The sequence below is a fragment of the Tasmannia lanceolata genome, unplaced genomic scaffold (assembly GCF_043159265.1).
Source record: "Tasmannia lanceolata isolate RefF3 unplaced genomic scaffold, GAP_Taslan_0.1 ptg000002l, whole genome shotgun sequence".
Classification (NCBI taxonomy): Eukaryota; Viridiplantae; Streptophyta; class Magnoliopsida; order Canellales; family Winteraceae; genus Tasmannia; species Tasmannia lanceolata.
The window spans coordinates 15,903,928-15,976,016 of NW_027518679.1; the positions used below are offsets into that span (position 1 = coordinate 15,903,928).

Consider the following 72,089-nt stretch of genomic DNA (forward strand, 5'->3'; position numbering starts at 1 on the left):
TAATTTTTAGAAACAGTTTGCCCATGGCGGGCGACCGCGAGGGTCCGGTCGACCGCATAAGCCTTTTTCAAGCCAAAATATTTTTCAAACAGTTAGCCCTCTGCGGGCGACCGCGTTGACCTCGGTCGACCGCGGCGATAAAGATTTTGAAAATCAAAAAGGCGCCCGATAAGGGCGGGCGACTGCCGTGGCTCGGTCGACCGCGACGGTATCGCGAATTAGCCGTTGGGGTCTGCAGTGGGTAGGTGCAACCACCCAGTTTTATTACAGCTTTGCCGTTGGTTCTTACCAAATGAACTAGGGCTATTTAAACCCCAACAAAGACCCTCATTTCTACCTTTTGAATATTTGAAAATCAAACTTAGAGCTTTCTCTTGAAAATCAAAAGGATCCTTCTTCAAATCCCTTAAGCATTTAAACTTGCATTCACTTCTTGCCAAGAGAATCTCTCCAACAATTTAGTTTCAATTATTGGGAGAATATTGTGAGCTTGAGAGTTGTATATGCCTTAAAGAGGCTTGAGAGCATTTCATTCCCTATTTTCTTTTCTTTATTGTATTTGGAGTTGCAAAGAGGAGTTTCTTTCTTCAAGGCGGTGGTGCAACGAAGAAGAACGTCCTCGGAGGCTGATTGTAAACAAGGGTGTGTCCCCTTGTGGAGGAGGTGATCATTTGTAAATGCTTTGTGAGGCGGCGTTGAGGAGTCTCACTATAGTGGAGAAAATTCCAAGGAAAGGAGAAGTACTTGGGTAGTGGAGTAGGTCAAGATGTGACCGAACCACTATAAATCATCGTGTGGTCTCCTTACTCTTCCTCCTCTCTCTTGTGGTGTTGGTAATCTCTTTCCCTTTTATTTTTAATATAACTTGAACAAGGGTTAGAACTAATTAGGCCAAACTCACTTGCCGTAGCTTTTCAAATAGAAAAAATTAAAAACACCAATTCACCCCCCTCTTGGTTGTTGCCCTTTGGGATTTCACTCTTACAATGTCTTCTTTCTTAACGGGGCGAAGAGTAGACCCTCACAACGTCTTCACCTTTGATACCGGGCCGAAGAGAAGACCCTCAAACACAAATGAAGAAAATAAAAGAAAAACTCTCTCAATGCCTCCTGAATGGCGGATTACAAAGATTAACGCTCACAAATTCTCAAAAGATAGAAAATGTAAGAAGCCTAGTGGAGTTCCTCTTGATAGAATGTAAAAATCAAGTTCAAAGAGGTTTTGCTTTTGATAGAAGGTTTTAGCTCAAAGAAAATGGGTTTTGGTCTTTCTCAAAATGTTCAAAAGCTTGTAGAGATAGGTTTTAATGATGTATATATAGTGTATTTGAAAATATGACCGTTTGGGGTTAAAACTGTAAATAACTGGGTTGAAAAAGTCAACTTGCGAAAACCCCAACGGCTAGTTTGCCCGACCGTCGTGGTTGACCAAGCCACCGCGGTCGCCCGCTCCTATCGGGGGCCCTTTTTTATTTTCAAATTCCTTACCGTCGCGGTCGACCGGCCCCATGGCAATCGCCCGGCGAGGGCTACATGTTCGCTCCAATTTTAAGCTCAAAAACCTATCCCGGTCGACCGACCCAAACCATGACGGATTGTTCTATCTCAAACAGAACAAATTCCGTGGTCGCCCGGCTCATCCTGGTCGACCGGCCCGATAAAATTTCGGATGCCGTGAATTTTCAGGTGCCATTGCGGGGTCGCCCGGCATAGCCCGGTCGACCGGTCCTGTGTAAAATTTCATTTTTAACTTTAAAGTTCAGGGGCTTTTGGCCATGGGCTTTGGGCTTAAGTCCTAAGTTTTCAAACACATTTTGGGGTGTGTGTATGGTTTTCAAAGATGTAAAAAGTTGAGTATGAAAACCATTTGAAAACCTTTTGAAAATGCATTTAAACATAAAATCAAGAGGACTATAGATACATTCTAAAAATGAATACCATGAATCTTCTTGGAATGTATCAGCTCCTTTGCACTTCCATGGACTTCTTCAGCTTGAGTGAACATCTTGAACTTGATTCGGCTCTTGTGACTTCTCCTCCAATCTTCAATGCATGTTGCATGGTACATAAGGTGTCACCAATGGCATATTCAACTCCAAGCTCCTTCTTGACACTTGTTAGGAACTTGTGGAATCTTCATGATGAGCTTCTTTACTTGAACATCTTCAAATGATGATGTCTTCACTGTAGGTGCAAGCTCTTGGTTCCTTTGCTCCTTGATCCACAAGCCATGTGTTGTGAAGAGTTGTGTAATGGCGATTATGATATGAAATTCCTGTATACAACACAACATCTCAAAGCAACACATTAGTCCATAAATGCTAATCAATTTGGTTTGCTAGCATCAAAACAAAAAGGTAAGGTGAATGATTAACCCATGGAAACCCTTGGGCTTACAAAAGTTGAACCATGCAATAAACAGAGCTACTAAAATAATAACCAATTAATTAACTATCAGAGTAATCAATGCGGAAACTAAAATCTCTTGTCCAATAGACTACATCAATTTAAACCAAAAAAAAAACTATATGTTCATTCCTACTAAAGCTACTGTCTCAATTAAACTGAATAACAGGAATTAATAAACTCTTAGACTGTCGCCCTTGCTCACTCTCAAGCCCGCGAAATCAAGCATTCTTCTATTCATCACCTGTAACATAGAATGCATGGAATGAGCCAGTGAAATAGACATGACTACACTAATAATATTATATCAATAAATAGAAACAACACAACTAGCAATCTATGCAATAATTGTAACTTTCATAGCAATCTGGCTAGCAAAACTATATAACTGGCATAAACATGCGTTTACTATAACTGTAACTTGTAACTGCGCTTGATGCCTAGTGTAATGAGACTAGTACTGCTAGTCTACGTAGCCAACGGAATCTTCCTACTAACTCGTAGGAAGCCAAATCCCAACGATCTGGTAAGGGATTACACCCTCGAAAATACTGCGTAGGGTAGAGCTCTCGAAAATACTGCGATGAGCCACAACTACGGCTTGATCCGTGACCTTCCTTCGACGGCCTAGAAAAAGTCACACACACTAGTAATCATGCAAAACACTTCGTCTCAAAGGACATTAACTGTTGCATCCTTACTCAGACAACACCATATCTTGATGCAAAACTGTGACTATAAAGTCTAACTGACACATACGTGCGTGTGGTAGATCCGAACTAGGAATCATACCATATTGTGAATATTGACCCTTGTGTACACTAACACAGTCAATATCAATCAAGAACATGCATAACTTTGCATAATAAATCATATTCAATATGTTGAATAACTATGGTAGAACAAGTCTACTCACCTGTGGTACTTGTCTGTGTTTGTTTCCCACGAACAAGATCCTCAAATCACTGTGTAGTATCACCTACAGTCCCTATTAACCCTTAATTAACACTTTGGATTAATATCTAGGTCTTACGGAACAAATCTGTGTCCTCAAAACTGCCCGGAAAAATATTCCAAAGATTCGGCATTAATAGTGTGTTCGGGCGTCCGAAACTCACGATTTGGATTTTCCCAATTCGCTCAAGAACACTAGTTTTCTTTGAATTTCTACCCGAAAACCCCATTTCCTCCTTTCTTTAAGTATATTAAAATATCTTAATAAATTCCCTCTTGATTTTGTCAATCGATTAGGGCATCAAACGCGGAAAGTCGCGAAGATATTCAGGAAATCAATTCCCACAACCCTAATCTATGATTCTTTATTCGAGAAATACAAGATTTCCACCTCGAATCTATAGTTGTTGTTTTTAATCCAACAAACCCTAGATTAAACTTTTAATCTTCTCCTCAAGAGATCTTGGATCTCGGTGGAGATTATAAAATTAAATTCTACATACCTTTTGTTGGTGACTCCTCAAGAATTCCTTATGCTTTTCTTCCTCCAAGACACCAATCTCTCTCTCTCTCTACGTTTCCTCTCTTCTTAGGGTTAGATTTTTGCAACTTTGTGGGTTAAAAGAGTGTATATATAGTTTCCCCTCTAAGAGTCCCTTATTTAGTAGTCTTTAGAAGCCCTAATTGACTCAAACTAGGTCATCCTATTTTTCCTCTAATTTTTGAATGAAAATTAGCATTTAATTTAATTAATTTCATTAATAAAAATGCCTAAAATACCCCTCCAAAAACGTTGAATCGTTTTGGGGTATTTCAAGAACCAGATTTTTTTTCTTTGCATTTGATTTTTTGTTGTGAAAACCAGATTATTAGGCTTCGAACCATCTTCTTCCTCTTTTCAGGTAAAATAATTGAACCAGTAGAATAGAACCTTAATTAACTGGACGAAAACCAGTTCATTAGGGTTCGATTCTACTTGTTTATTAGAATCGAACTAGTATAATCAATTTTTTAGGGTTATTTTTACTCTGAATTCTATGAAAAATAACCATTTTCCAACTGCTTTATTAGTGTTTGATTCAAGTGGTTTATTAGGGTTCGATTATTTTACCTTGTTTCAATTGTTGTTGCTGTTGATTTCACTTTTATTTCACTTCGGTTGTTGTTGATTTATTGCCATTTGTATTTATTTTTCTACGCATTTGAGTTCTTAATTTATGATAGTGGTCCTGTATTTTGCCACTTGTGAGTTGGATATGATTACCTAACATCTCAATGGCCAATGTCCTTCTCGGGTAATGGATGATACTATGTCAATTGTTTGGGGGTTATCCATTGATGATGTTGATGCTAATAGGTTAATTATCGTTGATGATACGTTATCACAACTTGATGGTGGTTTAGTAAACGATGAAGTTGAGGGGAATGTATTTCTTTTGGTTGGTAAGGAGGAAAATCCTAATGAGGGTGCGTTGGTTTGTGTTGATAATGAAGAGGGTTGCAGTGGTATTTTGCAGACTCCTACTAAGGATAATGGTATGAGCAATGTAGCTCATAAACTAATGGAAAAGCAGCAGGTTGATAGTGAGGTAGCTGCCTACGACTTTTACAATGTATATGGTTTGTCTACAGGGTTTGGAATAAGGAAATGCAGGACCAGTAAGTCGAGGAAAACAGGGAAAGTGATATTTAGGAGATTTGTTTGTGATAAATAAGGAGAGAGATATCCTAAAGATAAGAGACTGGAGAGTAGGGAAGGGGACGTGAAAAGGCGTCACACTGTAAGAAAATGGTGTAAAGCGTAGATGGATATTAAATTTAGAAATGGAAAGTGGGAAGTGAGAGCTTTTATGGAGGATCATTGTCACGATCTCACCTCTCCACCTAAAAGACGCTTGCATCACTCGCATAATAATTTCCATAAGAATGTCGCATGTAAGAATTTGATAGGCATCCTCTGTAAAAGTGGATTGGGTCCTAGGGATTGCAAGTACAATTAATAGATCATCTGATGGATCAGGTAGTGTTGTCACAACTAATCAGATAGTGACCTATTTGAGATCACAGAGGGCTAACAATATGGGGCGAGACGTTGTCTAAGTAGCCCTAAAGTTCCAACAGAAATGATCAGAAGATCCAAACTTCCATTTTTCCATGGAATTGGACATTGAGGGAAACTTGAGATCCATGTTTTGGGCAGACTCAAGGGCAAGAAATGTGTACCTCAGATTCAGTGATGTGATAGTATTTGATGCAACGTACAAGACCAATCGGTATAGGATGCCATTTGCACCATATACCGGTGTCAACTACCACAGGCAATCTACTCTTTTTGGTTGTGCCCTCCTAGCAGACCAGACGGAGAAGATATTTACTTGGTTGTTTAAGGAGTGGCCAAAATGCATGTGAGGGAAAGATCCTAGTTGTATAATAACAGACATTGACGGGGCTATGTAAAATGCAATCAAAATAGTTTTCCCCAACACCCGTCATCGTTTTTGCTTTTGGCATATAAATAAGCACCTAGCCGAGCATATTCCAGCCATGCGAGATTCCACTAGCAATTTCGCTAAGGATTACACTCATTGGTATTACAAGAAAAACATAGCCGACAGTGAGGCATAATAGAAGAAGTTGGTGGAGAAATACTCATTTGCTGAAAACAATTGGCTAGCAAAAATGTGTAAGCTACGGAGTCATTGGCTGCCTGCTTATTTTACAGACACGTTCACGACAAGCATTACATCAAGTTCACGTAGTGAAAGCATGAGGGCTTTCTTTGATGGTTTGGTAAACCAAGGCACTACTTTACAGGAATTCTTTGAACAATATGATATCGCATTTCATGATCGACGTGATAAACAATCTCAAGTAGATTTCAAGTCTAAAAGTGCAAGTGCTTTATTGATTTCTAGGAGCACTTTGGAATCACAAGCTACAAAAAGTTATACGAGTATTATGTTTTAATTATTCAAAGCAGAGTTTGGGGATAGTAACGACTGTTGGGATGAGTTGTTGGATAAGAATGGTAACATGTCTGAATACCTTGTGGGATTGAACAATGAAGAGAAGTGGAAATGAAGCAAGATTGCATATGAAGAATCTAATGCTGAAGGTGTAAAGGCTACTTATCAGTGTGTCATGTTTGAGACCGAAAGCTACTTATGCAAACACATCCTGCGCATTATGAGGGAGAAATGTTTACTTAGCATTCTAGAGTGATATCTTAAATAGGTGGACAATTATGGCAAGATATCAAATGGGTGGTGGGGTGGCTGCAGGCGAAGGAAATAATAAAGGCGTAACTCCTCTTAAGAGATGGCTCCTACTTGTTAATAGCAAATGTGCCGTTGCCTCCGACTTTTGTAATCCCTTCCTCTCAAAAGTCCCTCCAATTAGAGAGAAAGAGATAACCTTTTTTATTTTTTCCCCTTTCCTTTAATTCCATATGACAAATTTGCACATATAGCCATTAGTCAATGGAAGTTTCCACATTTAGTCAGACTCTTGGATTTCCATATAATATTGAATCTGGCATAAAAATCCACAGCAACTTTACATCTTCTAAATTAGGTCTTCCTTTGAGAAACAATAAGGAACTTACTTTATAAATAAAAACAATACTTCTATCACTATTGGAAACCCTGGTAGTCCGTTACTCTTGCTATTGGATTGATAAATGAGAACTTATCTACCATCTGAAAAAAGATTGGTAACCCCATTTAGAGGGTTGATAACCCCCTTTTAGAGACTTGGTAACAATTTTTCAAAAGTGTCCCCCATTGGCAATTCTCGTATTTTGATGTCCCCCATTGGCAATTTTTCTAAACTCTAATTTAGCACATTAAAATCCTAAGATCTCTCTCTTAATCACCTAAAACTTGAAGTCCATCGTCTTTAATAGTGGGCCCAATCTAATAGACCTGTACTAGATCCCAACTACTAATACAGCATATAAGAAGACTTCTAACGTGAGAGGATTCTTTAGGATTCTTACATGCCTTGGACAATAACAATGTTTGGTATGTGACCATATCTACCTTGCATCATCAGCTATGATTTCAACATAATACAAAAATCGAAATGGGAGAATTATATGGACTGATGCTATTAGCTTCGATTTCCCAATTTGAATCATCAAAGTACTTTAAATAACGTTTTCCTTGCTCCAATTGAACAGTATCCTTTATTTTTACAATGATTAAGGCTATGTTTCAATTGAAAGAAAAACATTTTCAAGTAAAAACTTTTCTTGGGAATTTTTTTCCTTCCACATTTTAGAGGGAAATGATAAGATTTGGTGAGGTTTTATATGCTGAGTCGACAGACACGCTCGTGTGTGAAGGGACTGCCTTGATATTTGTCCAACAACAGCTCAGTTTTTAAGAAGCTGCTGTTTGATCAAATATCAAGGGTGGTACTTCCATCATACCACCAATATGCGCATGTCAGCCCACTCATCATACAATTCTCTAATTTTTGTTAATTTAGCAGGATATCATCGTAAATTGAAGGTCTACTAAATAAATAAAAAGAATTGAATATGGTTGATTCACTTAAATCTTTTCTCGTGTGAAAAAAAAATTTCCCAAAAAAATCCTGCAATCCAAAAAGAGAAGATTATTCTTCTGATCAAAATATGAGGATTCATCAAATCAAGATCTTATAATAAGAATATGAGATCTTTCTCCATCAATCCCTTTGGTTCTCTTGTCCTCGTACTTTAAGAATCAGAAAAATCCCCCATCAGATGGAGTCATATAGCAGGTTCACGATTTCTTGTGGCCTGAGAGCAGAACTCCAACTTACTCTGCTCAATTATGAAACTGGGTAAGAGAGCAATATGAAGACATGTTTATTTTGGGGCCGTCCCACAACAAAACCAAGTTATATTTGTCATTTTATTAAAAAGATAAGGTGATAATAAATACATACTCTTTTTAACCATGCACACTCTCTTTGTGGGGCTGTCAATAGACCCAATTTTGGATTTAATCCATCTATCTCTGTGACTCTATGTCACTTTGAATCCTTCTCAGTTAGATCCTACTGTTTATAACAAGAATTTTGAATTTTGGAAGAAAAATATTAAATGGCACAATTACGAAGCAACAAATGACCTTGAAACGTGCTATTATTAGTCGCCTAAAGTCACGAAGCAATATTCCAAAAACATGGCACCTCACACATGGTATTTCAAAATAGAAATTTTTTTTTTTTGTTGTTGAATGGCAGTTCGAAATAGAAATTGAGGCACAATTAGCGGTCAAATGCCATAATCATCAGCGGTTCGAATTCGAATCATTACAAAGGCACATGTGACATTTAGATTTTCAGCATGTGAGCTATTCAAATGTTTGAACAATGGTTAGAAAACAGTTAAGCTCATTAACCCACATGTTAAAGCAAGAGGCGGTTAACCTACAACCGTCCATAGAGCCTATAAATGCAGAAAGAAAGGTATTTCAAAAGGGAGTACTTTGTAATTTAGATCTCTTCTCACCTTTACTTTTTCCTTCTATAATTAAATTGTTTACATTGAAGACATCAATGGACATTTCGAAGGTATTCTCTAATCCTGTTCTTTGGTGAATTTCCTTTATCTTTCTACTAAATGAATTGTCAAGTCCTTGTTCACACGGCAATCAAACCAACAATCGTTTTATTGTAGTTCGCACAATACTCAAAACCGAGTTACATCTTTGTTAATTGGAAAGACATTCCAGGAAATCGAGGCCTCAAAAGGAGGTTTCGACTTCATCGCCTTCTAGACACCCAGAAAATGCCTCGGTACGCATTACAAAGCGCTTTGCCGAGCAATTAAAGATTGACTGACATGGTTGATAGGATGTGACAGAAAAGTATCAAGATGCCAAATGACAACTCTAAACAAATGCATAATGATTTAAAATCATTGATTGAGCAAAATCAAGCAGCTTTTGGCTTCAATGTTAACACAAAACAATGAGACCAGTCTTTGAATTTTGTTGATGAACCACGAGGCAACCAAGAAACTCATAAATATAAGCCAAGAGGATAACTCTATGACGCATCTAAGGTTAGAGAGATTTATGGTTGTATCTAATTGATCGATGAACATAAGAAAACAACTACCCCCGCCAGTAAACCCATCTACATCATTTAGTGCATCGATGAAGGCCAGTCAAGCGGCCAGTGCAACGGTCGCACAATCGGAACCCAAATCCCAATGGCGTTTCAGTCCAAGGAAGAAATTCATCTGCGAATAAAAATTTGTGCAGTCAGAATCCTTGGCAAGCGCAATATGCCAACCCTGTATTCGAAAGAACACTCGGGGGCAGGACGGACCAACACTACATACCAACCCTGTCTTTGAAAAAGGACATGGGGGCAGGATAGGCCAGTAGTGCAGCCTGGCCTATTCGATTTTCGACGACAGTCACAGCCCTAAATATCTGCCGGACGAGACCAAATTTTAAAAATTAGGATAGATCTTCTGACATACACAAAACCATATCTTGATTATATTAAAAAATATAAGCGAATTCCATATAGGATTCAAGCCTCTGAATTTCACGTTGTTTTTTGGCGAATCAAATCAGTCAACTCACGAGCATATTGGTAGATTCACCTGTCAATGTGGAGAAGTAGGGAATAACTGCATGTTAAAATTGAGTTAATTCCCTAATTCTTTAACAGGAGTGGCATTTGCCTGGTATACCAAATTGCCACCGAATTTGATTCAGTCATAGGAAGACATGGAGAGGGCATCCATAGCCAATTCTCTAGGTTCGAACCCAAGATTTCGATGACAAACTTGTACAGGCTAAGACAACAACCGGAGGAGAATGCAGAAGCCTTTATTACTCGATTCAAATGGGCTAGAAACCGTTGTCGTGCAGTTGCCTGAAACTGAATTTGTAAAACTAACTCAAAATGGGCTCGATTTCAAACTTCGAAAGAAGTTCAATGGAATCGAGTTTGTCGATTTATTCAAACTCTCTGCCGGAGTGACTCGATACAAGTTATTTTTAAAAGAGGCTCAATGGAAGAATACATCAATGGGGACTTGTTATCAAGAACCTAATATAGAAATATGTGGCTGAAATAATTGGGAAAAAGCCATTTCTTTGTGACAGACTATGTAGGTCTTAGAACACGGCTAGCAAGCAAGGTCAAAAGATTGCGACAGAGACATAATATTGTCACCGAGACACAATTCCTTCACAAGATCAGTTGAAGGATAATGATTATTGTAAATGAAATCATTCATGGAGACATTCCACTAATAACTGTATTGTGTTTAGGAACATTATCCAAGAATTATCCAAGAAAACATAAGAAAAGGGGTGTTGAAATTCCTAGAAAAGAAAACTTAAATCAAGGGAATTAATAGTGACCCTTTCCCTGATTTAGTCGACATGAATATGATTGCCACTGACCACGCCGCCGCCCCCCCCCCACAAAAACCCACCCAGCCAATGCCCTTTGATCTTACAAGCGAATTCAACCGACATGGCTAACCAAGATCAACAGAAAGCCTCAGATGGCGGTAGGAAGGCACAGACCTACTAAAGGGGTCAGTAAGACACAATGTACAGCCAATAAGGCAGGTAATTTAAAAAAAAAAAAACCAGAAGAGATCCAATCTCTTAAAAGGAAAAGTTGTGCAAAATCCGGGCTACCCCAAAGGAATGGAGGCTCGATCCGAAGAAAACATGTTTGTGCACTATCAGTAAGAGCGCGCGTTTGAAAGTTCAGGGAGGTTCATATTTGTTCCACGGGATTTAAGAAAGAATACCTGGCACAAACAACCTATAAAGATAGAATAAGGCAGTTCGAGCTTTTAACCTGATAATGGATGGAAACCAAAGCCCCGATACAAGAAAAATCTCAAACTTCGGGACTATTCCCCGCTGGCTTGGCAGCATGCATTCAAAACACGTTGCCATGCACGGTTCGAAGAAAATCCTAACCCTTCGGTTATATCAAGAAGATAAATCATCAGACTCTACCGTAGAATTATGAGACCCCAAAGGGTAGAATTACAATATGCGCCACACACAAGGAGGTCTAATTGACTTGGTCCAAGGCTATTCAGAGCACCAATGCAACCAAGGATGATTAGGCTCTCCATTACGCCCAAGGGGAGTGGCATATAGTTAAAGGTCCAAATATGCCACTATCAAGAACCGAGAAGACACAGCTACAGCGAATGTGTGGGATGGCTTGTCAAATGATTATTGAATATTCAAAGGAGAAAAGGTTGTAAGTTAGCCTTCAAGCAGCATCGAGAAAAAAGTTTTGACACCTCAGGCTTGGAACACCACGATGGATTTACAAAAAGTCATTATAGCAAAATTTTGAAAAATAGCAATAAACCGCCTCTACCAGAGGCACACGTCATTTTAGAAAGGCTCATCTTGAAACGATGGTTCCAATAACTTCAAAACCGGGGGAGGAGGGCACAATGTTTATTCTAAGAATTTGAATTTTGAAAGAAAAAGTTTAAATGGCGCAAATGTAAAGCGACACACGACCTAGAAGCATGTTATTATTACTCACCTAAAGCCACAAAGTAATATTCCAGAAACATTGGCACCTCGCACATGTGGCCATTCGAAATAAAGATTGAGGCACAGTTAGCTCTCAAATGCCATAATTGTCAACGGATGGAATTCAAATCATCACGAAGGCAAATGTTGTTGGAAGGGTTTTCACATCTAGGTGAAATCGCTACGCGCAGCGGAATTAGAAATCGCGTAGAATAAAAATTTTCTTCGATTTCGCCCGTTAACCCATGATCCTAGAGAACTAGATGATTTATATGGTGATTGAAATAAAAATTCAAAGATCAGTACTTTACCTTTAGAATTCGAAGATACGAATTCTTTTGCTTGATCTACTCCTCGAATATCCGCGCACGTTCTCAACGCTGCGAATCCGCAAGTTGAATCGATGGATTCCGCTTCTTTTGCACAATTGAAAATGGAATAACTTTTATTCCAACAAGGAACTGATATAAATCAGTCCTTTAGGTTGAGAGAACAATTTCTCTTTTGAAGCCTTTGTCTAATTCAATCAAATAGAACTAGTTTTCCTAGAGAGAGTGTAGAGAGAGAATCTAGTGAGACGAGAAGAGAGAGAGGGAATTCCAAATTTTTCAGTTTGGGATGAGTTGGAATTAACAAAATTTGACCAAGGGTGGATTTAAATCGGTTTAGGTGGTTGTAGTTGGTTTGGATATTGATTCCCTACAATTTCTCTCCTTAATCCTATCCTATGTTGAGTTTCTCATGAAATAGAATTACAAGGACCAATAGTATGCTCTTGTTTTGAAGGCAAAATATCTTTTCCCAACTTTTTGGAGACGTAATCTTCTAAAATATCTCTCAAAATCTAGATCCTAAATTGTAGGAAACAGATCCCTACTTTTTATGATAATTCACCCCATGGCCGAATTCTCCAGGATAATTCACCCCCCCCCCCCCCCCTTCTGTATAACTCTCACTAATTAATATATTAAATATATTAAATACCATCCAATGGGAATAGAAAAGGCTCCAATGGATTTCTAAAATCCTTTTAAACATTTCCAATGTTTCTTCTCCATCGGATCATATCTGTAAGTGCTTATAAATAAAATGTAGGACCCTCACTGATAAGAATATACTCGGGTCATTCGAATTATGAGTGGGATCATTGTAGGTATCCGACGATCGATCCGGCAGAACCCAATAGTGGGCTCCAGTACGATCACGCAATTATAACTACAATAGCATTAAATCAATGGCCTCCATCAAAACGTAACCCTGAAGATCATCGCCAGATCATCTTACCCTAACCACATCTAGTATGTGCAAGTCCCTTCTCCGATCTACGCCTACCGAATTGAGTCCTACGGGAGGTGGACACTTCTTACCCCCTGGGCCCACTCAGGTATATCATTCCAGACAAGCGGTGTAAGCCTCGCAAATGCATTTGCAAAACTACTAAACTTCTTAATGTTTCAAAACCTTTTTGATATCTTAATGTTTCAAAACCTTTTTGATATCCTAATGTTTCAAAACCTTTTTGATAAACCTTTTATCAAATCCACCTTGGCCAAGTATTTTAATAGGCTTACTGCTCTGACTAAAATTGTAAGATGTCTTTCCCTAAAGTTTAGGGCGGAGAATTCTATGTTGGGTATCCCTCTTGATCTTGAGGGCTTGTCCTTGGATCCAGTACAATTCGAATGTGGCTCTAAACAAGAACCACTATAAGATACACCAAAACACTAGAACGGGCCCACAGACCAATATGACCCCTCAGGTCAAAGGACATGTAAAGGGTTCTGCCTAATTAGAACGACATTATAATCTCCTGTCCACAGGTTGTTAATGTGATCCTGTTAAGTGCGCAATCCAATCGTCACACCCACTCTTCTTGCTTAGGGTTCACCACCCAGATGACCAAGATAAATCATCTCATGACACGTGTATGTAGACAAGTATGGTGTTGGTTTCATACCGGAAGAGATGCCCAATCTCAACCCCAACCAAGAACTTAAGGTCTGCAAAGAACCGGAATGCCATATCTCCTTGCTCCCTTGGATCTGTGAATCCTTGAGCATGGCATTCCTACTTTGCTACGTAAGGACAAATATGTGTCACTGGTTAAGCACATCACCACATTCATATTGAATAATACCCATAGTATGTCATGAAATGAAACTTTATTGATACTTTAATTGAAAGGAAATACAAAATGCACCGACTTTTAGGGCACTAACTCTAACACATGTAACATTCGGGTTTTCAATGTGTATTGTTTGGACGGCAGTTAGAAAACAGTTAGGATGATTAACCCACATGTTAAAGCAACTTCAAGAGGATGAAACAATTATGAGCGGTTAATCTACAACCGTCCTTAGAGCCTATAAATATAGGAATAAAAGAAATTTAGAAAGGGCTACACACATCAACATACAACTTGTATCGTTTTCTTTTATCCAGAGATCTCTTCTTCACTTTATTTTTTCCTTCTGCAGTTCAATTGTGTACGGTGAAGACATCAATGGACATTGCCTCGAAGAAGGTATTCTCTGGTCCTATTCTTTGGTGAATTTTCTTTATCTTTACACTAAACGAATTGTTAAGTCCTTGAGTTAGTTTGATTTTAGTTCGTGCAATACTCAAATTCGAGTTGCATCTTTGTTAAATTGAAAGATATTTGAAAACCTTCAATTGAAGGACACTCTCGAAAGTAGTGCGTACGATTCTTGCACAAGCATCTATTTTCAGTGCCTGTGTCACGGTTCCATTAAGAATAGGTATCCGTTGGAGTGTCATAGTACCTACAATCATTTTATACACCTAAAAATTTTGTACAAAGAATTTTCCATTTGTTCAGCCCTCTACGAATAAAATATAGTGCTTGTTTTTACTATTAATGTGTAATGTGTGATTAAAGAAAGACAACATTTGTTCTGAACATGAGAATAAGGGTGTCAACTAAGAAACGATAACATGTTAGCCATTGGTGAATGAACTGAAGAAGATAGCTTTTTGCTCGAATTGAGACGAAGAAGATGGGTTATTAGGATTTTTAGATTTAGCACTCGAATTGAGAGAAAGGACATGAGGAAGACTTTGACACTTCGTTCGATTGATTGGGCTTTTTATGTTATGCTATATAACAAAATTATCCATCATGCTTTGCCTATACCTACAAAAATATGACTCAATTAGGCGATATCAATTCGAACCTGGGACAGACTTTTGACTTTTTCACTTTGGGTCCCATCTGACTAAATTAGGCATTTATCTATATCTCACCTGAGACACTATAACTCACCAGAGACACCCAAAATGACCCACAAATTCTATGTGCCATGGATTTAGATTTGGATCCATCAAAACATTTAGGTTCGTTGATAGCACTACGTCTTGGTAGTGTATTGAGCTCGTCTTGAGTCATAAAACCACTAAGAGAGAGTCACAGTCAAAAGAGGAGTGGATTTTGAATCTCTAATGATGAAAAAAGAGATTATTAATGTGGTGTTTGACATATGGCGCAAATAGAGAGGCAGTTATGAAAATTCCTGAAATAGACATGTTTCCTAGCAGCACTTGAAAGATTATGTTTTTTAAAAAATTGGAGAATAATGCTTCACTAGGGTGAGATTTAGATTCTAATACAATGAGATAAACCCTCTATGACATAGCAGGTCCCACCTTTGATTGAAAATCCAGTAATTAGAACACTGCAACACAATGCAGATGCAGTATGATTCCCATCACACGAGCCAATCTTCCCAGCAAGAGTCAGTTTTGGGAGTGATCTCCCAATCAACCCAACTCCCTAAATGTTCTCAAAATATCCCCATTAACTCATTTTTATAAGAATTTTCATGAAACCATAATAAATTGATATTCCCATAGAATTTTTTCATTTCTGTATTCTTTTATGGAAAATTTGTTTGGAACATTTAAATTTGGGTAAAGTTTCCTTCCCATCAAAACTCCCATCTCTATTGTTAGATGGAAATTGGGACCATAATTTAAGGATATCAGAAACTAGCATATAAGAATGATATAACATTCTAAGGTAAGATGTGTACCTTATCTTCACGGTTCAATCCTCTCATAGAAAAGCAAGCTCGCCTCTGCGCCAAGAACAGTTTCTTCTGAAACACTTGACACTTCATTATCTGAGATATAAAACCAGTGTGATTTGGCAGTCTTGAATTGTCCAACATTGTCTTCGGCATCTGAATAGGCCTTCACTCTCCTATAGACTGCATAATGCCCACTTCCAGGTCTCCCGTAGTGCTCCACAACAGAAACAAGTCTGTAAATGTAATTCTTTGAAAGCGTCAAAGTACTCTCACCGAGCTGCACCAAAACAAAAAAAGACTTAGATCAGACTCCATAACTGTAATACAACATATATACCAACCTACAACATCCCAAAGACTGCTGCTATTTTCAAGGAGGGAATTGCTAGCGTCCATCGCAAATGGCATTTCGCAGCTGGTCTGTCGCACGTCAGACCAGCCACCTCGTGCATGGAGACAAAAGCTATTGTCTTCGTTCACAAGGTGGCTGGTCTGACATGCAACAGACCAGCCACGAAATGCCTTCTGCGATGGACCCTAGCAAATCCCTTTCAAGGAATCAAGATGTAATTTCACATAGAAAGATTTCCCAAGGCAAATCCTAGTAAATATTTCATGTTAGAATTAAGGCATCATGAATAAGTATTTAATTAATATCATTGGAATGCAATGACGGAGTGAACATGAAAATGACATATTCCATCGCTTAGCGTGTGCCATACTAATTCTCATAAATTTCAAGTCGGCGAACAAAATAATTTGGATTGTGTAAGAGAAGAAATAATATAGATATAACCTCTGGGCTTTACCACATGAAAAATAATTGAATCGCCAGAATATCCAAAAAAAAAAAAATGCTTCAAAACCTTCCACTAATGGTTGTACATATGATTCGAAGATATAGAAAAGGAAGAGTAAAGAGTATAAGCAGAAGATCCAGGTATAAGGGCAAACTGAAATGAATAAACTGCACCCAGGTGTAAGAGCAAAGTTGAGTTTTGATTTGTGTCAGAAAGTACTATTAGGAAACTGTTGAGGCATAAAACTAGATATGCTATTTTAAAAGGGAAATGATATCAGCACAACCATGTTTTAATAATTGCACTAAATTTTCATGTCGTTTATGATTTAAAGGGTTGTCAAAGGTTATTACAGTTCCCTAAAAGCTCTCACAACTTCACAAGCCAATTACAAAAGAAAAGACAATCTGCGTTTGTGCAATTATTAAAACATGGTCGTGCCGATATCATTTCCCTTTTTAAAATGTCAGAAATACTGGATAGATCAAGGTACCCTTTTTCCGAAAATGGAACAAACAAAAACATCTATAACCATTCATCTTGAGGTAAAGAAAGCATTCAACCAACCTTGTTATCATATGGCGGATGTGAGCCTGCATATTCAGACTTAGAGAAAGATTGAGAGTCGTGCAATTCGGATATTTGTATCTTCTTTCCAATGTCTGCATTGCGTATATAGTCTTCTCTTTCAAAAGTTTGAATACATGTGTCCCTTGATTTATATATAGAAGGAATGTTTTTTCCCACAATTCCATGCATTTGTAGTAGCAATTCCACTTGCATATTAAAATGACTCAGATGAGGGACCAATGATAGTCGATGCTGCTTCTTCACTTGCAATTGTGTATCTTTCTCTAAAATTTCTACTCCCACTCCCATTGCGGCTGTGAATGGGAAGAAGTCCAAGACCAAAGGAAAAGAAATATGGCCCTACAATCAATATTAATAGTTTTTTAATAGTACCATTAAAAGAATCAATATTAATAGTTTTTTATAGATATGGATGCATGGAAGCTTTCTGAAAATTCAAATCATACATGCAGTTCGGACACTCATATACCTGAAATTTGATTATTTCTCCATTTGCATTCATTGAAGCACGTTGCAGCTGAATGCATAAAATCTGCCAGCAAACTATCAAACTGATAATTGTTGGTTGAATTCATAAAATATGTAGAAATTGTTCATATGTAAGGTGAAGGAGAAACTTAATTATAACAAGATAAAAAAAAGGATAAAAGAAACGTTGTCAAAATAATAAAGGTTGTTCCCAGCTTTCATACCTTCGGACAACGACCAATACTTAATTTCTTAACAGCATCAGAAAAACCAGTAGGCCATTGTATTCCTTCCTGAAGTAAGAGATTTTTGCAAATGCAACAATCATGGTCGCTACATTGCCTAAGTTTTTCAATCTTCATCTGGACAACAATGAGAACAGTAAAAAGTTGGGTACGTGGTATATCATAAATTTTGGAGAATTTTTTTTGTGATAAATCTTGAAGGTAGTCAAAATAATGAGTAAATTGAATGCTAAAGGGGGAAACGAAGAAAAACTACCTTATTTCCTTCCTCATTAAAAGATAAATATTTCAGCGCGGCAATATGCGAACACCGATTGCAGCTATAGTTATCTATATGCTCGGCAGAAGTAAATTGCCATAGGCAATCCTCCAAAGTACATCCATCCACCTAGGATCATTTGAAAGATAAAAAAGAAATTATTGCAGAAAAACATTATCACGAACACAACCGAAAGCTGAGACGAGATCTGAAATGCATGGAAGGAATAAAATGATGAGACCTTCAATGGGCATACCATGGATGCACTCGTGTCCAGCACTGGTGAGAGAGGCAGGCAGTGGAAGAACTCAAAGTCCATTGAAACCTGCAACGGACCAAAACGAAAACAAAAGAGAAAAAAGCATTAGTGCATATAGGAATTGTCATTTCAAATTAATTTCTACACATTTCGGTGCTCAAATCCACATCAAATTATACGATAGTATGATCTGGTTGTAGATTGTATTCAGAATCAAGGTCCATTCCCGTACAAGAAATAGAACCATCACATACCGATCACAAGATATGCTACAACCTTGTATGTGAAAGGACTAACAATCTAAAAGGAAAGAACGGGGACAGAAAGTAATGCAAAGAAAGTGAAACAGGGAATGTGGAAAGGGAAAAAAAAAAAATTGAACAGTAATGTGGAAAGGAAAAGTAATCCTTGAGATTTAAATTGTACATTTACTTATTTACATGTATGAAACTTAACTAACTGCCATCAACATTTCACAGCAAGGATATTCTTAAGCCATCTGACCTGAGATGAACAACTTTTACATGTTAAAATGCTGCCGAGGGTTCCATCAAATGGCCCAAATAGGTGTTGTTGCCATTGTTTCCATTCATTATTGCCTTTCCTCCTCTTTGAACTGGAAAGTCTACCAACAGGAAAAGAAGAAATGTCAGCTAGAGAACCATTATCTGGCACATAACTGTCTGAAAGTTCCTCTTTTAAGGAAGACAGAAGGTGAAGAAATGCTTCTGCTGCATCCTACAAGTGAAACGAAAAGATGAGTTAAACATCAAGTCATAATATTGCAAAGTAAAACATAAACTTCGTAAGTGAAGAGTCACACTCCACCTGCTGCCTTGTTAAATTGAAACCCGTAATATAAAGTTCCATTGCCTGCATTACTCTCCGCGGACTAATTACATTTTTTTCATCTCGAATGATGCACAACTCTGCAGAACTGGTAAACTTATTTAGTTCTTACAATACAGTTACTTTGATCAAAAACTTTTTTTAAAGAGATGGTGCAAGTCATTAAAAGAGCATCAATAGCATGAAGCTGCAAGAACACTATTCGGAAAACAACATAAATAACAAGAAAAAAAAACTGCTGAACACTTGGTGGATGGGAAAATCATATTATCTCATTCTCTTAGTTAAGCAATTTTGGGAACATGTGCACTAAGAACACTATGAGGCAACATACAAGATAATTATAGACAAACAAATTATTTATCTGCCGACTATAGATATGGTACTGCCAAATCACGATACACATATGAACTTTTTGCTACATAGTTCTTGCTAGAGTTGAATCTTACAAACAGCCATTACTTCCATGCAGACCCTCGACCAAGGTTTTAAATCTCGGTTTCGGTTTCGGTTTCGGTCATCACCGAAACCGAAACGTTTCGGTTTCGGAACGAAATTTCGGACGAAATCTTGTAAAAATTTCACCGAAATTTCGGTGAAATTTTGGAAATTTCCGAAACGTTTCACCGAAATTTCCGAAATTTCACCGAAATTTTGTACTTCACCGAAACGTTTCACCGAAATTTCCGAAACGTTTCACCGAAATTTCCGAAACTTCACCGAAATTTCCGAAATTTCACCGAAATTTTACCGAAACGAAACGTTTCGGCCGAAATTTCCGAAACGTTTCGGCGAAGTTTGGTACTTTTCCGACTCACAGTGAATTTCGTTTCGGTTTCCACCGAAATTTAAAACCATGCCCTCGACCATGTCTGGGTTCTGCTATTTCCAGCATGTGAGCAAAAGAAACTAATTTTGAAGAAGTTATGGAATTGAAGAAGTTCCTCATTCCAGAACTTCGTAATAACCTTTTGACACATTATCAGAATCTTCTTCTGCCATTATCCCTCATGAACCATGGTTTTAAATTTCTGCCAAAACCGAAGTGAAATGACCGAAATGATTTTGTTTCCATCCCACCAAAACGGAAATGCATATCAAAACCAAAACTTTAAGTGCATATATTACACTATTTTAGCCGAAACTTAGAAATATGTCAATTTCGGATGGAAATTTCAATGAAAGTCCTATATAATCTAAAAACATATGGACACAAATGCAAATGAGGGAAATTTAAGATGAAACTTCAAGAAATAAAAACTATTTACTTTACTTGAAATAGTGAAAATTGATTTCTTGTATTGAATATATTAGAAAATAATATTTAAGAATCATAAAAAATCAGAATGGATAATGAAATTCTATAAATAACACAATTCACACTATTATAATGCAATCTACTACATTTTATACTATTATAAATAATTTATATTTATTAAAATTTAAAAAAAAAATTATTAAACTTTTAGAAAACTAATAAAATCAAGGCACGTGCAGATTTAGCCATACCTTATTATTCATAAAATTTATCTTGCATTTTATAATTTTTAATAAAAAAATTCAAAAAAATATATTTAAAAAATATCTTTCTAGTATACCATGCCAGTATGGGGTCGGGCCTGTTGCTCAATGGTAGAGAATCTACCATTGAGGTCACAGGTTCGAACCAAAGTTGCCTACCAAAAAAATGCTATGCCACTATCTAATTATATATATATATATATATATATATATATAGAGAGAGAGACATACATATAAATGTATGCATTATGTATAAATATTAAAATGAATTACAAGAAAATGCAGTATCAACTGAATTATCACTTATCATAAATGCACAACAGCACGTCACTAGTTATTTGATGTTAAATCATAATAGGTGTAAGCTGGAAGGCTATCGATCGCCAATGTTTTGATTGTAACAAACCCATATTGATTGATCATGCCGATGTCGATTGCTTATGAGATGAACAAGTTCAATACATCGAAGGCAGGCAAGACGACTTGGACACTACATGCGACCTACGGAACCTTGACGCACACAATTATAAGGTCGATTGAAGCCAACTGTAGGTTGAAGACTCAAGAAACCTAGAAGAGAAGATGTTATACATGAAGCTTAGATTGTAGAGTCTCTCTTGGTTGTTTGAGTGTATTCGGCACTTAGGGAGGTTTAAAATGAACTTAGACCATAGTTGTAAATTTCGTTTCGGTGGCCATTTCGTTTTGGCCACCGAAACAAAATTTCGGTAGGATTTCAGTCATTTCAGTGGATTTCAGTCGAAACTTTCAGTCACAAAAAAATTATTAAAAAATACGAGAAAAATCCCAAAAAATCAAAAATCAATGGAAAATGATAAAAAATTAATAAATAGTCCAAAATATGTGTCCCAAAAAGGCATATTCATTACTTAAACACTTAAAGTCTTGCACAAGTCCAACTGATAGTCTGATACATAGAAGAACATAAAAAAAAGAGATACATAAAAGTGAAACATAGACAATAGCTAGTAGCAACAACTCTCAGTCATCATAACCCGGATGATCATACTCAATGTCGTCGTCGTCGCCACCATCACCACCTGGACCACCAGTAGGGACATCTTCTTCAAGAGGCATGACAAAGTCGTCGTCGTCGTCGTCCCTGACCCCAACCACAGTAGTAGGTGCTTCAAGATTTTCCCACCCAATATCTTCCGGCGTGAAAATGGCATCTTCTTCTTTCGCAACCCAATCCATCATGACATCCAGATGGTCTATGCTCAAAGGGTCACGAGTGGTAGATGATTTCCTCAACAAGTCCCTGAAAAGGAAAACATTAAGTTTAATGTCAAAGGTCAAACTTAAAAGCTTAAAGTGATGAGGTGAAAGTTGAAAACATTATATTACGATGTATATCTTTGCCGAAACTTAAGGTTGTAATGGACAAACACCAAATCATCCAATCTCTGGTGCTCCAACCTATTTCTCTTTACGGAGTGAATGTGTTCGAAGGTGCTCCAGTTCCTTTCACACCTAGTCGCACTGCAGGTCTGACTGAGGATTCTGATCGCAAAGCTCTGTAATTCTTCCACGCCACCTCCGAATTGATCCCACCAAGCAACTATAAAGTAACAAATAGTAAAGCATTATTTGCTGAGAAACTGAAAGTTAAAATGAATTATACTTAATTAAACAAACAAGTCAAATATACCTGGTCCCAACTGCGTTCGGTTGCGGATTGCAAGCTTCATTCCAAACATACCCTTAGCTTCTCGATAATCCTCAATTTGATTGGTGATGAGGTCTTGTGTACCTTCATCAGGTACCAGTCGAGTGATGCATGCCAGCAAGCCTCCGGTTACTTCACTGTGCATAGAGAAGGTAGCAGTGAAAAAGAGAGCAGGGTTAAGAAAATATCCTGATGCATGGAGGGGACAGTGGAGTTGCCTATCCCATCTTTAGTCTATGATCCTCCAGATGAGCATGTAATCTGATTTTTTCTTCAAACTCTCCTTGATGTTCTCTTTCGCCCTATCCATAGCCTCATATAGGTAACCCATCGCCGGTTTGTCCTGCCAATCTACCAAACGTAGCACTCTCACTAAAGGCTCGCTGATGTTTAGAATGTACTTGCATTGGTCCCAAAAAGATTTGTCCAACACAGTACTAACTACCTCTTCACTCAGTGGGTGTTGGACAAACCTACTAATACTATACTCGTCAGACACGAACATCTGCTGAAGTGCTTTCCTATTCAACACCAGACTTTATATGCTAATGAAATTTGTAGCAAATCTGGTCGAAGCAGGACGGCACAACTTCTTACCACCTGTGAACTTCTTCCTCATCAAATTCAATATGCCTCCGTGGTTGTAGATGAACTTTGTAATCGTCCGAGCTCTCTCAATTGTGCTTGCTATGTGAGGAAACACATTCGATTTGCACAGATGTTCCAAGATGAGATCTAAACAATGGGTTGCGCACGGAGTCCAGAAGAATGTACCATATGCGGCTTCTAGTCTTTTCCCAGCAGCTTTATAACTTGGCTCACTGTCAGTTACAAACTGCACCACATATTCCGGATTCACCTCCGGACAATCTTTTCAAAGATATTGAATAATTCATCGGCATTCTTCACTATGCCCGATGCATCAACGGATTTGAGGAATATGACTCCTTTAGGAACCCTTAAAGCATGATAAGTGGAGCCTTATAACCCGAACCCACGGCATTCACAGTATCAAACATAGGTTCCCAGAAAGGTGAACTAGCAACGTTGAAAGGGAGATTGGCATCGTAGCAAAGCATGCCAACCGCCATGTCTGCTCTATCCACTATTTCTTTGGTAGCCAAAGCACTTTTAATGCTTGGCTGGGCTCCCGGGGTTGTTCGTGGTGCAAAGAAATTCCTGATCCCTCCTGTGATTCCCTTCTTCCTTTTTGTACCACTCGGTTCTACAAGAACCTCCTTACCCCTTCGCTGAGGTAATGGTGTGCCGATGTCTTCTTCATCATCCTGCTCTTCTTTTTCGTCTGGTGTGCCATAAAAACCTCCAACCTCTGCTCTAGATACGCTCATCCTAGCCCTTTCTTTTCTCTTTGCATCTAAAAGTTGCCTCATTCGATATTTTAATCTTCAGTCACTTTTTTGCATGATGCTACCTCACCAGGAACAGCCGCTAAATGTTCTTTCAAGCGAGTTATACGTCCACCTGATATGACTTTGCCACAGAATATGCAAGTTGCTTTAATTTTTTGACCCAGAATCAATATACTGTAAGCCCATGCCTGGTCATCCGATCTAGCGGGTGCCGAACCAATAGAGGATGCTCCTGCAGAAGGTCCCAACACACTCATTCTGAAATGAAGTAGAAGAAGGGGGGAAATGAATTAGAAGAAATGAAATGGAAACAAATTACAAAAAAAATGAAGTAAAAGGGGACAAATGAAGTAAGAAAGAAAAGAAAGAAAATGGAAAGAAATAAAGAGAACCTAAAGGTTGAACTTGAGTTGACGAGAATAAGATAATATTAGCCTTCACTCACTTGAAATTTGTAGTGTAACTTGTAAGCCTTCACTTGAAATTTGTAGTGTAACTTGTAATTTGCAAGCCTTTGGAAATAGTTCTTGTAGTTGTAAGTTGAAGGTAGGCCTTCCCTTTGCTCCAAAATGGACTTGGATTGAGTTGAAGAAGAGTGTAGACTTGTAGGAAATTTAATAGAATAGATGTGTAAGTGAAAGTAGAAAAGAGAAGGAGAATCACTTATGTGAAGGTGGAGGAGAAGAAGGTAGGGGAAAGGCTATTTATAGAGTTTTTATTGTTTGTGCAAGTAAAAATGACTAAAATACCCTTCCCAACAGCTATAAACGGTCACATTTTGAGGCTAAAATGGTCAAAAACCCAAAAGAGCCGTTACTGGGGCATTGAGGTAATTTCTGCGAAAAACAGTCAAACTAGTCGTTATAGGCTATTTCGGACAAAATTCAAAATTTCATCCATTTCAAACGAAATCCGAAATTTCGGAAAATTTCAGACTAAATGACCGAAATTTCGGACGAAACGAAGTTTTGAGGATTTCGTTCCGTTTTTGGAACGAAAACGAAACGTTTCGTCCATTTCGGACGAAACGAAACAAATTTTATAACATTGACTTAGACATATCTAGGAATCACACTCCCAATAGACTCAAAGTCCGTAGAAAATTTCTTCAAGAAATATGATTTTAAGTATCCAGAGGAATTACGGACGTCCGGGGTTCTGGCGGACGTCCGTCTGAAGCTCGAAGAGTTAAAACTGGAAAACTGAGGAAATTACGGACGTCCAGGACATTTGCGAACGTCCGTCTGAAACCTGAGGGTTTGGACAAAAACAACTGAGGAAATTGCGGTCGTCAGGGAATTTGCGGATGTCCATCTGAAACCTGAAAGGTTGGATAAAAATAACTGAGAATATGGCAGACGTCTGCACCAAACATCCGTGGTTGGACTTTGGCGCGCTCTTCGAATTTCAAACGGCTACTTTTGCCGGTCGTCCAAACTTCGTCCGTGACACTCTTAAAAGCCAAAACTTAGGGTTTTGTTCTCTTACTATATAAGCAACACTTTGAGAACCCTAAAAGATAGATCTCTTGTGCTTTTAAGTAGCCCTAGCCACCATTTTCAAAACCCTAACTCTCACCTACTATTTTCTTGCCATTAAATATGAGAATAACTTCCATTAATCTCTTCTTAGTGTCATTACATTCATTCTTTCAAGAGAGATTTATTAGGGTATATTCTTTGAGTGAGACAAGAGTCATTATTTGAGCTATCACCTTTGTATTTGCTTAAAGAAGAGGCTTGTAAGCTTTTATTTTCTTTCTACCATTGTAAAAGAAGGGTGGTGACCCTTGGAGAGTTTAAAGACTCGGTGTTTGTAAAGAGACCTTGGACCCGGCCTTGGTGTGATGTCCGGATAGTGGAGAAGCCCAAAGACGACAAACTTGGAAGGGTGGAGTAGGTCTTTTGAGAAGACCGAACCACTATAAATATTCATGTTCTTGTGGTGTGCTTTTTACTCTCCTTCTTCTTTTGATTTCCTTGGTAATATCCTAACCTCTTTACTTTACAAGTGCATGTTAGATAAACTCCAAAGTAATTGGTAAGATCTTCTAAAACAAGGTTTTCAAAGCAACTAATTTTTATAATACCTAATTCACCCCCGCTCTTAAGTTGCCTAGTCTATTTTCAATAGGTGATTTGTTGCTTATGTGATAGTTTATGTATTCATTTCTGCTTATTCTAGCAATTTCCCAAAATTTTAGCTTGAATGTACATCATTTTGCATGTCTCCATCATAGTTGAAGGAAACACCTTGGGCGGGTGGGAAACCCATTTCCCCTAAAATGTGTTTCTCACGTTTCGGAAACGTTTCCGAAACATGATAAAAAAATTGGACAAATGTTTCTGAAACACATGGGAAACATGAGTAACTTATGTAAATCATGTGTGAAATGCATGATAAACGTATGAAACACTCGTAGAAAATGCATGCGAAACATGCAGCAAACATGCGTAGAACTTTCGAAAATCATTTTTGAAAAAACACATAAAAAATTGTGGAATACATATTAAAAAAGAAAACAATAGCATATATTGTAATAAAAATAAAAATAAGAAAAATTCAAATAGAAATTTGAAATTAACAAAGTGGGAAAATGACCAAAAAAAAAAAGCCATCTTTTGTAAGAATATTAAGAAAGAAATGGCGTTTTGAAAGGACCAAAGAAGAGTTCTTTTCACTGTTCATCTATTTGGGAGGACTGAAATGCCCATCACCTTTTTTTGAATAAACTATTCACATCTATGCTTTTTTTTTTACTTCTGAAACTTGCCTCTCTCTGTCCTTTACCTCATGGACAGTAAAAACCCACCCCATCACCTGTGGAGCCCGCCGTTGATGCCCAGCCGCCGTTTTTGCACGCCGGTTAATCCCACTGTTGAAGACCGACCTCCGTTTTGCACGCCGTTGAAGTAGGTTTTCTCATCTTCCATTGCTTCATAGGTCTCTTTCTTCTATGCGTTGGGGTATTTTATTTTATTTTTGTCTCTTTATTTGTCCCGGAACATTGTCTTTGTGCCTGCGACCGTGATTTGTTAACAGATTTAATTGTACGTTGGTGTTGGTGATTGTAGTGTCGGTTGTGGATGTTTACTGTTGGAGACTTTATTGGTGATTCCCTGTGGTAGATTTAATGGTGCTTGTTGGTTGCTGGTAAGAGTGATCGGTTGTCCCTCGTCACTTGGTTGTTAGTGATGCTCGGTGGTTGTTGTCGGTGGTGGATTGGTTGACGATTGTTGATAGTGGTGTTGGTTCCTTGTGAATGTTGGGTGGTTATGATTATTGTTCGTGATTGCTGATGATTGTGGATATATTGTTGATTGTTGGTGGTGTTGGTTGGTTGTTGGCTGCTGAATGTGGATGATTATTGGTGTTTGTTAGATTATTGACTCTTGTTGGTTGATGGTTAGTGTTCCTTATTATTGTTGATTGTGCTTGATGGTGGCGCTGTTGTTATCTGTGGACGAATTGTTGGTGGTTGTTTACTTGGTCCTTGTTAATTATTGGTTATTTGGATTGTCGAAATTGGTGCTTATTATGGCTTTGAAAGATTCCTCATCGCAGCCTACGGTTGTTGAAGCCACTCTTCCCTCTTCATCCCATTCATCCAGTGCTCATTATACTTCTGTGGAAGCTCCTCTTCAGATGAACTCCATCCGGCTTGATGGGAAGAATTACCCTCCTCAAAAGAGGGCGGTGCGTACTTACCTTCTTGATCGGGGCCGTGCTTTTGGTCGTGGTCGTGGCCGTGATGGTGGTGTAGGACATGGCCGTGGTCGTGATTCAGGAGGAGGCCGGGATGGTGGCGGCTGTGGACGTGAGCCCCGTTTTTGCACTCATTGTCGTATGGATGGACATACCGTTAATTATTGCTATGATTTACACCCTGAACTTCGCCCCTACAAACTGTGAATGCTTCTGTTGTTGCTTCTGATGGTATTTCTTCTTATGCTCCATCTGTGGCGCCTGATACTCTGGCTGTCCCTCGTGCGGAATATGATGAATTTCTCCGTATCCGGGACAAAGGAAAGCAGCCCACTGCCACGTTTGCGCATCAAGGTAGCCCCTTATGTTTTCTCTCTGGTAGTTCTTCTGATCCATGGCTCATTGATTCAGGTGCCTCACACCATATAACTGGTAACCCTAACATTCTCTCTTCTTTCCACTATGTTCCGTCTATGGGTCCTTGTACTATTACCTTGGCTGATGGGACTACATCCCCTGTTTCTGGCATGGGTGTAGTCTCCATTTCTACGGGTCTTCACTTGTCTTCAGTTCTATATGTTCCGTCTTTTCCTGTTAATTTATTATTTGTTCGTCAATTAACGCAGTCTTTTAACTGTTCTATTTCCTTCTTTTCTTCTCATTGTGTTTTTCATGACATGAAGACTGGGACGAGGATTGGCTTGGACCGTGAGATTGATGGCCTTTACTACCTTGATGAGGCTAGTGTTGGTGTTGCTCTTCGTACTTCGGTGGATGCCTATCAGTGGCATTGTCATTTGGGCCATCCACCTGTGGATATTGCTTAGGAAGTCTTTGTTTGTTTCAACTCCAATTCCATCTTTTCATTGCGAGTCCTGTAAGTTGGGAAAACACATCGTGTGTCCTTCCCTTCTCGAGTTAGTAGTCGAGTGTCTCGTCCATTTGAACTTATACATTCTAATGTTTGGTGTCAAGCTAGAACTACTTCGTTAAATGGACATAAATATTTTATCATATTTGTTGATGATTATTCGAGGGCCACATGGTTGTTTTTACTTAAAGATAGATCTCAAGTGTTTCATGCATTTCGTAATTTTTATTTTGAGGTGGAAAATCAATTTAAATGTACGATTAATTGTTTGCGTACTGACAATGCTGAGGAATATTTTTCTATAGATAACGGCTTTCATGATTTTCTTTCCTCTCGTGGTATCATTCATCAGTCGTCATGTGCACACACATCACAACAGAATGGTGTCGCTGAAAGAAAAATTCGTTATTTGCTGGATATGATTCGTACGATTATGTTTCAGATGAAGGTTCCTAAGATTCACTGGGGAGATGCAGCTCTCACGGCATGCTTCCTAAGTAATCATCTACCTTCTTCAGTTTTATCTGGTCAAACGCCATTTTCTGTCTTGTATCCTCTTGGAGATTCGTTTCCTTTTGTGCCACGTGTCTTTGGATGTGCGTGTTTTGTTCATAATTTTTCTCCAGGTATTGACAAGTTAGACCCTCGGGCAGAGAAGTGCATTTTCTTGGGTTATTCTCGAACCCAAAAAGGTTATAAATGTTATAGCCCTCGCCTTCGAAAGACATGTTTCTACGGATGTCACATTCTTTGAGGACCAGCCTTATTTGTCTGGCTCAGGTCCTCAGTTACATGTTGACCTCCCTAGCCTTCCCGTTCCTTTAGTGATATGGGTCATTCTCTGCCGGGTCATGTGGGTGCTCCAGACATTGCCACAAGTTCTCCTATGGACCCTAAGGATTCTGTGGATTCTCTGCCAGGTCCTGTGGATTCTGAACTAAAAACTTTTACTCGGGGACCTCGCCAGGTCGTTCTTTCGACGACTGAAGTACCATCTCAACCCACTGATCCTCTTCCACAGTCGGATTGTCAACCTTCAGGTATTTGTTCTCCTACTCATGATTCACCTATTGCATCCCGGACTAGATCACGTACTGTGGCTCATCCTATTTCTAATTTTGTTACTTATGAGCATCTCTTACCATCTTTTCAGTCCTGTCTCTAGCATGTCTTCAGTTACTTTGGCTAAGTCAGTTACAGATGCTCTCAATCATCCTGGATGGAAGGCTGCTATGGATGCTGGGAAGGCTGCTATGGATGCTGAGATGGCTGCACTTCACTCCAATAAAACGTGGCAGTTGGTTTATCTTCCTTCTGGTGCCCAACTTGTTGGCTGTCGTTGAGTCTTGTCTTTGCCATCAAGTACCTACCAAATGGGTCTATTGAACGTCTCAAAGCCCGCCTTGTTGCTAAGGGGTACACTCAGATATTTGGCGTTGACTATCAGGAGACTCTCACTGGTGGCCAAAATTCCGTCCGTACGGGTACTGATTTCTTTAGCCGTTAATCGTGGTTGGCCTCTGTATCAGCTTGATGTTAAGAATGCCTTCCTTCATGGTGATCTTTCAGAGGAAGTTTATATGAAGCAACCTCCTAGGTATGTTGCTTAGGGGGGGATGTGTTCTTCCGTATGCCGCCTTCAGAAGGCAATTTATGGTCCGAAGCAATCGCCTAGGGCTTGGTTTGGACGATTTAGTGATGTCGTTTTGCGCTTTGGGTTGAAGCAGTGTGCTGTTGATCATTCCGTGTTCAGTCACAAATCTGATTCTGGATATATTCTCCTGACAGTGTATGTTGATGACATTGTAATTACAGGAAATGACAAGTCTGGCATCCAAAATCTAAAGTCCTTTCTTCAATGAGAGTTTTCCACTAAAGATTTGGGCCAGCTCAGATATTTCCTTGGTCTTGATGGCATGGTCTCGTCATGGACTAGTTTTGTCACAAAGAAAGTCTGTGCTGGACATCTTATAGGAGACAGGCTCAATGGGGGTGAAACTTGCGACTACCCCTATGGATCCAAATCTTAAACTTCTTCCTGATCAAGGAGAGTTGTTGAACGATTCAGGTCGATATAGAAGACTGGTTGGGAAACTAATCTATTTGACTGTCACCCGTCCAGACATATCATTTGCAGTTGGTATGGTTAGTCGTTTTATGAGTGCTCCACGTACTTCCCACTGGACTGCTGTCATTCAGATTATCAAATATTTAAAGGGTACTCCGGGTAAAGGTCTATGCTTTAGAAAGTATAGACATGAAAAGGTAGAAGGTTTTAGTGATGCAGATTAGGCAGGATCTCTTGCTAACAGGAGATCAACTACGAGATATTGTACGTTTGTAGGAGGTAATTTGGTGTCTTGGAGAAGTAAAAAGCAAGATGTTGTGTCCAAGTCAAGTGCAAAGTCTGAGTATAGAGCTATGCCATATACAAGTGGGGAGCTAATATGGCTTCGATCCTTCTTAGCAGAGATTGGCTTTTCATCTCCAGCACGGTTGTATTGTGACAATAGAGCTGCAATTCATATTGCAACAAATCCAGTCTTCCATGAACGGACCAAACATATTGAAGTTGATTGTCACTTCATTCGTCATCGAATTCAGAGTGGTGAGATCTGCACAGCGTTTACTCGATCTGCAGATCAACTTGCAGATATGTTTACCAAGCCATTGGGTAATGCAAAACTGAAAGATTCTTGTAACAAGCTTGGAATGTATGAAATATACCTTCGAGCTTGAGGGGGAGTGTTGAACGTACTAAAGGTATTATGGTCATAATATGTTAATTATTATCATTAATATATCAAATGGTGGGAGAGAATGCTTTGAACGCATTCTAGACTCTCACGCCATTCTCTTCCTCTCACACCTCTCTGTCTCTCTTTATCTCTTTCTCATTAACTCTCTCTCTCTCTCTCTCTCTCTCTCTCTCTGCACCATGTAGTTATCTAACAATAGTGATAAGGAAAGGGGACATGTGTCACCTTGACAAATGCCTCAATATGTTTTGAAGAATCCCTTAGGAGATTCGTTAACTAGGATAGAGCATCTAGTCGACAAGAAGCACTTAGACATCCAATCTCTCCAAATGGTTGTGAATCTCATTCTTATACTATTGTAATCAAGACAGCTCCATGCCACTACATCATAGGCTTTTTCGATTCCAACTTTGCACAGGGACCTGATCTACCTGTTCGATGGTAGAAATCAATGCATTCATTTGCTAACAGTGCTCAATCTGATATTAGTCATCGATGAATTAAAGCACACTGCAATTTAGAAATGATTCCATCTAGAACTGATCGATGGCAGTCCGCCAACAGTTTGGCTATGATCTTATATACATTACCAAAAAGACAGCAGAAAATCATTTAGGCTTTCTGCTGTCTTTTTTGGGATAGGGGTAATAAAAGTGGCATGTATGTTATATAGTAGTCGTTTAGGTCCAGGTGTTGTATCTCTTATCATAGAGAAAATGGCATTTTAACTTCTTTCCGAAAAAAGCTCTCACTACTAAGAAATAGTGAGGGCTGTTAGGACATCTATGACATGTCTTCCTAGCAGGTAAATGTAAATAATTGTTTGAAATACCAATGTCGTATATATTATATCATAATATGTTGTATTTGGGGTTCTAATCAGTTGCACTAAAGCTAAAACAAGAGATTGGAATAGTTTAACACACCCAATCGGAGAAATCTTATGAATCAAAACAATAATAGCTAATTTTATGCATGCAGACTTTAACACCTCACATGGAACCCTTGTTGATGCATATTGTAGGCCCAACAAGTGGCATATTTGCCCATTAGAACTTTTAGGATTTTTATCATTTAGTTTTTAGGATTTTTATTTCCATGTTTTAGTTTTTAGGGATTTTATTTTCCATATTATTTTATTTCTAGGTTATTTTAGTAGCTATATAAGGCCCTCATGTATTAGGGTTTTCTAGATTTTGATGAATGAATGAATTAATTGATTTCTCCCCTATCTATCTTCGTCTTCTCTTTCGCCTCTTCTTCTTCTTCCTCCCCTCTATTATTCATCTTCTTGCTTCTTGCTTCTCCTATTATTCTTCTTCCCTTTTCCCCTCTATCTTCTATCTCCCCCTCCCTGGTTGACATCAAATTGGTATCAAAGCAAAAGATCCAAGCTCTTCCTTTCCCTATCCTTGTCTCTCCCTATGTTCCTTTCCCTCTCCTAGCTCTCTCTTTCTTTCTCTTCCCTCTTTCTTTCTCCCTATCACAGACCCCATCATCTTCTCAAACCCTAGACCCAAACCCTTTGAGCTTTCATCAACAACCTGCTTTTCCTAGTCCAAACCATCACAAAAATCTCAGCCTTATTTGGCAACCAACCAAGCAGCCCAATCTGCAAACCCTAGTCCAAAGTCCAAACCATCACCCACAGTTGTGAGTTGTTCCTTTATTTCAGCCCACCACCTCACCTGAAAACCTTCAGATTTTCTCCTAGAAGTTTATCCTAATCCTCAATCGAGAGTCCTTCTCCATCATATTCTCTGCCATACCCCCATCCCTTCTTTGATCCAAACACACAACCTTCAGATCTAGAGTCGGACGCGTTACCGTTGCGCCACGAATCCACTCAAATTTTCTTGGACAGAACCCAACCACCCATTCTTTTCTTCTTGAAAACACTCAAATCCTCTCAGGCGATCAAACCTTCAATCTTTCCATTATTTTGTCCCGTTTACCCCACCAGATCAGCTTCTTAACCATTCTGAATCCACCTTCCAACCCATAAATTTTTATACTACCACCTTCTTTAACAATCCGAACAGCACCCAAAATTCAGGGAGAATCTGCCACTGATTTTACCCATAAGATCAGCCCCATAGTTCTAACCAAAACAAGGTAGTAGAAAGCACCCCATCACCAGTTGTTTCACCCAGGTTTTGGATGCAAACCTGTTCAAAAGATCCCTGAATTTCAGCCACATATCAGTCCTCCAAACCCTTTCTTAGCCAACCTTTCTCTGTCCGTCGACCAGTCGCACCCCTTTCTCGCCTTGGTGTTCCTAACAATCCGATCATCTCTAGGGCTCCTGTTTCCATGTCAGTCCGGATGGTGCAAGTACGTGTCCTCCTCAACTTACCTGAATGGTTAGTAAAACAAGAAGAAAGAAAAGAAAGTTACCCTACTTAATGTGGGTTTCTTTTCTCTATGGGAAATGTACACTATAATTTAAGTTACAAGAAAAGAAAGAGTTTCTTTGGGAAAGTAGAGTGGTTATATAACACTTTTGGGAAAGTTACTTTTACGTGCTAAAGTTATTTTCATCAAAAAGGCAGTTACTAAAGAGGGGGACAAGTTGCTGCCTTCTTGAGTCTTTTGACAACAATGCTAACTTGCTCAGCAAGTCACTGAAAATAAAAGGTAACATTATATTTCTACACCCCCTCTTATCCCTTGGCAAACCCCGCCCCACCCCCCCACCCCCCGGCTTTGTGGTCCACGTGAGTGATTTCTCAATTGCTGTAACTGAGAAAAGGAAATAAAGGGGGAAAAAAGAAAAAGAAAAAGAAAAGGAGAAAAGAAAAGAAAAAGAAAAAGAAAAAGAAAAAGAAAAAGAAAAAGAAAAAGAAAAAGAAAAAGAATAGAAAAGAATTGTTTTCTCTCTCTACACTCTTTCCCTCTCAAGTCTTTCACTCTCTCACTTCACTCTCTACACTCTACTTCCTCTCTCCACTCTTTCTCATCATTCTCTCTCTCCTCTCCCACACTTTCTCTCTCTAGTTTCTCTCTCCACCTTTCTTTCTCTAGTTTCTCTCTCCACTCTCTCTCATCATTCTTTCTCCTCTCCCACACTTTCTCTCTCTAGTTTCTCTCTTCACCAGGGCCATTTTCGCTTGGAATTTGGCCTCGCCGTCAACACAAGAGTTTATCAGGACGACTTGAAGAGTCTATCCAGCCGACTCTCACCAGCCAGCAGTTGGCGTAAGCACTAGTTTGAGCGACTTTCATCGTCCGTCCATTTTGTTACGGCCACCGATCGAGGCCATCCAGGATTCCGATCTGAGATCCGCAAAAGGCGTTTTGTTTCTTTTGACACCGCGGACAGATCAGACGGCTGATTTCCAGAGATTCCATTTGGGGGCCATTCAACAATGATTTGCCCCACAATGACTGCACCATGGGTTCCCTATTTCTATCCCTATGGAGATTATGATGTTGCATGTCTACAATGGATCAAGGCTCTTGATGCATACCATAAGTACTATGGTTATGACCATCAAATGAACATTCGTCAAGTCAAGGATACAGTATGCAGAGATGCCAAGGTAAAATGGAGACACTTCATGCTAGTGCGTCGTGATTTAGTCATGCCTTGTTTTAGTCGATGGCCAGATGTTCGAGATGAGTTTGCGAAGGTCTATGCTCGAAGGGCTTATTACCGATATCATCAAAGGCAAAGATAAGTCCAACCCCGCGGAGCCTAGGAACAACGCACTCGAGCTACGTTGGACCAGCACTCAGAAATGATAGCTGATATGAAAGAAACCTTGAGTTGCATTAACAAGCATCTTGGGCTTAAGGCTCCTATGGAGGCCATGACTACCAAGAATTCATGCTAAGCCTACCCACCCCCATCTTTCCATGTTGATGCCACAATAGATATGACTGACTCCCACGGTATGCCAGACACAGATGATTCTAATGGTTTGCCAGAGACTATTGTCTTCGAAACGAACATGGGTATTTTCAGTGGTTCGTCAAATGATATTGTTGATGAAGTCGACGTCGATGAGCATGATGATTCTGAGATTCCCTCAGGGCCAACTACCGAGCATCTAGAAAGTGAGCTTGACGCTTCAACAATCGAGGCAGATATTGTGGCAGAGCCACGTGAGGTTGACCCGTCGACAAAGCAAAGTCGCGAGTCAGAGGCGAGTATCTTGGCCGATGAACCACTACCAGAGATGGATGACCGAGAGCACATTGTGGAGGATTGCAATATCTTTGAGCAGATTGCAGGACTTTGTGTTGACACAGACGAGATTTTGGCAGACGGTGTTCATGTGGATATGTGATGCCTGTGGATTTTATATTTGACATGGCCGAGATCTTTTATGCAGATACCATGAGTGACCATTAACAGTCTATGATTGGCCTTAGTCGGGTTGCCTCTTTTTCAGTCCATCACGCTTATCCGGATGGACCGATTCTGGTGGCCTACATCAGATGTGACTTCGATGACCTACTCCTGCGAAAATGGGTTATTTACATATTTGATCCAAGCGGACTAGAACTCGAGGCGAGTTCTTTTCCACAAGGGGAGAATGATGCATATTGTAAGCCCAATAAGTGGCATATTTGCCCATTAGAAGTTTTAAGATTTTTTTTCATGTCATTTAGTTTTTAGGATTTTTATTTCCAAGTTTTAGTTTTTAGTGATTTTATTTTCCATGTTATTCTATTTCTAGGTTATTTTAGTAGCATGTATAAGGCCCTCATGTATTAGGGTTTTTTAGATTTTGATGAATGAATGAATGAATTGAGAAAATAGATTTCTCCCCTATCTCTCTTCTTCTTCTCTTTCTCTTCTTCTTCTTCTTCCTCCGCTCTATTCTTCATCTTCTTGCTTCACCTATTATTATTCTTCCCTTTTCCCCTCTATCTTCAATCTCCCCCTCCCTGGATCACATCACTTGTTGGACATACTATTTAATTAATGACAATGACCCTGGAAATGTACGGAATCCAAGTCATACCTCCACTCGTATTGTCGATGTTCATCTTGGTATGCATGTTCACACGAATCATACCTAGGTATCACTGGTTAATAGCAGCCAAGACACAAACTATTTATCCTATAGGATTCCATATAAATGAACTGAACATTTAAATAACACTGGTCTAGGATCAAGAGTAATTTGTCTTGCAAGATGATAAAATTAGTAGTCATATATGATACATTCCATAACACTTCTATTAGGATGTGTTAATCGTTAGATACAATAAAAGAGTGAATTAAACTGCAAATTTAACAGGATCCGATCAATTGTTTGCAGGTTAAAAGGTCTAACACCAAGAAGCAGCAGCTTAGAAGAAGATTTGCTTCAGTGTAGAGACGCGCCCCCAGATCGCTCAAGTTCGGGAGGCACCTCCTTGTGGTTTGCTTAAGATTAACTTTGATGGGTCAAGTTTGGGCAACCCGGGTCCTGCTAGGATTAGTGGCCTATGTGGGCCTTTTCTGGTCCTACTGGGACTTCTGATGCCAGTGAGGCAGAGGTTAGGGCTGCTTACCAGTGTATTAAGCGTTTAGACAAAGATCTGATGGATAAGGTGATCGTGGAGGGTGATTCAAAAAAAGCCGGTGAGATGGCTTTGTGGCTTGGCGATTCCGCCATGGAGATTTGCCCCTTTTTTTTATGAGATTTCAGATCGCACTCTTAGCTCCTCCATTGTTTTCAGGCACATTAGAAGAAATAGTGAAGCGAATAGATTAGCTAGGGATGGAGTGGGGAATTGGGTTTGGAGTTGTTGATTTTCTACCACCTTGATTTTGTTTAGTCATTATACCTGGTACATTTGTTTTCTGTTGTAATTTTTGGCAAACCACCTCGGTCTTCCTTATTGAATGAAATTTGTCACCATTCAAACAAACAAAAAAGGTCGAGGTATCAAACAAAAATATTTCCAATGTGCCGAAATAACAACTCAAGCAATCCTTACTATAAAGTATTGTCTATCAACTATCAATAATAGAATAGGAAGCTTGGCCCAAAATTTGTTAAATTAAAAGATTCAATAGCTGATGGTGCATTGTTTTCAGCAGTTGAATACTACCTATTAGGTGAGTCATAGTAAAAGACAAAAGAATTTCACCTCTTCCAATATGCATGCATGAAAGAAGAAGCAAAGTTCACCCATGTATCCTATTGGTCTCCCTTTCTCGATGCATATTGAAGACTTAAGATAACTAGATTAGATTGATGAATACATTGTTATTTGGTTATCGCATGTTTCTTTGAGACTTATAATTGCCTATTTTTAAGATTTATTTTGTTAAATGAATATCATATTTATTTTGTTGCAAATAATCATTAGTAATCAGCAGTTTTATATGTAAGTACGCTGTACGGGTACGGCTGCGTTCTCATTTGTAGATTTCTAGGGGTTGCCATATCAGACACCTCATATCCGTGTCGACATACCATAGAAAAATGTCCTTTTTTAAGTCCCATGAAACACATAAACCAAACATTTTTGTGAAAAAAACGCTTAGGAGCTGTTTCGATACATGGATTGTAAAATCCAGGATTTTACAAGCTAAAACTAGAATTTTACAAAAGGAATGCTAGACTGACAAGCGCCTCGCAAAAACTGGATAAAAAGGCACCCCTATTGGTCAATATCCATTTACAATGGCACAGAAAATTTCAATCATAACTTTCGTAAGTGGATATTGACCAATGGGGCACCCTTTTACCTGGATTTTGAAAGGAAGCCAGTAAGTCTAGCATTCCTCATTTTACAATACAGAATCTTGTAAAATCCAGGATTGAAAAAATCCTTGTATCCAAACCGCCACTTAGAATTTATGCCGACGCACATGATGAACCACTAAACTGCCAATTCAGATTTTAACATAAGTCACAATGATTTTTAGATTTTACCTTCCAATAATGAAGCCAAAACAACTGTAAGAGGCAAGTTTTCAACCCTTCCTTCAACCACTGCATCATCTGACTCAATTATATTCTGGAGATAAGAATGGAAACAAGAACAACTAGCCAGGGCCTGTTTAAAGTAATTTAAAGTCAGAAATAATTGTTAATGATGAAACTATAAGCACAAAAGCTGATTTAATGTGTGTTTTATATACATGTACCATAAACAACAATTCGAAATGCAAATTAGTTATAAAATCAGTTTTCTTACGTTCGAAACAGACGAAACCTATCATTCCGTTTCAGAAAACAGAACAAAAGATTTCATCAAGTTATCTGGTCCGATCCAGTATGTTCAAGTCCAATCAGGTCTGCTTCATCCATTCCTGATGAAACATGGTGAAATTGCTTGTTCTGGACAAAATTGGGCATAATGTTTGTGAAAAATCAATAATTCTATTTTTTCTGCATTTTCTTTTTGGGTTTGCCCTTTTTACCCTGTTTTTATTGTTTTGTATTTTCTTTTTTACACATTTGCAAAATCTATTTATTTCCTAAAACTCTACCAGAAGCTTAAAGATGATGATTGCTCATCATTTTCTCATGCAATCTCTTCTTCCACCAGTCATAACATCTTTTTCGGAATGGAACACCGGACTGGGCGGATTACTGAAACATCCCATTCTAGCGAGAAAAGAAAAATGCCCACCGGAATGGAATAGATATCTAAAATATGTACAATCAATATAAACCATGTGTTAGTCCATAATGCATCAGATGAAGAAACGTAAATTGTGAATTGATTCTTTCAACACAGTATGAGAAAAAAAAATTAAGAAACAGATGAATGACCCAAGTGTCACACTGGTGAAGAAAATTTGATGCAGATAGTAGGCCAATAAGTGGCATATTTGCCCATTAGGATTTTTTTTTTTTTTAAAGATGACAATTTTATTGATATTATGAAAGGTACACTGGGGACAAGGGGTCCCAACTTACATTACATAGCAGCAATTCATATTTATCTGGCCAAAAGCATAGTCCTAGGCCAGTAGGGTTATTAAGCAAAGGATACTCTGTACCATAGACACAAATACCAAGTCTTCCTTCAGCCCTCGTTAATATATTCAGATCCCCAAGAAATAAGATTCTAGCAATCTTCCACAGGAACACCAAGCCACCAAAAAACCAAAAAGTTTTAGCACCGCCCTACTTTAACCGGCAAAACTATGCCGCACACTTCTCCAGTTCCTCCAGGATGTGCTGGATTACAAAGTCCGGCATTTCGATGAACAATTCCTCTGGAACCCGCTCCAAACGACTAGGGATTCTTCTCTCGGCAATCCTTTCTTCCACTTGTTTTATTTTTCATTATTATTTAGATTTAGGGCTTTTATTTACTTTCCATGGAATTTTAGTTCCATTGCCTATATATAGGCCTCATTGTATTAGGAATTAAAACTTTGGATGATTAATTAATTGATTGAGATTTCTCCCCTCTAATTATTTTCTTCTTCTAGTTCTCCTCCCCTCTTCCTCTTCTACTTCTTCCCCTATTTTTCTACTTGTCTTCTCCAATTCTTCTCCTACTCTTCTTCTTCTTCACTTCTCTCCCCTTTCTTCTTATTTTCTTCCCCGGTCCTACATCAAATTTGGTATTAGAGCGAAGGATCCAAGACACATACGAGTTCCCTTCAAGGTTAAGCCGCTCTTTTTTTTCATACCTTGTTTTCAGTCTTTTTTTTCTCCTTCAGCCATCCGAACCATCACCCAACCCCACATAATTTCAGCCCTCAGTTTTTCCATCTTTCTCAGCCTTTTTTTTCACGCCACCAAATCAGCCTCTTAAAGAATTTCGAATCCACCTTCCAACCCAGAAATTTTAATACTTGCAACCACATACAAGCAGCCTGAGCATCATTGGGGGATCCTATTGCAGCCACATACAAGCAGTCATCTCTGATTGCTATCATTTCAGGCTGCAAAGCCATTCCCGTAGCCGTATCCGGGTTGGTGGTGAATCACCGAAGTTAGAAGAAACATGACTCACTAGGTCACGGAAGCAGTAAGATGTAACTTTACTTTCTAGGTCTTATCAGAGGTCACGTGACCACAAGCAATAAATAAGAATCCTAGAAACTAAATAACATGGAAATAAATCCTAATGGGCAAATATGCCACTTATTGGCCTACTATTTCCATCACAATGTCGTCAAAATTGTACAATTTATGATTCAAATCGTACATTTATGATTCAAATCGTACAATTTGAATCGAATCGTATAGTTAACGATTTGAATTGCTTTACAGAATCAGTTTTGGGTTGAATCGTACGATTAGATCTTGAAAAATACGATTCGATCTTGAATCGCACGATTCCTGTGAATCGTATGCTTCATTTTGGATTTAGTTTTGTTATAAAAAGTGGGCCCGGCGACTTAAGTTAAAAGCCAAAGTCGACTTTGTTGATTCTTCTCTACTCTCTCTCTCTTTAGCGTATATACGCGAGACGGCAAGAGAAAAATAACCCCAAATCGATTTAAGGTTTGCCAGTTAGGATTGCAACTTGCGAGTTTGGGATTGCAAGCTAGGGTTTGGGATCTCCTTCCACACTTCCACCACCTTCCAATCGATTGAAGCACTAAGGTATGCTATTTTTTCAGTTTTTTTCTACTCATCTCCTCTTTCTTTCCTCTACTTTTTCTTTTTCCTTTTTTCTCCTCATCTCCTCTTGCGAATGAGGTTTTTTTTTAACTCCAAACAGTTCTTAAAATCCAAAGCAAACAGTGACTTAGGTGTTAGGTTATGTTTGCTTTAGATTTTGAGAATCAATTTTTTTAAGTCCCAAAAAGACCCTTGAGGCTCTTCTTTTGGATTTGGAGAACCAATTTTGAGTCCAAAACTGAATATTGGACCCAAATTAATCAGTTGGACTCACAATTGGGTCTGAAATTCCTAAGGCCTTGTTTGTTTTGGATTCAGAGAATTGGTTGTGAGTCCAAAACTGATTCTTTGATTCTTAAATTTGGGGAAATAATCAGTTCTGGACTCAAACTTCGTTCTCAAATTCCTAAGGCCCTGTTTGTTTTGGATTCTGAGAACTGATTTAGAGTTCTTAAAATCAGATAGGGGGTTGACCCTTTGCTCTATTCGTTTTCGATTTTGAGAACTGATTTAGAGTCCAAAAATGATTAGGCTCTGTTTGTTTTGGATTTTGAGAACCGATTGGACTCCAATCAGTTCTTAAAATCCAAAACAAATAGGACCACTAACCCCTTCTAGGCTCCTATTTGTTTTCGATTTTGAGAACTGATTTAGGGGCCGTTTGGATACGTGGATTTTAGAATCCAGGCTTTTAGTTTGAAAACAGTGTAAATGAGTTTCATGATCATTGATCAAGCTGATGCACGCTGTCCGGGCAGAGTTTCTTGGATTTTAAGTGAGAAATTCAGGTTTTAAAAATCTCTCCTGCATCCTGAGATTTCTACAACCTGGAAATATGGGAGGATCTGCTACTCTCTTGCTAACGGAAAGAAGGGCGAGAAGTCAAACACGAGTCAAAAACGACGGCTGGTCCGCTTCTTTTCTTGTCTCTTAGCTACAATTTTGAAGAAATCCCGGATTATAAAATCTGCATATCCGAACGGCCCCTTAGAGTCCAAAACTGATTAAAAGGCTCTGGGTTTTTTTTTTTTTTGGAATTTGAGAACTGATTTCAGTGCAAAATTGATTATTAGAACTGATATTCCTTCATCATGTATCTGATTTTCATTTTAGGCATTGAATTTACAAGTTTGTATTGCTTTGAGAAGTTTGAAGCTTTGAGAAGTTTGAAATGTATTGCTTTGATAAGTTAGAAGTGTAGTTTAAAGATGGTTAAAGTTAGAGAAGTGGATGTGACATGAGAGCACTGCACGGCGGTCATTCCCAATAACAAGATAAGATTACATTGTAATTATTATGGGAAAGAGTATTCTAGAGGTGTTTTTAGGATGAAACATCATTTGGGACGTACAAAACAGAATGTAGCTACTTGTACACAAAATTCGGATGATATTGCTAATAAATTTAAATTGATATTGAAGGAAAATGAAGAGAAAGAGAAAAAAGATGATGCTGGGTATGATGTGGGGCGGCCAGACTTTTATTACCAAGATAGGGAAGAAATAGAGGATGCAGGTGTTGCTCGAGGGAAAAGAAAAATGGATGACTTTGTGGTGAAGGGGGATAAAAAAATAGGAAAGCAGGCAACTATCAATCAAATTTGGAAGAAAGGGAATAGGGATAGAGTTTGCCAAAACATAGCAAGGTTCTTTTACGCGAATGTATTGTCGTTCAACCTTGTTAAATGCCTGTTTTTTTACGCCATGGTTGAATCCATATGCCATTTTGGAAAATGGATTAAAGCTCCAAGTTACCATGAGATGAGGTATACATTCCTCAAAAAAGAAGTAGAGAACAAAGAGTCGATAATGGAAGAATATAAGAAAGAGTGGAAGAAGACGGGTTGCACGATTATGTCGGATAGTTGGACGGATGGGGTAAATAGATTCATTACTAATTTCTTGGTGAATAGTCCAAAGGGACAGTTTTTTTGAGTTCAGTAGAAACTTCTGATATCCTAAGAAAAATGCAGATAACTTATTTGCTCTACTTGACTCGGTGATGGAAGAAGTGGGAGAGGAAAACATAGTGCAAGTTATCACGGATAGTGCGGCTGCATATGTGAAAGCAGGGCAGTTGTTGATGGATAAGAGGAAAAAATTATTTTGGTCTCCTTGTGCAGCTCATTGCACAGATTTGATGCTTGAAGACATTGGAAAATTACCAACCCATGCAGAGACCTTAGCAAAGGCCATCAAAGTTGGGTTTTGCATCTTATGCGTAAGCATATGAAAGGGGAATTGACAAGGCCATCTGTTACACGTTTTGCAACGTGCTTCCTGACATTTAAGAGTTTAAGAGAACGAAAGGCGGGCTTGATGCAGATGTTGGCCTCGGATTATTGGCAAAAAAGCCCATATTCCAAAAAAGTCGATGGGATCAAGATAAGCGAAATTGTGTTGGGCGATTCCACATTTTGGCCTAGTGTGTATTATTGTTTGAAATGCACGTCCTCTTTAGTGAAAGTCCTACGCTTAGTGGATTCAGATGAAAGGCCTGCCATGGGGTACATTTATGAGGCTATGGGCCGAGTCAAAGAGGTCATTGCAAAGAATTTGGGCCACATAAAGAAGAAATATTAGCAAATATAGCATATCATTGATGAACGTTGGGACAGGCAACTTCATAGGCCCTTGCACGCAGCACGTTACTTTTTAAATCCTCAGTTTCAGTATGAGGACTCAAATGGCGTGGACATTGAAATTAAGGTGAGACCATTGGATTGCTTAGAAAAATGGTTCCAAGTTCAAAAGAAAGGGTACTAATTGATAACCAAATTGATAAGTTCAAGAAAGCACAAGAAAGCAGAGGGTCTCTTTGGACGGGCAACGGCAAAGTTAATGAGGGCAGAAAAGCAACCAGGTAAATTGTTTAAGTAAAAATGAATTCTTATCTTATGTATTTAGAAATTATCATAATTAGTTTTTTTGAAAAATAGGTTTATGGTAGGACACCTTTGGAGATGAATGTCCCGAGTTGAAAAAATTTGCAATTCAAATTGAAAGCTTGACGTGTACTGATAGCAGTTGCGAGCGCAAGTGGAGCGCATTTGAGCAGGTAAATGTTAATAAGTCTACTTTTTTTATTCATATCTTTTTATTTGTATCTCTTTAATTTTTATTAACTTTTTTATTCTAGATATATTCAAAAAAAAAAAACGACTAGAACAAAAGAGGTTGAATGCACTTATATTTGTAAAATACAATCTTCAACTTCGAGTTCGCAATTCAAATAGGAGGGCCAAAAAAGAATTTGATCTTATTTTGTTATCTAATATGGACTCAGACGATAAGTGGATAACGGAAAGAGATGGGCATGTGCTTCCCGAAGACACAAGTTGGATGGATATAGGTGAATGTTTTGTGGAGGAAGTTGCAGGAGATGAGACGGACGTTGGCTCCAGTCATGCGCCTCAACAAAAAAAAATACGTAAGCTATTTAGCATTTTAGTTGTGATATGATCTATTTGTAATTTCTTTTCTTAGTAATAAAGACATGCATGATTTATTGATATTCATTCATGTAAATGTAACAGGGCTAGAAACCTTAACAAAAGTATTGGAATATGTAACTTGCCTAAGGGCATTTAGGACTTTGTACATTCCTTTATGTTTTAGTATAAAGATATGAGTCAGGGAGAGATTACCCTAACTCATTCATTTCTCTCTCTAAACTCTCGGTTAACATGGTATCAAAGCCTTAGGGTTTTCTAATCCCTAGGGTTCTCTATCAGCCTCCACCTTCTCCGCCACCCTCACATAGCCGAACCCCCCCTTCCCTCACATCGCAAAACCCTAACCCCAACTCCGGCCAAACTTTCATATGAGGCACAACGGTACACTGCGGAAAAAATTTCCAGGAACGAGGATTTGCACCCCCCAAAATTTCCCGGAAAATATTTTTCGCCCAGCCTGGAAAAGTATTTCCAAGAACGAGGATTTGCACCCCCCCCAAAAATTTTTCAGGAAAATATTTTCTGCCCGGACTGGAACGAGGATTTGCCCCCCCCCCCCCCCCCCCCCCCCAAATTTTCTTGAAAAATATTTTCTGACACCACCACCCACAAATTCACTTTCCCAGAAAATAGTTTCCACGGCCCCCAATTCCTAGGTTCGCAGGTAAGCCCCCCACCCCAAGTTTTTCAACCCACATCATTTTTCCTCCTCTTCCTTTCATCCCTCGGTAAAACCTAAAACTCTTTTCTCCCTCTTACTATGTGTTAGATCTTCATCTCCTATCCTACTTTGATTCTTGTTTGTCTTTGCGGCTCCTCTGTGTGCCCTATGTCTTCCCTCTTATCAAGCTTCGTCGATGACCATCATTCTTGGAGCCGCGTCTAGCTTTCTTGGCGTGTCCTAGTTTGCCCACCTATTTAGTTATCTACTGTTATTCGTCTTGATTTGGCTTGTCTGTTTCTTTCTTGCTTGTTGTTATGGAGGAAGTGCTTGACAATCCTTCCACAGGAGTGGCTCCTGATGTTCGTCCGACACCCTCCTTGGCGTCTTCTTCATCACCTCTCTCTGTGGATGGATCATTCCCACAGATCACTACTGTTAAGTTGGATGGGGCAAACTACGTTACTTGGAAAGCAGCCGTCGAGAAGTATCTTATTGCCTGTGGGAAAGCCCACGTCATTCGTCGTGATCCTCCTCCTACGATGGATCCCACCTTTGATCGATGAGAACAGGAGGAGGAGGATGCTCTTGTTTGTACCCTTCTGTGGCAGAGTATGGCCCCTCACGTCTCTAGGCCATTGATGCTTCTGCCTACTGCGAAACGGATCTGGGATCAAGTTACTCTTCTTTACTCTGGTGTAGCAAACATTAGTCGGATCTGCTCTACCTATTCTGAATGGGTGCGCTTCCGCCGTGGTGATCTCCCTCTTGCCACCCATTACAGTCACTTCGTTGGCCTATGTCAGCAGCTTGATGTTTACATGCCGCTTACCACGGATCTCACAGAGGCTGCCTGTCATAGAGATCAGATCCGTGTTGTGCAGTACCTTGAGAGTTTGGGTCCAGAGTACATGCATCTTCGTCAGCAGATTATCGGTTCTGGCGATATTCCTTCTCTTACTGAGGTTTACTCCCGCGTCCAGCAGTACTCTCCTAATGATCCAGTGATATATGTTCCTATTTATGGTTCTGCTCTCGCGACCTATGATGGCAGTACTCGTCGACCTCGTGGTAGGGCCTCCTCTGGGCATGGGCGTGCGGGCCGTGGTCGTGGTCGTTCTGGTGCTGGCCGTGGCCGTTCTTTTTGCACTCACTGTCAGCGCAAGGGACATTATATTGACCATTGCTATACCCTGCATCCCGAGCTTCGTCAGGTACGCTCGGCTCACATGGGTGCTACTACTGCTTTTGCTTCAATTCCGCTCCCTCTGCTTTTGTTCCTGCACCAGCGGATTCCGCCTATACATTATCCAGTGCCGATTATGAGGAGTTCCAGCATCTGAGGCTCAGTTCTCGTCCTCCCTCTGCAGGTTTCGCCCAGCCAGGTAGTTCACCCACTACCCTTCTATCTAGCTCAGGGTCATGGATCATTGACTCTGGCGCATCCAACGACCTGACTGGTAACTCTTCTCAGCTTCATTCTTTTCGCTCTTTCTCGTCTCCCTCTCAGTCTATCACCCATGCTGATGGGTCCACTACACTTATCACTAGTGTTGGTCATATCTCCCCTCATCCTGCTCTTACCTTATCTTCTGTTTTATGTGTACCAAAATCACCATTTAGTTTACTTTCAGTTAGCCAAATTATTAAATCTCTTCACTGTTCTGTCTCATTTTTCCCCTCTTACTGCTTGTTTCAAGATCTCTCGACTGAGAAGACGATTGGAACGGGTCGTGAGGTAGATGGACTCTATCGTCTTGACTGTCGGCCGCCTACTGTCTTACATAGCTCTGTGGATACATTTCAGTGGCATTGTCGCCTGGGGCATCCTTCACTTCAGCGACAGCAGCAGACTTCTCTAGTTCCCAGACATTTTTCTAGTTTTCAGTGCAAGTTCTGTGAACTCGGGAAACACCGTCGTGTGTCGTTTCCGTCCCGGGTCATTAGTCGAGTGTCTAGTCCATTTGAATTAGTCCATTCTGATGTATGGGGACCCTCTAGGGTCACGTCGTCTAATACTGGCTTTCGGTATTTTATTGTGTTTATTGATGACTTCTCACGCATGACCTGGTTATATTTACTGAAGAGTAGATCTGACGTGTTCTTTGCTTTTCGCACATTTCATTCTAAAATTAAGAATCAATATAATTGCAATATTAAATGTCTTCGTACTGACAATGCTAGAGAATACTTTTCTGATACTAATGGCTTTCAATCTTATCTCTCCCAACATGGGATTCTACATAAGTCTTCATGTGCGTACACCTCTCAACAGAATGGTGTTGCTGAGAGGAAACTTCGTTATTTGCTTGAAGTAGGTCGCACTCTTCTTTTTCAGATGAGTGTTCCAAAGGCATACTGGAGTGATGCCCTTCTCACGGCGTGTTTCTTAACAAATCGCCTTCTATCCTCCGTCTTAGAGGGTGCTTCTTCTTTCGAGATTTTATCTCCTGGTAAGGAACAGTTTCCTCTGACACCTCGTGTATTTGAATGCGTTTGTTTTGTTCATCACCTTGGACCTGGCCGTGACAAACTCGATCCCCGGTCTGAGCGTTGTCTTTATGGGGTATTCCCGTACACAGAAAGGCTATCATTGTTATAGCCCTCATCTGCGTCGCTGGTTTGTCTCAGCCGATGTTACGTTCTTTGAGTCCGAGGCATTCTTCCAACATGGCGCGGCATCTTTCACCCCTTCTCTCGAGTCCGAGGTCTCGCTTCCCTTACCAGATCTACCTGCCTCTCTTCCGTCATCTCCTGTTTCCGTGCAGCCAGCTTCTGCAGATTCTACTTCTTCTGCCACGTTGGAGAAGCCAGCTCCACCTAAAATTACACAGCAGTATCAGCGGCGCCAAGTTCCAGATAAGTCTCGTCTACCTCCTCTCGCACAATCATCTACTGAGCCGATGATCCCTCTCTCCCGCTCTCAAGTATCTTCTCTTCCGCCTTCCTCTGTTATTTCTGATTCTCCTACTGCATCTCGTACGAGATCTCGTTCCATTGCACATCCTATTTCGACTTTTGTTTCTTATGATAAGCTCACCAGTACCTTCCAGAGCTTTGTTTCCTCCTTGTCTTCTATGTCTTTACCACAGTCAGTGGCTGAGGCTCTTGAACATCCTGGCTAGCGTGATGCTATGCACCTCGAAATGGGCGCTCTTCATAGTAATGATAGATGGGATCTGGTTTCCCTATCCCCTGGTGCCCGTCCTGTTAGTTGTCGGTGGGTTTTCTCCATCAAATACCTCCCTGATGGTACTGTCGAGCGCTTAAAAGCACGGTTAGTCGCGAAATGATACACTCAGACTTTTGGTGTTGGCTACACAGAGACCTTCAGTCCAGTTGCAAAAATTCCCTATGTACTTGTGCTCCTGTCTCTTGCTGTTAATCATAGCTGGCACCTTCATCAGCTGGATGTGAAGAATGCCTTCTCCATGGCGACCTGACTGAGGAGGTGTATATGGAGCAACCACCAGGGTTTGTTGCTCAAGGGGAGACTTCCTCCTACGTGTGTCGCCTACGCAAGTCACTCTATGGCCTCAAATAATCTCCGCGTGCGTGGTTTGGGAGATTCAGTGAGGCAATCATGTGCTTTGACATGAAACAATGCGCAGTGGATCACTCAATCTTCAGTTATCACTCTTCAGCTGGGTGTATTTTGTTGATAGTTTATGTGGATGACATAATCATCACAGGAAGCAATTCACAAGGTATACAGCGTTTGAAAACCTTCTTGCAAAAGGAATTCTCTACTAAGGATTTAGGTCAGCTCAGGTATTTCTTGGGGATAGAGGTTGCTCGTTCTTCTAGAGGCTTGTTCCTATCACAGAGAAAGTATGTCTCGGACTTGCTAAAAGAAACAGGCAATCTTGGAGTTAAACCAGTTTCTGCACCCATGGATCCTAATGTGAAACTCGTTCCAGAAGAAGGAGAGTTGTTGGAGGATCCTGGCAGGTATCGCAGGCTTGTCGGTAAACTTATATATCTCACGGTTACTCGGCCAGATATTTCATATGTTGTTGGAGTTGTCAGTCAGTATATGAGCTCTCCACGTACTTCTCACTGGGCTGCGGTGATACAGATTCTCAAGTATTTGAAAGGGGCTCTAAGGAAGGGATTGATGTTCAAAAGACATGGTCATATGAAAGTTGAAGGCTTCTCTGATGCAGATTGGCGTGGATCCCCAGCAGATAGACAGTCCACCACTGGGTATTGTACATTTGTAGGTGGCAATCTTGTTTCATGGAAGAGTAAGAAGCAGGATGTTATAACTAAGTCCAGTGCAGAGGTTGAATACAGGGCAATGGCACAGACAAGCACAGAACTTATTTGGCTACGTTCACTTCTCTCTGAAATTGGCTCCATTTCATCTTCTCCTTCGCAGCTTTATTGTGACAACAAAGCTGCAATATACATTGCCAACAATCCAGTCTTCCATGAGCGCACAAAACATATTGAAGTGGATTGTCAATTTATCCGTCAAAGAATCCAGAAAAGAGAGATTTGAACTATGTTTACTCGGTCAGGGGACTAATTAGCTGATATGTTTACAAAGTCCTTAAATAAGTCAAAATTGAGTGATATATGTAACAAGCTAGGAATGTATGATATCTACATTCCAGCTTGAGGGGGAGTGTTGGAATATGTAACTTGCCTAAGGGCATTTAGGACTTTGTACATTCCTTTATGTTTTAGTATAAAGATATGAGCCAGGGGGAAATTACTCTAACTCATTCCTTTCTCTCTCTAAATTCTCGGTTAACAAAAAGGAAGGAGAAGCGCCAATTGCAAGATGAAGAAGAAGAATTTTGCTCTTCTCCCAACGCAGATGATGGAGATGAGGGTGTTAGTGTTGAGAAAAGAATCAGCGATGCCGATGACGAAGATGATAATGAGGACGTGAATGGGATCGATGACATCCACGAACTATATTTTATACAATCATGATATGTTTCATGTTTCGTTTGTGGTTGATGTTTCAGACTTTAAAGTTGTTTTTGAGATCATTATAGAGAATTGATGGATTTTGGTAATGAATGGTTAATTAATTTTACTTATGACAATCGGTTAAGTAGTTATCAAGCATTTCATGTTATTTAGTTTAAAGGTTTTGAATGGAAGATAGATAATTACTCTTTTTATTCTTATTTATAATTTTCCTATTTTTTATTAATTTTTTATGATTTTTATATATAAATCTGAAAAAATCTTACGATTTACGATTCAATTTACGATTCGTCCCCTCTTACGATTCCGATTTTCAGAATATTGTGTGAAGTCATAGGTTCAATCCTAGCTTGCTAACCAAAATAAATAAAAAATTTGATAAAAGAAACCATTTTGAGGAACAGACAACCAAGGTTTAACATAACATGATTAAGAACCACTTATATTTTTATGGTCTTCCTAATATACTGAAGTATCTTAGCATCGGAAGACATTCTCAAAGCTTCAACATGCATAGAAACTTTAACATATGACTTACATGATGAAAATAATGTGGATAACATAAACACAATTATGAAATGGACCTTACCTGTAAAATAACATTCAAGAAGCAATTATTGCCAAGATTTTGCAAACCAGCCACTACACACAAGCTTTTGGAGGAATCCCTTCCTTCAGATGCCCATGTTAAGCTACGAAACCATCTCACATCAACATCTCTACGTGTCATCAACAAACCAGCAACTCCCATTCCCACCGCCAAGATACCAGCAACAAGAATATGGAATTGAGAAACCAAAGGTCCATTAAGAGGGTATAATATATGATTTCCTTCCTTGAATGTGTATATGAGATGGTAGACATGTGGCCTTCCATTAAATTTCATTTCAACAACATACAACTGTCTTGTCAAAGGGCTTAAAGCTTGCACACCATATACAGCCAACGTTGAAATGATAACCTGCATTATGATGCATGAAATTAAGAAGCAAAAATATGATCGACAAACAGGACCATTAGATATCTATGCTAACCACATACGATTGAGAAACATGCAAGTAATTGGCCCTTAAACTGATTATAGTAGACCTTCTTATAAGTTGCATTTGCCCAAGGAAGATATAGCAGAACTTCTAGGTGAGTAATATATTATTAGTTTTCTCTATTTCCATCTTTATAGAGAACTATAGATAACTGATACAGCCATTGTTTTATATAATGAAATAGTCCAAAAGGTAGTTGATGATGCCCTTATAAACCAACTATATTTGATCCCATTGAACTAGCTCATGAGTTGTTGATGGCATGATTATGTAAGCAAAAACATCAGTAAGGGGGTGCAATGGCTTGAACATTTACATATGATGAGGTCCTAGTGCTTACGTCCTCCAATTTATGAGGAGAGAAGCCAACAATGCTGTTTGGGTAACCTCCGGCTAAGTTGCTCATTGGTTGTCATTGTTTTGTCCCCCTTCCATCCACCCTTCTTATGCCACTTCAAGAAAATCTACATTACTGAAGTCCTCATGAAGATATAGTGAGAGATAACTAGAAAAGGTTTTATACCCATAATTGACAGAGTAAGAAAAGAGTGTGAGAAGCGAAAGTGGGAGGAGATGGGGAAGGCTAGAAGAGAGGGGTCTAGAAAGGAGAAAATGTGAGAAGTGAAAAGCTCTACCGTAAGTAAAGAGGAATCGTGTGGGAATCTCAACATGAAACACGTAATAAGCCACATTGGAAGTGAACAAGAAGTGTCTAGAAAGAGTAGGGTTATAGAAGGTTAGGGAGAAAGGGTTGATATAGGTAAGTGTTACAAGTAGTAGAGAAGAATTCATGGCCACCTAAATAGAATTACAAGTTTTAGAGATTTATTGTTTCGCATGTTTTATTCATGTCGATTTAGTGTTAAGTTTTTGAAAAAGATAGACAAATTTTTTTTACAAAACTTAAGATGAGTTTTTAAGATTTAAATATAATATTTTTTTAAATAAAATCATTCAGCATTAACAAAAGGATAGAATACTCTTTTAGTAAAAAAATAATTACATAAATAGAAAGCATTTCTTAATTAATAGTTAACATGTAGGAAGGGTGCGTGAAGTGAGCTAAACTAAATTTGGAAAGCGAGAAGATCTTAGCTTCCAAGGAGTGTTTTCAATCCAACTAGGAAACTTCCAATAACTATGGTAATATATACCTCCTCTATTGCACCTACTGATGGAGCGAAATTCTCCAACAAAGTTGACCCAATCGGAAAGATTTGGGCCTGGCGGTCTAACCTAATACAAAATCTTGCAGTATCTAAACATTTTTAGACAGATCCCATAAATAATTCATGATGTGCTTGTAATTTGAGTTTACCTAAATACCCTTGCATTGTTAGCAACCATAATCTTGCCCTTTAAGAAATATTCTTACATCTCATGGACCATCAAATTAAAATCAGAAATAAAAAACAATTAAATATGTTTGTGTGCGTGTTTGTAAAGCAAACAAAATACATCAGTTCATTCCTTTCCCCCTTAACCAAAGCAAATCCTAACTGAAATTCCTTCACTTATGCCAAAAAAATTTTAAAAAATAACACAAAAATACATTCCCCCTTCCATAGACCCAAAGAAAGAATTAGCGTACGCCATTAAAAATGAAATATGTAAAATCAACCGACATAATCAATAGCAGACATCTTATGAAACCTCCTACAACACCTAAAATCGAATAAACAAAGTTAAAGTATAGGAGATTGAGAATTAATTCGAGAAATCGTGATTCTCGTGACCTAAAACCAAGGCTTCACTGCCGAAATCCGAACATTTAACATCTGAGAGACTGAGAGAGAAAGGAAAATCAGCACCTCAGAATAAAGAACGGGGAATTCCACTCGGATTACGATCTGATGCTTTAGTCTATTTGCTGTTTTATAAGTATACTACGAAAGATAGATTCTTGAAGAAGAAACTAGAGAGAGATGCAGATACTGAAACGGAAATAAAAAGAAGAAGCCTTACCGGGTACTTACGGGGTTCCGTTGGAAACCCTAGATTCGATCAACGAGCACTTTTGGATACTCTTTCGCGCCACCCCTTAGAACCCCTCGCGTTGGGAAAACACTTTTTAACGGAGCTCCGAAATATATATATATATATATATATATATATATATAGAGAGAGAGAGAGAGAGAGAGAGAACGGTTCCTACACACATGTGTAGATAAGTTATCTACACACTAACTTAAAATACAGTGGGGGCCACATTATTTGGGAAGAATCAGAGTCAACGTAGTTCGGCGACCTATGCTAAACTACAATGCCTAACCCTCTAGGACCGCTATCCTAGACTCGATCAACTAGACTCGACTAGTTTTTAAAGCTTCTTGCTATTATTTAAGTTCAAGTGAATTGTAATTTTTAGGACTCCCTATATGCCCTAACTAATGCAGGTGGGCCCTACACCCTATGTGTGACTAGACTGTGTGTCCTAAGGAAAACCATGGGCTATCTAAGCGCATTCTAGTCTAGCCATCGACTCGACTAAGTGTCTAACCGACCACGACTCGATGCCTCCTAACTCTGAGGACACTCACACGACAAGACTCTGCATATCAACACAAACAGGACAGACTCCTAACTCTAAGACACCCCAAACGCCTAGGACAGACTCCTAACTCTATGGAAAGATCTTTTGAAAATTGTTGGTAAGGTTATTTTGAAGAATTTTTGTATTTTTGGGAAGTTTGAAAGGTTTTGAGGCTTAGGGAAGTTTTTGAAGTTATGAAAGTTGTGACTGAACTCAGGATGCCAGCTGCAAGCCTGAGCTGCCTACGTACCCCTCAGCTAGGGATCAAGCCATCCGTAGTTCGGACCAGAAATTCCTAACTACTCCTAATGACTCAAGACTTTTGAGATTTTTGGTTTTTCAGATGTTTTTTCAAGTGTTTTTTATATAAGAGGACAGAATCCTATCATCATAAGGGTAGGACAGACTCCTAATATCCCGCAAAGGTTGGACAGCATCCTATGCTTTGCGGGGGAATTGAACAGAATCACGAATCTGCAGGGGTTGGACAGCATCATATACCTTGCAAGATTGGATAAAATCACATGACTTGATGAGAGGTTGGACAGAATCCTAACCCCTATGATGATAGGACAGACTCCTGAAAGACTAAAGGACTGTCTCCTATGCTGAAAACTGACTCATATATGAAAGGACAGACTCCTAAACTCTCTATGACAGACTCTAAAGAAGAAGAAATCCCTTAACCTGCAAAAACTCTAAGGCAGGAAGGGAAGGGGGTTGGCTCAAGAAGCATTCCGTCATAGCCTAGGTCAGACAGAAAACCTCTGAAATCGATGGACAATATAGGAACCCTGAGATCTAAGGAAAATCCTAAAACTGAGAGAAGCCTCGAAAGGGAAGGAAAGAGAAAGCTAAAGGGGGGGCTCCAAGTAACCTCATCATAACCCATGCAATGATGCAAGGGAGGCAACTAATAGACCGAGTTGGTCTTCTAGTGAGGATACAACCATTTGTGAGACTCAGGTAGTCACCTAATGTGTGACTCACTAAGGAGACATAGCTTATCTCCAAAGGGTTTGATTTTCTATTGAGATAAAACATGCCTCCCTAAGGGGTTGGGCTCTAGATGAGGAAGGTCTCTTCTATACTCTAAATCTCTCTGCATTGATCTCCCCCTCAACTCCTTATCTCTTCCAGAAAAGAAATTCATTTTCAGCTCTCAATCTTCTCACCCCTCTATATTTTCATTCCACATCAAATTCCTTTGCAATTTCTACTCAAATGAAGAATCTTATACAGCTCTAAATTTCAAAGTGAGTTAAACTTTAAAAAATCTAGTTCAAGAACTTTTGTTTGTATTCGAATTAATATGCCAACAGGTTGTAAATATCAGGGAATAAAATCTAAGGATTTGACCCGGATCTAAACCCACACATCCATAAGCAACAAATCTCTGAAATCAATGATCAAGAGCTTTAATTTGGATCCAAATCATAAGGCCAAATTATCAATGAAATAAGGAATTAAAGGTTAAAAGAATTGCTTCAAACCCAACTTTCAAAGCTAAACTAATTATAAACATAAGAATTCAGTGATAAAAAAAAACAATTTAGATCCCAACTACCAGACCAAATCAGCTATGAACATGAGAAATTGGTGGTCAAAATCTGACTTCATGAGTAGAAGAAATGCCAATAACCAAAGATTACTTAATGCTATTATGCCAAGATCGTATTAATTAGCATTTTAAACATGAATTCAAAGAAGAAATATTACCTGAGCTGTTAGAAGAGGAGAAATGACATACCTGAAGATTGCTACAAACTCAGGTCTGACGGCGGGATGCCAAAATGGGATGATCGGTGGAAATGGGTGTGATTTGCAAAGGAGGTGGGGTTTGTAGATGGTTGAAATCAAAGGGGTGGATGGAGAAGAAAAATGGGTTTGATGGTGATTAGAATCGGTGGTGGAGATGATAGCTTGGGAGGCCGGAGCTCCGGCGAGACACCGGAGAAGACAAGGTTTGGGCCGAGCTCTCCTCTCCTTCTCTCTCTTAGCTAAGGTTTAAATCCAATGATGGAGTAGAATGGGTTTTGGTGGTGGCTCGGATTTGCAGAGGTGGAGGTTGCGGCCGATGGAGGTGGAGGTGGTAGTGGGGAAGTTATGGTGGTAATGGGGCGAATGGTGGGAGTGGAGGTGGATTTTTGAAAATGGGTTTGGGGAAATGGCAGAGGATGGCCGGTGAAGGAGGTGGGTGGAAGAGAGGGATGAGAATGGGGATTGTGGTGGCTTAGGGAAGAAAGTGGGCGGCTGTGGAGGAGGCTTGGCCGGAGGAGTGGCCGGAGGTGGAAGAAGGTGGAGGTAGGGATTCTGTGGAGAAGATAGGGATGGTGGGTTTTAGATTTAGGAAAATCAATGAGATGGGTTCGGTGGCTAGTGAGCTTCAGTGGGTTTTGATGGTGTGGTAGAAAAAGAAGAAAGTGGAGGTGGTTGCGGTGAGGGTGGCTTGGCCGGAATGCGTGCCGGATTCCGGCAAATCTGCCGGAGGAGATGGAGATGGTGGGTTTAAGGGTGGAAATAGAGGTTGATGAGTGGAGAAGAAAATCTGCAGAGGTGGTGGTGGCTTAGGGAAGAAAGTGGGCGGCTGTGGAGGAGGCTTGGCTGGAGGTGGAAGAAGGTGGTGGCCGTGGGTTTCTGGAATGGGTTTAGGGGAAATGGATGAGATGGAGAAATGAGGAAGAAAAGGTGGTGGTGGATGATGAGGGCAAGGTGGAGGCACGGCATGAAGCCGGCGAGCTGGCCGGAGAAGATGAAATGGGCTTCTCTGCTTCTCGTTTTTTTTTCTTCAACAAAATGAGACACCTCCCCCCCCCCCCCCCCCCCTCCCTCGAGAAACCCTAGTTCGATAGGAATTTTTTTTTTTTTTTTTCTCCCCCCCCCCCCTTTCCATGGACAACCACCACCTAGTGCATTTTGACTTCTCCTTTTATACTACCGGGGGGCCTCAAGTAGAAAATAGGGCAAAAGTTTTGTTTCTTTTCAACTGATCATAACCCTCTAATTCGATCCAATGGCTGCAAAGGGTTGCTTACAACCAAAGTAATATCAGAATTTCAAAATTGCCCTAAAAAAGATGGCAAATCACCATTTTACCAAACAAAATATCTTGCCTTTTATAAAAAAAGGAGAGTGATATCTACACAAGCAAGCTTTTGATAATTCATACCCTATCACAACCCAGTTTTGATTATTGCACAAACTTCGCCTGTCTTTCTTTACATTTTTGCCGGATTGCCACGAAATTTTGCAGGGGTATCCCCGAGAATACTAACGACCTCCTGGGGAATTTGTACCCAGGAATACGCACAATAAGATGCTCAAAACACAAGCCTTCTTCTCATTTTGGGCCCACTCCTTCAGGAATTTTTGAGATTAATTTTGAAATATTTTGGGACTCGGAATTTAGAAATTTTATTGGATTTTTGAAGTTCTTATTTGATTTTGGGGACTTTTAGGGTCCGGTCAAAATGGGGTGTCTACAAATAGAGGCAGACGTTCCCAAGAGAAAACCCTAAAAAAATTCAATGCTTTAAGATTGTTAGAGGAATTAGGGTTTAAGCCAAGAGTGCTTAAAGCATTACACCCAAGGTATCTAGTTTGGAATACCAAGTTTGTTGCCTCCAGCCCCTATATATAGAAATATACTAGGATTAATGACTGGTTAATGGACTCTAGCCTATGTAGGACCACTACACCGGTCCATTATCTTATTGGGCTTATATTAGAATATATATGGGTATACCCAACAAGCCTCATCAAAATCCAAATCAAGGCAAGCTCCTTCATTTTAGCCAATTCCTGTTAATTACCAAATATGGATTTCATGAAAATGAATCCAATCATTTGTGTAAAATACTATAGTATCTAGTTCTACCAGAAGAACTTAGTACCATTTCATATTGGCTGAAAAAACAAATATCAATAAGCATCAATGTCAAGTTTCATTCAAGAACAAGACCTTAATAGTTTCTTTTGCAAAGAACCATTCCATGTTTCATTTGGAATGTTACAACCATCATATCCAAATTGAATTAAGGTGTATCATCAAGTTTGGAATGAAACAACTTTTCCTAAAAAAGGACATGTCATCAAATGTGGAATGACATAAAGACAACTGTAAACATCATTGAAGCATATCAAGTGCTTATCTTGGCCAAGAGAGGGAGATTCAAAAATTCAAAATAAGATGGATATAGGTTAAGACATTTCTACACAGTCTTTAACCCCATCTCCCCCACAGTTTTGAATATTCGATCTCTGCTTAGTCCCTTTGTGAGAGCATCAGCCATATTATATTTTGTTCGCACATCGACCAAAGTGATAATACCTTGTTCTATTAGATAATTCAGCATGGCATGTTTCAGCCTGATATGTCTCCTCTTACCATTAAAGAGTGAGTTTTTCACAATCGTAATTGTAGCTTGATTATCACAGAACAAACTTAAAGAGTTAATCTTTAAACGGGTTAATGGAATGTCCATGATCAGATTCCTTATCCACTCCGCGTCATCGCTTGCAGAAGCTAGAGCATAAAGTTCCGATTCTATAGATGACAGAGCATTACAAGTCTGTCTCTTTGACTTCCATGCAACAGCGCCCCCCAGTGTAAATACATAACCACTGGTAGATTTACTGTCTCCTAATTCTGAGCCCCAAGATGCATCAGAATATCCTTCCAGGATAGGAGGAATAGTTTTAATAACACATTGAAGTAACTTCTAATTCATCTGTCATGTATGAGCTTTTAAAACAGAGGAATGCATGACAACTCTTTGGCTAAAGAGTAATTTTCCAATTAGCATAGTCATGGCAGTTTAAAACCAGGGAAAGGTTGCTCATCCTCGAATTTTCAGAAATATGGATTACTGAAGATTCATACAACGAATAAAGCAATGAAGCTATTTAACAGATGATAACATAATGGCTTGAACTAGCTAACCACAACTTCAAATGATTTTAACAAGTGAATCAAAACCATTCAACAAGTTCCCCACTGATATACACAAAAATCAAACTCAAGACATCTTAGAAATGAATCAGTGTCTTTGAGTAATGGAAAATCTTCTTTTCTCTCTCTTTAAAAAAAAAAAAAACAAGACTTCCTATATTAATTTTCTATCATATTCTATATTCAACGAAATTGAGTTAGCATTATGAGATCCAACCAACATCATCCAAGCAATGGAATCAACTTTATATTTGAGAAATCAAAGTAAAATAGGAGATCACTCCAGACATTAGTAAATATCAAGAAAATTGAAAGTAAAGCATGAGATATACACCAATGAAACTGAAGCATGAGATTTATTTTGATATCAGTAAACAATGAGATAAATCACACATTGCAAAGATGAGAATTGAAGCATGCTGCCAACTAAATATCAATCAACCAGTCATCAAGAAATCAAAGCTAAAGCATAAGGTAAATCCAAGCATTGGTAAAACAAAGAAATGAACCATATATCAACAAAATTAGCATTAAAGCATGAAGTTGAACCATATTCAGTAAATAAAAAATCATGAGATCACACTATAAATTGAAGAAAACTCTCAGCAAAATCACGAAATTGTATATAAAATTCATGAGATCTATCATCACAATAAAAATCTAAATAGCATACTAGCAATTTGTAAAAAAAACCTCTGACCTATCAAAAGATCCATAACAAAATCTAACAATCATGAAAATAATAAGTACAAACATCTATTAAAAAGTAATTACTTGAACTTGTCAGAAATAGCAGAAAAATAGCTAAAATTGATACAGAGATGGTCAGAGCTAGCTAAAGTTGATCGGCTCTATGAAAAATGTACTGGATCTAAAGTTTGAAGCAGTATGTGTAGACTCCCCATTTTGACCGGACCCAAGTTCGAGTTGCTTGGGCAAAAACCTCGTCAAATTAGTAAGTTGAGATCCCAAATTGAACCCTAAGGTAGCTTAGGGTCCCACCGAAGTCCCCGTAAAGTCTCGGCAAAATCTGCCGAGAAATGGCAAATAGGACGAGCGTCGCAGTAAAGTGTAATGCAATCGTGAAGGGGGGAGAAACATCTGAAAAGGGGGTTGTCCGCGGGAAAAAGGAGGTGAATATATCATTTGTATATAAAAGGGGGGTGAAATAGCCCGTTTTTATCGCAGCTGGTTTGTGCGCTTATCAATTTTGTGCGCCCATCAGTATGGTAGTGACAATATAGGTGGCTTTCATTTTAATATAAAAAATCAAAAAATCAGAAAAAAACGGAGGAAGGAAAATCTCATTCTCGCAGACAAAGGGAGAGAGGCGGAGAGAAAACCCGGATTTCCCAAATCCTAACCCATTTTTTCTTTTTTCTTTTTGCTTTTCTCCTATCAGATCTTCTTCTCCAGCCATATTCCAGAGCTTCTCATCTCTATCAAACCCTGGAAACCTTTTTCTTCTTCCCCGGTAAAGTCCGATCATTTTCCCCTGCAACTTCCGGTCACCGGAGCTCCGCCCATCTGATCCGAACCCCTCCGATCAATTTCTCTGTTTTGTTTCTCTTCATCTGTTTCATTTTGATCTCAAATTTCTGTTTGTAATAATTTCTTAGATCTTAAAGCCGTAATTCTTTTACTTTCTTCTCCGATTGAAAATTTTCTTCTCCAACCGAGCTTCGACCAAGCTCCGGCCGATCATTTGTTACCTCTAATCTTTAGATCGGGTAATCTCCCCCATAGATCTGGCCATTTACTTCAAGATCTGCCATCATCTCCCTCATCTAAACCCTATCTTCTACCTTCGAAACTCCAGATCTGAGTTGTGAAACCCTAGATCTGACCATTGCGATCTTAAATCTGGCCTAGCTTTCATTTTTCATCCAAAATCCTAGATCCTTATTGTCCGTTGATAGATCTAAACCCTAGAGCCACGGATCTGATGCTTCAGCAGATCTCAATCATCATTGGCCTTCAATTCATTAAGATCCAAGCGCAAGGTGTGAATCAGAGCTTGTTCTAGAAGAAGGAGCAAGAGATTGGATCTGATCCAAGGTACCTTACGGTTTTGATCTCAAATTTCAGGTATGATCCTTGGTTCTTTACTTTGTGTCCATGTCGCTATGATGAAATGACGATTCAAGCTTAGATTTAGGTTTTCTTCTTAGGAATTATTAATGGATTATATTTTATTTCCTTATTTTCTTTTTATCTTGGCTGATCTCGTTTTTTTATTTTTTATGATTGGTTTGGGTATTCTCTTGTTGTAACTATAGATATTGCTAGCTAAAATATTTAAGAGAAGAAGAAATCAATATAGCAATGATCTGTGCTGTAAGATGAACTGGTTTCTTAATCTCAAAATAGTCCAATGATGTTCTTTAGTTCTTATACTCTGAAAATTATTCAAGGAAAAGAAAATGATGTGTTAATACTAAGTCAGTTTGTGGAAAGTCATTTTATACAGAGTGTACATAGACTTTTCTTCCTTTTCTTCTCTTGATTATGAATGTCTCTTTTCAGTTCTGCTATGTCTTTATCACTATATGAGTGTTCAGTTGGACTTTATTTCAATTCAAATATGTCTTTGTGTTGATGTGTGTTTGGTTTAAAGCAAATTTCAGCTTAAGTGCGTGTGTGTGTGTCTCTGTGGACATATGTGTGAATGTGTGTGAGCTTAAATGAACAGAATCATCTTCTGGTGGTTGTCTAAACAAATCTTTCTCAATGTCCTGTGATGGTGTAAGCCAAAAATAACAGATTAATATTGAATATATTATTCTTGCCTGTACGTTCATTTTAGCTACCCCTACTGCCAGTGGAAATACTTTGTTGTAAATTTCATTCTATTTGAAATTTGTTTGTATAATGAATTTACAAATGGAATAGTGAAGTGCTAGAATATGGATTTGATGTTGCTGCATGCTTGTATTTTTAGCATATATTTTGGATGATTTTATATGGATTCAAAAAGTATTTGGTCTGATGCTTTATTCTGGAATTATATGGGCAGTAGTTATATCAGTTTTACATTTATATTTATTGGAATCTAGAAAAGGCAGGAGTTTAATGACTCCATTCTTAGTTTCTTTGCACTTATATAGTCAGTGTAGAGATCAAAGCATTGAAATATCCTCACTGTTTACACTCAGTTTATAAATTTTCTATAAAGTGTTTCCTTGTCTCAAGAAACCATAGTTGTTCACATGGACTTTATGAGCAGTTACGTATTCATTTTGGGATTAATGGCTATAACTAATGTATTGACAATTTACTAATGTCATTCATGTTTAGTTCCTGATTGCTCATTCATTTACTTTTTTCTGGAATTAATCTGTCAAATTTATCAAGAGATGCCCATATTTTGTTTCCCATGGTCATTACTAGGGGTTATTCTTTGAGTTTTCCTCTCAAAGTCTTTTAAATTGATTATTACCCCATCCCTGTTGGGTACAGTGCAATTCATGGTTTATGCTTCTTGTTTTGGTACACGTGTATATGTGGATGAGAGAGTATACATATATATGGCTATGAGATTGTGTATGTTTTGAGTACGCAAATGTGCTGTCCTGTAGTACACAGCTGTTGTCCTAGCAGATTATATACTCTGTAATTCATGATTTTAGGCTGGGTTAAAATACATAATTAATGTCACATAGTAGCCCCCATTATGTTGGGACACTAGTAATATTCATGTGCAGCCCTCACCTTGGAGTAATATGTGTAGTCCTCACCTTGCTGTAACATGGCAGCTTGCATTATTTTGATATGAGCAGCTCATTTTTTATCGTTTAGTTATAAAAATGTTTATAACACCTCCTCAACACTTTGGCCATCTCCATGCTGCACAGGTTCAGTTTTTTTTATAGTTAGGACTTAAGTTGCGCCAGTTCAGTTTTGCTCATCATATTGTACTTTCGGTTTTTAATGATAAAAAATCTGGCATATCCTATACCTGGAAGATATTGATAATGTCAAATATAACTTGAATTGAACAGGTAGTTTGTCATCATTACCATATATCTATGTGTCTAATTTACAATTCTGTTGAATTATTATGAATACATGATCAATTTCAGTTCAATTGTGTCATCATGTATAAATGAATATGTGATTCCCCCTCACTGTTGTTTTTTGCAACTGTTAAATCTCAGGTCATGATTTTGTCTAAGATTACAATGATTGTTGCGATTTGTAGGTGATTGAATTTGTGAATCATAAGTCAATTTAGAGTAAACTTGTATTTGAGCTTATAGAAGCTATTCAAATGGATTTTGGGTGTTGGCTGAATCGTGAATTTCCCTATGAGCTGAGTGAACAAAAAAAGAATAGAAAAGAGTAGTAAAGGAGATTTTCCTCTGTTTCAGCTGAATGTTTTTCTTGTGTAAATCATTCTAGCATTTGTTTAAGTAGCTGAGAGATTCCAAATCTCGGGTGATGAGAAATATAGTTTTGGTCTTTAGATCCTTAATTTATTGCGGGAGGCGATGAAGGTGCTAACTCGAGCCTATCCTTAGGGGACTTGCATGGTCCAAAAGGTGCACCCCTCTTTCTTTGAGTAGACTTGCCTAGTCTTTTAGACACCTTTTAGACATTAGAACCCTTCTCATTGTAAGGGCAATGATAGCGCTAGCTAGAGCCTGCCTTTTTAGGAAGACGTGCTTTGTCTCTTAAGGCGCTCCTCCCTCGGAGGCAAGCCTTGGTCATATTAGAAAGCTTACCCGTAGGAGGCGGGTCTTGCCTCGTTGATAGAACCCTTCTTAAGTTGTATCCCAATGTGTACCCCCTACTAGGAGACATGCTATGTCTCATTAGGCCTTGCTCCCTTGGAGACGAGCCTCATTTAGAGCCTACCCTCAGGGAGGTTGCCTTGATATTGACAAACAGTGTACCCCTAGGAGGCATGCCTTACCTCATTTGTGGAGCCCCTATTTGGAGACAAGTCTTGTCTCATTTAAGGGTTTCCATTTTTAGAAGGTTTACCTAGCCTTATATTAGAGCAGCTCCTTTTAGAGAGTCCTTGACTCATTGCTCCTTTAAGTTGTAGTATTAGAGAGTCTTTGGCTCATTTGTCTTCTTTAGTATTTTTTATTAGGGAGTCTTTGACCAAAAGGGTGAAATCAGAAATTAAAAATCTAAAAACACCAGAAATTCAAAATCCAAAAACATTTGAAAAGCTTTAAAACCCAAAAATATAAAAAAAACATTTGAAAAGCTTTAAAACCCAAAAATACATTTAAAACTCAAAAAAACATTAGAAATTTAAAACATAAAAAAAAACATTAGAAATTTAAAACATAAAAAAAAACATTTGAAAACCCTAAAAGAAATCTAAAGTGTTGAGTGTTTTAGAAGTAGTAATTAGGAGAGTTCGATTTCGAACTACGTTGGCTTGATCCTCTTCCACGAGGTACGTAGTGCAGCTTGAGATTTACATCCCAAGTCCAGCCAAACTTTTTTGTAAATAATGTTTTAAACCTTCTTCAAAAACCTTTAAAATCTTGTTTTCAAAAGATCTTCCTCTAGAGTTAGGAGTTTCTCCTAGATAGAGAGTTTTAGAGTTAGGATTTTTCTTTTGATAGGTTGTTTGATTGTTTGTTTGCTGTGTGCTTGTTTTAGAGTTAGGGGTCTGTCCTAGAGTTATAGGAACGCCTCCGTCCGGTCAGTCGGCGATCCACATCGCCGAGTGATGACTAGAGTAGGATACGCTAGTCCACCTTTGGTTTTCCTTAGGAAATACAGCCTAGTTACATAGGTTGTAGGAATCACCTGCATTAGCTTAGGGCTAATCTGCATTTAGTTAGGGCATATAGGGTGTCCTAAAATCCACAATTCACTGAAATTTAAATAATCGTACAAGAAACTTTAATAATTGGTCCGGTCTTTTAGATCGAGTCTAGAATAGAGGTCTAGGTGTCTTAGGCATCCTAGTTTAGAATAGGCACGAAGAACTACGTGGCTCTGATTCTTGCGGAGGCGGGGATACGTAGGCTTCTTTGGATGAATATCAGACCATCCGAAGACTCGGGCTAATCATTTAAAGTCTTAGGATTTGTTGTGTAGTCATTGTATGTTTTGATGTGTTTTCTTACTTTCTTGTACTGATCCTATACCTTTAGTTATAGGTTGCATGTGTTTGCACATCAGAACTTAGACACCCATTAGGTATGTCACTCATAATCTAGCTATGCTTAGGTGACACATCTTTCATTTTATTTTATGTGTGCTTATTATTTGTATTCTCAGGAAATGCATGCTTAGGTAGACGACTCCTGAGGATTGTTCCCATTTCACATGATTTTTACTCAAACTTCTTAGGAGTTAATGAAAATGGCATAAGAGACAAAGTGCTTGCACTCGGACGAATTGGGGGTGCTCTCAGACCTTCTTCATTCGTAACCAGGCACGAACCCATATATATTTCTGGTTATCCATTGCACAGAGGATTTGATTTTAGGGTTCCATGGCATATCCATGGATGGCGACTCTGAGTTTATTTTAGGTATGTCTCGGTTTCGAGCCTTGGCTCCGGATCAAGACATATCTCTTTCTTTTTACATCGCCACTCGTGCTATGCTATGAGGGTGACATCCGTTTTGAGAGTTCCTTGGTAGAGCTCTCCTTCACACGTGGATGATCCAGAGGGTGTTAGGGACCAGTTCCCTCACGCCGTCCTCGGATCGGGGTCCACAGTATGAAGAAAGAAGTCTGATGAGGAAAAGTTTAAATCTAGGGTTAATGAGCTTAAGCTAGGGTTTTAGGCTTTGGATCTGAGATTTGTAGCTTGATTTTAGGGTTTAGTAAGCAAAAGATCTAAAATCCTAGGGTTAGAAGGCTAGAGAAACAAGATAACCTGTGAAGGAAATCCGGCAGGAGAAAATGTATGAAAAGAAGAGGGTTTTCTCTCTCTCTCTTTCTCTATCTCTCTAAAAGGTTTTCAAAACTCTAGATTACGAGAAATGAGAGCCTTGAGCTCTTTTTATAGACATTGATAAAATCCCCCCCTCTTTTTACTTCCGGACAACCCCCTTTTGGTATTTATTTCAACATGTTTTGTTTAGATAGGGTGGTCCAAAAGGAAAAACTTAATATGGATTTTGAAAGATGAAATCACCCCACTTTTCTGGTTAGCTTAGATTTGAAGTTAAGGTGCCCTTCATTCTTGGCTAAGCCCACCCCTCTTTGTACTATAGTGTATTAGTTGACTAGCTAACTCGATAATTCACTCATCGTTTTACACTACATTACAAACTTGACTCGTCCTATTAGGTAATTTCTACCTGATTTCAATAAAATTGTATAGGGACCTTATTGGGATCCTAAACTACCCTAGGGTGAATTTAGGGACACTAATTCACTAATTTGAGGGATTTTTATTCACACATGATATTTTAGGATTCAGTCAAAATGAGGTGTCTACAGCTACATCTGTGCTTTAATTACTCCCTCGTTCTGCGGAACTGATGTGGAATAAACAATATTTTTCAGACTCAGTGGCTGAGCTCTGAGAGGGATCTATTCCGTGCAGACTTGGTTACCTGGAAAATTCTGTAATTGGTTAGGTAGGATTAGTATTCTCTTTTTGACCTTGTATATATGTGCTTTTGTCAGACTCTTAGATGTATAGACACACACACATACACACACACATGGATTAGTTTGGTTATTTAGTTTTGTTTTGGATATTAATTTATATTATGTACCATTAATATATAATCTGACGTGATTCAGTCTCCAATTTGGCCTTGCACGCGTGTGAGGTTCGCCCTGGCGAGCGTGTGGTGCCTGCCACGTGCCCGCGTGACAGCTTCTCTAGTATCTCCTCTCTCTCTCTCTCTCTCTCTCTCTCTCTCTCTCTCTCTCTCTCTCTCTCTCTCTCTCTCTCTTCCCTCTTTCCAGAAGAAACTAGAAGAAAAGTGGTTTCTAGGAAAAATAAAAGCTGAAAACCAAAATCCAGATGCTTTGATCGGGTTTTGATTTGTTTTTAATTTTTTAAAGCACCTATGTATAGAACATTTTCTAGAAATCGCAGCTTGCGATTGCCTCTGACACAAATGTCAGGTCGACAGCCCAAATCTCAGGATGCGATTTGAAAACGCAGGCTGAGATTTCATAAAATTGCAGGGGGTTATTTTATTCGAAAAAGTAGTCTTTTTATTCTCGGAATCGATTCTTGGCTTTCGAGAGTGATTCTCGATTCCCGAGAATTACTCTTTTGCTCCAAAAGTTAGTTTTTGGTTCAGTGCTGTGTAAGAGTTGGCTTTTTGGTGGTTCTGTAAAAGGAGGGTGCCGTGCAAAGACGAGCTTCTGTTTAACTTTGCAACAAATTCATTTTAAGAAAAAAATTTTATTCTGAAAACTAGAGAGAGATCGAGAGAAAGACCAGAGAAGATCCGGGAGTCATCATAGGAAACGTCCTCGTGACAACCTATCATTAGCGCAACCTTGACAAAATGGGGTGTCTACAACGAGTAATGATTTCATTTGAGAATCGTCCCTCGATTTGGGTGACTCATTCTACTTGACTCTAATCCAATTACATATTGTGTCATTTCATTGATCCAAAATATCAAGAAGGAAATGGTTTAAAAGGATAAGACAAGCGTTGCTCTGAACTTGTACATGTCGTTGTTAATTAAAGCCTTGTGAAACCTCTTTCCACTCGTGTGGCTAATGACGAGTTACAGGTTCACATTTAGAATTTCTTTCTTATGCTGTCGGTGCGGGCTCTCTATCATGTTGTTTAAGACTATTATATAGACCCAGCAATACAGGGTGAACTATATTTCCCTAAATTACATTTGATTTTTCTAAGTTTTGAAATTGGTCCTTTGCCTGAATTACATTTGATTTCTCTAAGGTTTGAAATTGGTTAGAGGTTGGTAGTGGTCGTTGAATTTGAAGTTTATGTCGTGTATTTTCTTCATATGTGCAGAACAAGCTAAGAATCTTGATAGCTGGTCTAATTCTTGTGGACAGGTGCAGCCCTCTAATTGTAAAGTGTTGCCTAGTTTTAGTTGAAGTTTCTTTAGTGGAAGGGATTGAAATCCTACAGCCCATCTTAATCTTGTGTTGGACGGTTTTAACTTTGGAAAAAAGAGTCCAAAATGCTCTTGAGCTTGAGGGTTCTCCTTGGAACTTGCTTTCTAAAATTGATCCTAAAGACAATCAAGCACCGAGACTACATATTCTATCGGAAAAGAACATGTGTCGGTTCCTCAATGTTACCCCTGAAATTATAGAAGTTGCTGAATTCTATGGTTCGTGCTTGGATATTAATTTTCAAGAAGATTGGTTCACTTCTGCTTCTCACACATTTATATTGGAATTGGAGAGGAGCAGAGTTTGACTAGAATTAGTTTGTGGAGGGTCATCAAAGGCTAAATGTGGAGACGCAGAGCATGAGGTGGCAACACGAGCAGCTTGATTCAAGACACAACTAGTCCCTTCTCTTACTATAGACACCCATTTTGTCAAGATAAGACTAATGATAGGTTGCTGCAATGACGGATCCTATGATGAGTCGTGAAACTTCTCTGGTCTTTAACTCGATATCTCTCTCAGTATCTCTCTAGGTTTTTCCAAGACACAAAGTTACCCAAACCACCTTAACAACCCAGCCACCCAATACCCAAGATCACCTGCAACCAAACTTGCACCCAGAACCCTGGGAGTTCGCCAAAACCTTCTAAAAGAGCTCTGAATTGGTAAAAAAAAGGTCCCAAGGATAAAGCTCGATAGATCGACACCCTCTTTTTACAGCAAACACAACATCCTAAAGATCCAAACACTAAAATTCAGCAAAAGCTCCACCGGAGGCCATTTCTGGCAACCAGAACCACGTTTTGGTCACCAGAAACCACTTTTTGGGAACCAAAAACCACTTTGGCTACAAGGAACAACCTTCTTAGAGCCAGAGATCACTTTTCAAGCAACCCACAAGCCAACACCAAAGACTGGGAACCCGATACCCATTTCCAAGGACCCAGAACCCATTTTCAGGGCCCAGAAACCATTTTCAGGGAATTGGAAGTCAGTCTCCGTTATCAATAATGGTTCTTTAACACTCAAGGACTATTTTTGCTCACCACAAACATAAAAAACCATAAAGTAACTACCAAAAGTTACTTTTTCATTATCCGGGACCATTTTTCGGCAACCGGAGATCAATTTGGGTCACCAAAACAGCTGTTTTGAGGTACACCAGCCCTTCCACACCCAGAAAACCACTATTGGAAACTCGAAACAGCATTCTAGAGCTCCGAAACCCAGTATACACAAATAAGGACCGAAATCAGGAGGTGGGACCCACCCTCAAAATAGCAGGCGAGTGTCCTAGTGATTTTGGAGTCCCCGGCCCTGTGATGTTATCTGAAAAATCTATCAAAGGGGAGCTACCCCTCTCTCATTTCGCATCCATTTTTCCATCCCTTTTCCAACCCATTTTCTTTTGCTATGGTTTGTACGCCCCCGTTTTGGTATTGTGGACCTGCAATCTCGAGGCGCCTGAGGGGCCTCTCGATCTTCCACACGAGTTGGAGAGCTCTGTTGCGTGTACGATACCTCTTGATTTAGAGTCAAAGCTCGGAACCAAGACATACCTATAAATAATGAAGAGTTGTCATTCAGGGATTAAGGCCCTGGAACCCATAAAATACTCTATTGCAACGGATAACCAGAGAAGAAAGGGTCCGTGCCTGGTTACGAGTGGGGAAGGTGTTAGGCACCCCACTCGCCCGAGTGAATTTTGGGCTAAAATCATGTGAAATGGGAACAGACATCCCCGAGAAGACGATTTACATAAGCATGCATGACCCGGGGATGGAAAAAGAAAAGGAAAACATTCATGGCCTAAGGAGGGTTGATATCAGTATCACCTGACATTGGAAAGAACACTAGAATCCGCCGTCTCTCAAGGAGCACCTGACATTGGAAAGAACACTAGAATCCGCCGTCTCTTAGGGAGGCGGAGAAGACTAGAGCCAATACAATATTAGATGACCCTGATACCTGTCTCCACTAATCCTAACTCATCACATCTAGGAAAGAAGTAAACAACCACATGCACAGCTACAACTAAGCAGATAATGGCAGATATAATGAGATGAAATGAGCAAGTATCCTGAGCAGATAAGCAAAGAGATAAGAAACAAATAAGCAGTAAAGAGCTACAGCTAAACAGATAATGACAAATATGAGCAGATAATGAGATAAGATAGATAGATAAAGGATAAAGAGCTACAGCTAAGCGGATAATAAAGCTAATAAAGTATATGCTACAACTAAGCATGTGAACAGGCAAATAGACAAGATAAGATAGGCATGTAAATGCTACAGGTAAGCATATGAATGAACTAGTAAAACTACACAAGTGATGTATCTAAAGTGTGAACACTCAAGACAAAGAAATAAACACACTAACATACCCTTATATAAGAAATCATGACAAGCAACAAACCACAAGCCCTAAAACCCTAAAACCTTAAAAAAAATGCCACGGGTGATCTGGACTTGGGTGGTCGTCCACAGATAAAGTAAGAAATAGTTCTATTGTAAAGTTTCTTCAGAGAAAAACTAAGATAAATTGCTCAGATCTAAAATTCAAAGCTATGTAAGAAGCTAGGTCTAGGATCTCAAAAAAAAAAAGACTTAGATCTAAGGTTTTCAAGCTACAGAGATGAAAAACAATAGAAAGAAAGAACGAACGGCTTAAGGATAACCAGATTCCGGCCGGAGATAGGATCGGAGAAAAAGTAAAAACAGATTAGGGTTAGGGTTCGAGAAGTTAGGGTTTAGAGTTTTGAGGATGCAAAGGATAAAGGAGATGATGCTAGAGGCTAGGAACAAGAGCAATGGTGATGATATGATCGGAAATCCGGTCAGAGCTCCAAAATCCAGCCGGAGATGTTGGCCGGAGAAGACAACGAACTGTTTTCTTTTCTTCTCTCTCTTTCTCTGTATATCTCTGTTAGGTTTTTTTCTTTGAAAAAAATGAGAGAGCCCTAAATGAGGTCTTCAATCTCTCATTTGTAAGAAAATGATATATTAACACCCTCTCTTTCTCTTAGGACAACCCCTTTAGTGATATCTCACCCTCCTCTTCATAATGGAGGACATTAATGAATTATTTTCTTTTTATACTTTACAATGACCCTCCATAGTAATTCACCCCCCTTCTCTTTTTCAAGAAATCAACATATCACCAATTTTCTTCCTTAAGCAACCCAAGTCAGATAATTCACTCCCCCTTATATTAGTAAAATAACAATAGTGGTACAAACTCAGCTCGTCTTATTAGGCTATTTTTGTCCAATTTTTGCGTAATTTTGCAGGGACCTACTTGAGATTCTAAACTACCCTAGGGTGAAATTTGGGATGCTAATTCACTCATTTAAAGGACTTTTGTTCACACAAGCTTATTTAGGGTTCGGTCAAAATGGGATGTCTACAGGTATGTATACCCCTTTTAGCATTAGTACCCCCCTTTCGTTAGTACACTCCTTTTAAATTGAGCACTCCTCCCCCTTCGGTATTCACACCCCGCTTTCCCTTTTGGTTTTAGAAAGCCCTAGAGCGAGAGAGAAAGAGAGAAGCTTGGGGAGATTTCCAAAACCAGGTTTTGCTGAAATCTCTTCTGCTTTATCACCGAGTATCCAAATTCTGCTAATCTTCCATCTGATATACCACTGGACGTCGGAGTTCTGCCAGTTTTTTTTTAGGATTTAGAGCAGCACCAACCTTCAACTAGGTGCTTTTAAAGCTTTTTGCACTTTCTTTCAGAAAAACATGTTGAGGGTAGCTATGGGGTTTCGGGATCCTATGGACCCAAAAACTTAGCATAATTCCCCTCATTTTCTTTCTTTTCTAAACAAAGGCTACTTCCATAAATGAGGTTATTTGTACGCAACAAACAATCTGACTCACAATAGACTGATCTTCTCGGTATTCGATATCGGGGAAGCACGGGCCTTAATGCCCTTCTGATATCAGAAATCTGCAGTACAGTCTATCTCGAACAATTTAGTGTTATTCTCTACAAACATACTAGATCAAGGAAGCCCCCTTTAATGTATGTAAAGTCTAAATAAAGGCTATTTCCTTAAATCCAGTTATTTGTACACAACAAACCATCTCATTAAAGATAGACCGTCATTCTCGGTGCTTGAACAAGGAAGTGTTGTGCCATCTATCTTAATCATTTTGGTGTTCTTTTTTACGAACACACTATATTAAAGAAGTTCCCTTTAATGTAAATAAAGTCTTTAACAAATGCTACTTCCTTAAATCTGGTTATTTGTGTGCAATAAACAATCTGATTAACAATAGATTGATCTTCTCGATATTCGATATCGGGGAAGCACGGGCCTTGATGCCCCCCTGATATTAGGAATCCACAGTACAGTCTATCTCAATCATTTTAGTGTTGTTGTCTACAAACACACTAGATCAAGGGATCCCCCCTTTAATGTCTGTAAAGTCTAAATAAAGGTTATTTCCTTAAATTCGGTTATTTGCACACAACAAACAATCTGATTAAAGATAGACCGTCCTTCTTGATGCTTGTACAATGAAGTATTGTGCCATCTATCTTAATCATTTTGGTGTTGTTGTCTACAAACACACTAGATTAAAAA

The 72,089-nt window shown here is 39.0% G+C and overlaps 1 protein-coding gene across 2 annotated transcripts; it reads right to left on the reverse strand.

The window, feature by feature from the left end:
- Positions 1–2,474: 2,474 nt before the first annotated feature.
- UBP27 (ubiquitin-specific protease 27) lies at positions 2,475–56,309 on the reverse strand. 2 transcript variants are annotated; one of them, XM_077381313.1, is made up of 12 exons: positions 55,252–56,309; positions 50,515–50,886; positions 38,209–38,332; positions 19,391–19,491; positions 19,067–19,300; positions 18,560–18,628; positions 18,301–18,432; positions 18,024–18,161; positions 17,801–17,863; positions 17,308–17,670; positions 15,944–16,217; positions 2,475–2,650 (listed from the first exon to the last, which is right to left on the reverse strand). In XM_077381313.1, exons 2-11 carry the CDS (start codon positions 50,809–50,811, stop codon positions 15,951–15,953), a joined length of 1,788 nt encoding a protein of 595 aa, XP_077237428.1. In that variant the 5' UTR covers positions 50,812–50,886; positions 55,252–56,309; the 3' UTR covers positions 2,475–2,650; positions 15,944–15,950. The 2 variants fall into 2 exon arrangements, with proteins under 2 accessions (XP_077237428.1, XP_077237400.1); XM_077381285.1 differs by lacking the exon at positions 2,475–2,650 and having other exon boundaries at positions 15,703–16,217.
- Positions 56,310–72,089: the final 15,780 nt, after the last annotated feature.

Bases quoted from the DNA above. Each gene is read 5' to 3' on its own strand.
- UBP27 (XM_077381313.1), bottom strand. From the start codon at position 50,811: ATGAAATTTAATGGAAGGCCACATGTCTACCATCTCATATACACATTC. The intron at 38,333-50,514 runs GTAAGGTCCATT...TACTTTAAACAG, and splicing joins TCTTGAATGTTATTTTACAG to GCCCTGGCTAGTTGTTCTTG. The intron at 17,671-17,800 runs GTATATGAGTGT...TATTGATTGTAG, and splicing joins GAGAAATAATCAAATTTCAG to GGCCATATTTCTTTTCCTTT.